The sequence below is a fragment of the Lepus europaeus genome, chromosome 4 (genome assembly GCF_033115175.1).
Source record: "Lepus europaeus isolate LE1 chromosome 4, mLepTim1.pri, whole genome shotgun sequence".
Taxonomy (NCBI): domain Eukaryota; kingdom Metazoa; phylum Chordata; class Mammalia; order Lagomorpha; family Leporidae; genus Lepus; species Lepus europaeus.
This window is the reverse complement of record NC_084830.1, coordinates 123,622,887-123,694,975: the sequence shown is the minus strand read 5'-3', so window position 1 is coordinate 123,694,975 and position 72,089 is coordinate 123,622,887. Positions and strand designations below refer to the sequence as shown.

The 72,089-nt window shown below is 41.6% G+C and overlaps 1 protein-coding gene across 2 annotated transcripts; it reads right to left on the bottom strand.

Annotated features, from left to right (window-relative positions):
• Positions 1-18,939: 18,939 nt before the first annotated feature.
• On the bottom strand, positions 18,940-61,693 carry TIMD4 (T cell immunoglobulin and mucin domain containing 4). Of its 2 annotated transcripts, none has more exons than XM_062189694.1 (9): positions 61,623-61,691; positions 54,692-55,033; positions 51,474-51,836; positions 49,749-49,832; positions 48,889-48,972; positions 23,773-23,810; positions 22,225-22,318; positions 20,811-20,850; positions 18,940-19,248 (listed from the first exon to the last, which is right to left on the bottom strand). In XM_062189694.1, the coding sequence occupies exons 1-9, from the start codon at positions 61,681-61,683 to the stop codon at positions 19,164-19,166; spliced, it is 1,191 nt and encodes a 396-aa protein (XP_062045678.1). In that variant the 5' UTR covers positions 61,684-61,691; the 3' UTR covers positions 18,940-19,163. The 2 variants fall into 2 exon arrangements, with proteins under 2 accessions (XP_062045678.1, XP_062045679.1); XM_062189695.1 differs by having other exon boundaries at positions 18,941-19,248; positions 61,627-61,693.
• Positions 61,694-72,089: the final 10,396 nt, after the last annotated feature.

Below are 72,089 nucleotides of genomic sequence, written 5' to 3'. Positions count from 1 at the left end.
TTTGTGGGAGTGAACCAGCTGATGGAAGATCCTTCTCTCTCTCTCTCCCTCTCTCTATCTATAACTCTGCCTTTCAAATAAATAAATAAATCTCACAAAAATAAAAGAAAAAACTAGACAAGAATCTCAATTTTTTAAACCAAAACAAATTTATCTTCTAATCCCATTTTTCCATGAACTTTTTCAAGTCCCCTCACATCATCCATGTAAAATCCATAGCAAAGTGCATGCTAAGTGCCAGTTAGCTATTATACATGAAAATGGAAGTAAAAACATTTTGCTAAATTAAAAAGATGAAACAGCTCTTAAGTGATCATTATCAACATGGTGTTTCATTTGATTTCGAAAGAAATATTTCCAGTTTCAAAAATAAACTAAACATCTGGTCCTAAAATGTATATAATTATAACAAGAAAAGGAGAGAAAAATGCTCAAAACCACAGATGGGGAATGTTACATATTTGAGGCTAAAAATAACCTAATATTGTGATATAACTCAGACCAAGTTTCCAGAAATATTCATGGGATGATTCATAATGGAGAGTTAAAGTACAGTGCTGAAATCCTTTGTGCATATATGTCTTGATATGAACATCTCCAGGAGTAAAGTTTTCCTTCATCTTCCAGGCAGATAACACAAAGATCTAATCAATAATTCATCCTGGCAGAAAAACTCATTACTCAACCAAGGCTATGACGTAAATCCTGTCAGGGAGCCTTGTTTTGGCTAAGCAGGACAACTTAATTTAGTGCAAAGTAAATAATCCCATTCCCTATAAATCATTCATTCCAGGATTAAACATTCTGTATTTCTCCACGAAATATGCATCCCAGGCCTGGACATACATTAACTTCTATATCGTTGCACCCGAAGGCTGGCCAAGCCAGTGTTCTTACAGTCTCTTTGAAGCTGACAAATCCACTAGGCTGAACACAAGCACAATAGAGTTTCGGGAAAGCTCGGAATTTGGATTTTGAAGTCCTCAAAGCAAGTCTTTCACAAAATCTAGGCTCCCCTTCCTACCTATATTGAAGGCTGGTGGTTCTCTTCCACCTGGATACTATTATGAAAGAGAAATTCATTTCCCAAAATGAACTCATTTATTTTAGTTGAAACCCTTTCCATTTAAAATGACAGAAAATGCAACCTAAAGTGGCACAAGGACAGTGGGAATTGATTTCCTCATCTCCTGGAGCATGCATAATCTAAGATCATAATTTCAGTCTTGGTGTGATTAAGACTCAATCATTGTTACTGCAGCCTGATTTTATTCCTCTATCTGAGCTCTACTTTCTCTCCAATAGACTCCTTCCTTGGGGGAGCACAATGGTAGCTGCAGCTTCCCGTTCTCTCCTTTGGGACCAACAGGAAAAGATCAGCATCCAGGATAACGCAAACCAAAGTTCTAGGGTTGTGTCTTTTGAGCTCTGATTTGTCTAACTTGGGCCCTATGCTCACTCACTGTTGTGGGGAGTGGGGTGGGGATCCGTAGCACTCCTAACAGTCAGGCTCCGGATGGGGATGAGTCAGCTCCAAGAGAACTACAAATAATGAAAAGTGACAAGGAGGAATCAAAGAAATCAGTCCAGACAGAAAAACACAACAAATGAATGCTAAGTGACCGAAGCCCTACTCTCCACAGACTCGCCACTTAAGTTATTCCAGTAATGCATCCCTTCAATTAGATAGAAAGCAATTTCTGCAATTTCCCTTCCCAGTCCCAAATTTGCCTTCTGAAATTACATAAAATTAGACTGTCTCCTTCTCCCAATAACAGTCCTTCCACTATTTGTAGATAGACAGCAAATGTTCTTTGGCCTACTGTCTTTCAGGCCAAATGTATCACATACCAGGGAGCAGAATTTTTGAACATGAAATAAATAAGTGCGTGCTATTAACTAGACACCAGGGTCTTACCGTGACAACAAAATGTGATTTTAATTTTTGTTGTGTTCATCTTTGTTTTGAACAAAATTATTGTATTAATAAATCAGATAATGATTAATATTAGGAAGGCACTTTGGGAAGTAAACATTTTCAAAGACAACTGGTTCTGGTCATGCTAATGAGATAACTGGGACTAACCATCCTATTAGACACAAAAAAATATCAGAGCAAAATATTTTAAAATGTTCTTTAAAATATCAGAGCTAGGTTTAAAAAAATGAAAAAAAAAAAACGCTACTGATCAGAGGTAATTTGAAAACTCAGTTTCTTTTGCCTGGGAAGCATTTTCCAATCATGAAAAAACATGTGCAAAACTGAACTGTGGCTTCAGCTGCCTCGTGGGGATGGGAAAAGCATCAAGGCGTAGGTCTAGGACTTGCCAACCTCAGGGACTCTGATAAAGCTCCATTCAGTACAAGCTAGGACAAAAAGAGCCATATCCTCAGGGTAGGGGTGAAACAGTAACAACACTATTCTCATCTGGGCTTCCGACCTGGCTCCCAGTGATCTAAGTCATTCATGGCCGCACAGTACCTGTGAGGGGTAAGCCACCCGCTGGGATGCTCCTCACATGCATTGCCTCACAGGCCCACCATAGGCAGGGCAGGGTGGGGCAGGGGCTGGGAACTCAACGCCAGGCACTCTGATGTGAGCCATGAATTATTCACTGTTTCATGGTACACAGTTTGGAGTAATACAACAGACTGGAAACAGTTACGGTGGTTTTACAACATTGAGCATGGAGTCAGTGGCCCAGAATTGTACACTAAAATGGATAAAATGGCAAATTTTGTAAAAGAGGTTTTTAAAGAGCAAAGGTTAAAAATGTTGTCTGAGAATCAAGTACTACAAAAACTGATATAGCAGATTTGAAAAAGAACCAAATACAAATTCAAGAACTGATATAAAAACCTGAAATTAAGAACCTAATGAATTAAACAACACTTTAGATTCAGTTTAAAAGAGAATTTTGAGCTTATGTATAGATCAGAAAATGTTCTATTCACAACATTGCTGAGATGCCAAAGATAAAAAATACAGAAGAGAGGCTAAGAACCAGAGAGGGTATACAGCGAAGGTCTAATTTATTTTATGATAGAATGCAGAAAGGAGAGAAAATAAGCTGAGGCTAAACTTTAAAAACATAATAGCTGAGAATTCTCCAGAATTGATGAAATCAATGGACTCGAGTAGTCAAGCACATCCTGAGTAGGATAAATAAAAAGAAATCTAGATGTTAACATACTGAAGCAAAACTGTAAAAAAATCAGACAAGAGGGAAAAAAATCGTTAAACAATTTGAGATTTATAAAAGTGCGAGAGGGGGAGGTGGCTGTTTGGTACCGCAGGTAAGCTGCCCCCTGGGATGCCAACATCCCCTACCAGAGGGCCTGCGTTCAAGTCCTGCCTCCACTTCCAGTTCCAGCTTCCTGCTAACACACATGCTGAGGAGAGGCAGGTGATAGCTTGAGCACCTGGGGCCCTGCCACCAACACAGGAGGCTCAGCTCAGTTCCAGGCTCCCAGCTTCAGCCCAGCACGTGCCCATTGTGGGAATTTGAGAGATCTCACTGACTTTCAATATATAGTAATATAAACAATATTTAAAAGATAGAATAAACCCATAGACTGACACCTGACATCTCTCCAAAGATTATGGAAAGCAGAAGAGAAGCTATCTTCGTGTTGAGAGAAAGGAACTTCCAATTGAGGATTCCAAAATGAGGGAAAACATTCTCTCTAGTATGAAATTCAAATAAAGACATGTTAAGATGCACAAAATCTTATTCAACATCAAGAGTCACTGTGTACTTACGTCCCACGTGGGATCTGTCCTTAATGGGTTGTCCAATGTGAAGTAATGCTATAGCTAGTACTGAAACAGTATTTTTACACTTTGTGTTTCTGTGTAGATGCAAACTGATGAAATCTTTACTTAGTATATACTGAATCGATCTCCTGTATATAAAGATAATTGAAAATGAAAAAAAAAAAACAACTTGGTGTTAAATTGGAAATTACATAGAAAATTAATCAATTTTTTTAAAAAAAAATATTATGTAGGATCTCTGTCATTAATGTGCTGTACACTGTGACTTAATGCTATAACTAGTACTCCAATAGTATTTTTCACTTCGTGTTGCTATGTGAGGGCAAACTGTTGAAATCTTTACTTTATATATACTAAACTAATTTTCTGTATATAAAGAGAATTGAAAATGAATCTTGATGTGAATGGAAGGGGAGAGAGAGCGGGAAAGGGGAGGGTTGCAGGTGGGAGGGAAGTTATGGGGGGGAAGCCATTGTAATCCATAAGCTGCACTTTGGAAATTTATATTCATTAAATAAAAGATAAAAAAAATGCACAAAATCTATCCGACATGACCGAGAACAGTCCTGCATTTAGAAAATGCTAACAACTGGGGCTGGCACTACGCCACAACCCAAGAAGCTGCATTTTGCAACACTGGCGTCCCATATCAGAGCCCCGGTTCTAGTCCCAGGTGGTCTGCTTCCAGTCCAACTCCCTGTTAATGTGCCTGGGGAGCAGCAGAGGATGGCATAAGTGTTTGGGCTCCTGCTGCCCAGGTAGGAGTCTGAAAGAGTTCCAGACTCCTAGCCCAACCCCAGCTGGGTTATTTGGGGAGGAGTCAAATGGATGAAAGATCTCTATCTGTCTCTCCCTCTCTCTCTCTCACTCTTTCATATAAATAAAAACATTTAAAGAAAAATAAAAGAAAAAATGCTAAGGCCTATATTTGAGGCATTAGAAAAATCATACCTGCTAAACCTCCAGAAAGGAATAAAAAGCACAGAAAGTGGTAAAGCTAAGTAAATGTTGAATGTTTAACAACAATCATATCCTACTAAATATATTTAAATATAGTTAAAATGCATATAATAGTATATATCAAGAGAGGAATAAATGGAAATCCAGGATTTTAGGGTCTTCAGAAGCAGAGCCATGGTACTGATAGGACTTTGATAAGATAAAAATAAAAGTTATCACTTATAAACACTAAAAGAATAGAAATGCAGTATAAAACTTTATCTACAGAGAAAAAAATGGAAATTTAAAAAATAAATCCAAAGAAATCAAAAAAGCAGGAAAAAATAGAACAGGAAGGACAAGTAGCATTAAATAAAAAGATAAATATCATCAGTAACTCCTGTAAATATAAATAAATTCCTCTAGTTAAAAGGTAAAGATTGCCAGACTGGAAATTAAATCTAATTACATGCTGTTTATAAAGAAAACGGGCATTCCATAACAAAATTAATGGAAGTAAAAACTGGGAAAATGCTTTGGAGAGGAATTTGGTGATAAAAATTCTATCAAGATTTTCAAAACACTCTTTGAGCCAACAATTCCACTTACACGAATTTATCATCCAGTTGTACCCCTATTAATGCTCAAAGGTATATATACTAGAATATGCATTGTAATATAGTTTGTAATAGCAAAGGTTTTGTCTCTGCTTAACTACCAATAGTTGGATGGTTAAATCATAATAATATATATAATGGAACATTATTCAACAATAAAAATCAAATGAAGTAGATTTTTATGTGCTGATAGGAAAAGCTATCCAAGACATATTATGAAGTGGAAGAGAATATGGGACTGAGTAATTTGCACAGTGTTAATGCTTTTGGTCTAATAGACTATATTAACATATGCATTTTGCTGTTTTGTGATTAAAACATTCAGGAAAATACACACATACACACACACACACACCACACATACCAAAATAGGCAAAAGTGATTTTCCTCCTACAGGAGGAAGCAAAAAAAAGATAAAATATGTAATGATTTTTATGATTTGCAAGACCATTATTGAGATATTACCATAAATTCACCTGGTTTAAGTATACAATTCAGTGGTTTTCATTATATTTGCAGAGTTATGGGACCATAACTGCAATCTAATTTTAGAATAATTTTATCATCCTAGAAGGAAACCTAGAACCCATTATCACCACTCCCCATTTCCTGCACATCCAACCCTACAAAACTATTGATTTTTATGACTCTACAAATTTACTTTCACCTAGTACAATATTTTAAAGTTCATCAGTGTTGTAGAATGAATTATTATTTTATCTCTTCTCATCGCCAAAGGGAATTACATTGTATGGCTATACTACATTTAATTTCAGTTCATGAAAATTTGGGTTGTTCTACTTTGGAGCCATTAAAATAATGCTCCTATGACACTCACATACAAGTTTTTCTGTGTTCCTGTATCTGCATTTCTCCAGGCTGCACATCAATAGATATATGGTAACTATGTTTAACATTATGTGAAACCAAGACACTATTTCCCAAAAGGCCATACCATTTTATAATGTCACCAACAAGAATGTAAGAGGGTTCCAATTTCCCCACATCCTTGTTAGCAGTTGTCTTTTTGATAGCTGTCATGTAGTGTACATTGACATGTGTGTGTGTGTGTGTGTGTATATATATATATATATATATATATATATATATATATATATATGATTGTAGTTTTCATCTACTTTGCCTCTGTGTAGCATTTTTGCTGTCTGGGCATACACGAAGATGTGAGTTTAAATAATTGCATGGAGGGGCCTGTGTTGTGGTGCAGCAGGTTAAGCCATTGCTTCTGATGCCAGCATCCCATATCAGAATACTGGTTCAGGTCCCAAGTTGCCCCACTTCCAATCCAGCTTCCTGCTAATGCACCTGAGTAAGCAGAAGGTAATGGCCCAAATGTTTGCATCCCTGCCACCCACATGGGAGAGCAGGATGGAGTTCTTGGCTCCTGGCTTCAGTCTGGCTCAGACCTGACTGTGGTGGCCACTTCTTGAATAAATCAATGTGGAAGATCTCTCTGTTTTTCCCTCTAACTCTGCTTTTCAAATAAATAAACAATGACTCGTCAAATAATCGAAAGATGTCCTATTTGAGGTACAAAATGTAGATATTAGATAGTTTTCTTATATTCTTCATTATTTATTTGCCACAGTGAACCAAGATAGGAGAGATAGACTTAAAATCAAAAGAAAGGAACTTGATTAAGATAGAGGAGCAGGGAGGGAGATTACTGCTCTAGTCTAGAAGAAGATAGTTTTTAAAAAGTAGACAGAGTGCAGCCTCAGGAAAGTTAGGGAGAAAACAGCAGAGGAAACTCTATGCATTTGAGGGACACACTGGACCTATATGGAGGGCATGGACACCCACAACTCAGGACCCCAGCAGCCAAGAGCCTCCACACCAGCGTTGGGGAGTGAGGTGAGACCAGACTGCAGGAGCCCAAGCCACTGGCAATAAAAGCTGCAAGAAGAGCCTAGAGGGAATCCGGCAAGAGCCCCCTGGAGAATAGTGTGCCCACCAAACTAGAGGAGGAGGTGCTGCACACATAAACAGAGAAACACAGTCATCACTATGAAAGAAGGTAAAGGAAGAGAATCACAAAGGGAAAAAAGTACAAAGGAAATCCAAAGGAAAAAAAAATAGGAATATTTATGGGAAAATGGCAGGACAAAGTCATTACTTATCAAAAGTTATATTGAATGTAAATGGCCTCAACTCACTAGTTAAAAGACACAGACTGGCTGAGTGGATTCAAAAACAAACCCATCTATTTGCTGTCTACAAGAAACACATCTCACCAACAAAGATGCATGCAGACTGAAAGTGAAAGGATAAAAGAAGTTATTCTATGCTAACAAAAACCACAAAAGAGCTGGCATAGCCATCCTAATATCAGACAAAATAGACTTTAACACAAAAACTGTTAAAATAGACAAAGAAGGACACTATGTAATGATTAAGGGATCAATTCAACAGGAAGATGTAACTATTATAAACATATATGTACCTAATTACAGGGCACCTGACTATTTAAAAGAAATGTTAAGAGATCTAAATGGAGACACAGACTCCAATACAATGCCCCAATTTCAGCAATGTACAGACCAACCAGACAGAAAATTAGCAAGGAAACAGTAGACTTAATTGACATGATAGACCAAGTGGATCTAACCAATATCTACAGAACTTTCCATCCCGCGGTTGCAGAATACATGTTTTTCTCACCAGTGCCTGAAACTTTCTATAGGGTTGACCACATGCTCTACCGTAAAACAAGTCTCAGCAAATTCAAAAATATCAAAATCAGACCAGGAATCTCCTTGGACCACAGTGGAGTAAAGCTGAAAATCAGTAACTCAGGAAACTCTAGAGTATATGCAAACACACGGAGACTGAACAACATGCTCCTGAATGAATAGTGGGTCATCAAAGGAATCAGAAAAGAAATCAAAAAATTTCTAGAAATAAATGAAGATGACAACACAACATATCAAAACTTTTAGGATACAGCAAAAGAAGTGTTAAGAGGAAAGTTTATAGCAATTGGTGCCTACATCAAGAAATTGGAAAGGCACCAAATAAATGAGCTATCAATGCATCTCAAGAATCTAGAAAAACAACAGCAAATCAAAACAACAAGTAGGACAAAGGAAATAATTAAAATCAGAGATGAACTCAACAAAATTGAAACCAAAAAAATAATACAAAAGATCAGCAAAATGAAGAGGTTTTTTTGAAAAAATAATCAAAATTGACATACCATTGGCCTAATTAACCAAAAAAAGGAGAGAGAGGACCCAAATCATTAAAATTAGAGATGAAAAAGGAAATGTAACAACAGACACCACAGAAATAATAATAATCATCAGAAGTTACTACAAAGAGCTGAATGCTAACAAACTGGGAAACCTAGAAAAAAATGCATAGATTCCAAGATACATACAACCTACCTAATTTGAGCCATGAAGACATAGAAACCCAAAACAGACCCATTACCAAAATGGAAATTGAATCTATAATAAAGATGCTCCCAAAAAAGAAAAGCCCAGGACCAGGACTTAGCTTCTGAAATAGGACAGAAAACCCAGGTTCAACATTCCGTTTCTCCAAGTACCTTAGATGCAACCTCACCTGGAAACTTCGCAGGTTCTTCTAGTAAGCATCAGCAAACACACATTTATAATTAAATGTGCTAGTACTGGAGCATGAACAAACAACAGCAACATCTACTAATCATGGAGTGCTTATTCTGTGTCAAGTGTGAACTGTGTTACTGACCTCGCAATGCCCATTGCTTATGAGTAAATTATTATTCCCAATTAATGATGAAGGGTGGGCATTGCCATACAGTGAGTTAGGCTTCCACTTAGGACAACTACATCCTATATCAGAGTGCTGGTTTGAGTCCAGCCTACTAGTGGCTCAAGTATCTGGGTCCCTGCCACCCATACAGGAGGCCTGGATTTAGTACTGGGCTCCTGGCTTCAATCTGACCCATTCCTGCCTGTTGGCAATTTTGGGGGGAGGGAATGTAAGATACATATCTCTCACATGCACTTCTTCGCCTTTCCCTCTGCACTTTGCTTTCCAAATAAATAAATCTTTAAAAATGAGCAAAATTTTAAATAAATAAATTATAAAGATGATAATGCTAAGACCGAAAAGTCAAACTATCTGTCCTGGACCACCACTCAGTTGGGCACCAGCAACTTCAGCATCTGTACCAACATGTAGCAAAATTTCCCAACAATAATTGTAAAAATGGCAGTAGCAGCTGTAGCATTAGCTTCAGCATCTGTACCAACATGTAGCAAAATTTCCCAACAATAATTGTAAAAATGGCAGTAGTGGCTGTAGCATTAGCTGATGGGCAATCTTCATCAGGGCACACCCAGGGCAGCATGGTGAAGCAATACCCTGGCGTCTCTCCCAATCATCTGGATTCCCACACCAGAAGGCACTGTCAGTTTTTGTAATCTCTTTCAGGTCTTTATTCATCTCAGTGAAGAGAAGCCTGAGAGGAAGTTTAGGAAGAGATTGAAAACCAAAGCTCAGAGGAACAGATTAAAATGATGCAGAGGCATCCTGAGTCAGGAAGGAAAAAGTGATAACGCTTTGTCAATGGAGCTGCTGAAGGGAGATAAGACACCACCTCATCTCTGCAGGGAGGAGAAGGGGAAGGAACCCAAGAGAACAGAGAAACAATGATAACAGGGTCAAGAAGAGAGGGAAGAGGCAGAATCGAGACAAGGCAGAGAGGAGGATGGCGGGACCAGAGTGCGCTGAAGGACAGTAGAGCCAGACCACTTGCTTTTTCCTTTTCTCTGCGAGGTCTCTTAGGGTGTAATTTACAAAGGGAAGGAGGGCAGATTTGTAGTACGTTGGTCATCCAATTCTGGGCTTGCGTATATGAGCTCATTTGCACATAAGACAAAACTCAGGTCTCTCCAAGCATGCAAGACCCAGGCCCAAAGACCCTTTGGCTTCACGCCCTTCACATTTCCTTGCCCATTGTTAGATTGGGCATATTCGGGCACCCCAAGGATGAATTTCACAACAGTGTAATCACTGGGGGTCACCAAATAACCTTTGTATACATCGAGGGGCCAAAGCACAGGGCTAAGACCCTGGGCTTTGGGATTGCTCCAGAGTTTAAATCCCGGCTCAACTGCAGAGCAGCTGCTTCCTCTATCACACAGGGAAAGGAACAGCCACCACCTCAAAGAGAGATTTTTATTGCACCAAAATGCATGCAAAGTGCTCAGGACAGAGCTTGGCTTTTGTAAGGGCCTGAGGATTAGCAGTGCAGATTAGCTCTGTTATTAGGCCTGAGCCCAAAGTGAGAGACATGGTAAGCGTCCCATGAAGATACTATTGATCCATGGGGTTGAGCAAGATACCTGATTCTAGATGGGCTCATTAACTTTTATGGGACTCTAGACAGCTGCTTTGCCTGCGATTTCATTTTTCTCCCCCATAAAATGGGGACAGACCTTGCCTCTGACACAGTTCCCTGTGTGTTTGAAAAAGCTTAGAAAAGTATGAAGCAGCATACAAATAGAAAGTGTTATTATCTCCATTACTCCAACTTTATACTTTGATACACCATCTACCCTCTGCCAAACTTATAAAGTTCCACTGCAATGAAGACTTCTTGCTCATAGGGCTGGCATTTGGCACAGCTGTTAAGACATCATTTGGGCCACCCACATCCCATATTGGAGAGCCCAGTTCAAGTCCTGACCCCTCTGATCATAATTCAGCTTCCTGTTAGTGCTGAACCTGAGAGGCAGCCGGTGATGGCTCACGTATATTTGGGTTCCTATCACCATGTTGGAGATCTGGATTGAGTTCCTGACTCCTGGCTTCAGCCAGGAGTCCTGACTGCTGTGGACACTGGAGGAATCAACCAGCAGATCTCCATCTGTTTCTCAAATAAAAAGAAAATAAATCCATATTCTTGTTCTACATTGGCTTCACCTCCAAGGTCTGAAAGTTTGAGCCCTATTCCTCCATTAACTCGTGACACCTGTATCAAAGAAACAGTTCAACAGCTTCAAGAAGGAGGTATGTACACAGAACTTCTCAACTTTTTTCCCTTCACTATTATTTCTTGGTTACATCAGAAATGCTCTCTACATATATGGATCACAATGTAGATGTACAACACCTGGGAGCAGGAATTCTTTTGTGCATTGCTATGCCTCAACATCTTGCAGGATCCTCTGACAAGGGAGACAATCAGTAAGCTTTTGTTGGGTGAGTGAATAGGGTCGGGACCAAGGTTGCCTACCCAACAGCTGTTCACAGTTTTCCCCTTGCTAACTGATCCTAAGTTTTGAGAGGCCATATACACAGCTGGGGGATAAGTAATGATTTATATAAATTAGTCCCAGCAATCTCATTCTCCTTTGCCAAGGGTTGGGCATGTGACTTAGTCCTGGGCAGTGAAACCTAAGGGGAAGGCTTCTAGTAACCTCTGTGAAGCACTTCCAGGCTTCTAGTAACCTCTGTGAAGCACTTCCCTTTTTGCTAAGTCATGTTACAGGTCAAGTCCCATTTGCCTTCCACCCACCCACGGTCTTGCAATGCTTGTGTAAGGACACATCAGAGCTGTGGCATCCATCTTGCAGCCACGTGGAGAGGGCCAGGAAAGCCACAGAGGCCCAATACTTCATCCTCAGGAAGCTGCTGAGCCAATGCAGAGACAGCTCTTTGTCCAGACTTCCATTACATGAAGTAATTGGACGTCTTTTCTAACAAGGCACTCTTTTCATCCTCTTACCTGCAGCTGAATACGATCTTACTGGGACAAGGAAGAAGTTTACCCACAGAGGAGGGTTTCCCATCACATTTAGGAACAACAGGGTAAGGCGTTACCTTCTCATCAGTTCCCTGTTCTGCAACAATGCTTTCTATTTCATCACGACCTTGTGTTTGTTTCATCTTGGTGCCATCTCACTGCTCTCCTTCTGAAGTCTTCCAAAGATTGATGGCACTATCCTCACCCTTAGCTACTCCTCCTCTATTTTTCCTGTTTTCTCATTATCATTTTCGATATGCCAAACATTATATCTTGGATTTTAGTTACTTTAATGGGCCTCTTCCATAGTAATTGGTCATTATCTTGTCTCCTCAGATCTTCTTGAGCAATTTTATTGATCATTTCTTTGAGCAAAACCATGTGGGAGTACTAGACTCACATAAATTTGTAACTTTAAGTCAAGCGTTATCCTGATTAATTAGCAACATTACTTTCTGGTGCAAAGCTACCCCTCCCCTTAGAACAGTGGTTTGCAAATACTGCTGCATACCAGAATCAACTGAGATTCTCTACAAATTCCTGTGGTTCAGGTCTCCCCCACGCCAAGCAAATCTGGACCTCAGAGAGGAGCCATACAGTAGTATTTTGTAAGTTCCCCCATGTGATTCCAAAGTGTAGCCACATTTGGAAAAAATCAATACTCCATAGATCAGTACTTCTCAAATTGGATGCAGATGAGTCACCTGACATCTTAAAGCTTACAATGCTGATTGTGACTCAGCACGTCCAAAGTGGGGCCTGCATGCTCAGAACTCCTAGAAGATAATACCTCACATCTGAGCCCTGCATCTTGAACAGCAAGGGTCTGGAATCCAGATCTGGTAGTATCCTGTTCTAATGCTGAATCTAAGAAAAGCAATTTCACTTGGATCCAATGACAGTCACATAGAAAAACAATAAAGAGCAGAGTCCGTAACAGAACCCGGAGAGTGGTTGTCTTTGATCTGTAGTTCAGCTGGGGATGGAAGGTGAACAACTATCCTATTTTTCCCAGCACCCAAGACTGAGTTTTCAAACTAAGGCAATGTTGGTCACCAGGGCTATGGTGGAAAGAGCGGAACAGAGCAGCCAGGCTTTGCATTCCTGCATTCTGATTCCTCTTTCTTGGGGCAGCAGCACAGGGGGGAGCCCCTGCTGTGTTTGCAAAGGTGGCTCAAGGAAAGGAAAGGCTGAGTGCCTGGGCCACACCAACGAGAACGTAACAGACATGATTCCAGAAGAGCAATCATCACGCAGATCCAGGTGAACTTGGAAAAAATCAAGAATCAAGTTTATGAATGGCCACAGAGGCACAGTTTGGATCCTTACCCTAGGACTACCTAACTCAGTGGCCCGGGACAACTCATTCCCCTTATAGGGACGTCAGATGCTTCAGCTGAAAAATGGGAGTTGCAAGATGTGTAAGGATCTTCCTTAATGCCCCCCACCCCACCATCCATTTGCAACATGGTTAGCATACACCTGCTGAATAGCACATTCCAACTCATGGCCATGGTGAACCTACCTGCAGCGTGGTGAGCAGCCACTTCCCTGTCCCTGGCTGGCAGGACAGCATCAGCATTCATCTTAGTCCCCAGCACTTCTCTCTGCTGTCCTTTGATGATTAGAGAGCTGAGAAATCAGTGCTTTCCTTTTTTTTTTTTTTTTTTTTTTTTTTTGAGACTAGCATGTTTGCAAATCTAAATGAAATTCTGTTTCCAGACACAGTCTTTTGGTTTTGAGTGGCTTCCTCCTTCTGCTCTTGCCTCCATGCAGGGAGCCCACTTCGCAACTTTCTGTTTTCTTTAGAGAGACAAAGCGCCTCCCCAGCTACCCATTGCCTGATTCCTGTTAACCTTTCATTAAGCCTGAGGACAGCTGGCTGCCGCTCTTCATGAGTTAGTTCAACACATTCCTATTTAAATGTGTCCCACCTGGCTTCATTAAGGTTCCTGGCAGGTTCTCCACTTGCAGCTTCCTCTGCAAATGCAAATCAGATTCTGAGTAAATAATATCAGGACAAAGGAAGATTGAGCCATAAAAGAGTTGGCGCTGGAGGACCATCAATCCACTCAGGTTGCTGTGGATCTGAGTAAACTCAAATTCATCTGGGTCCAGGCTGCAGTGCTGTGAGTGTGAAGTCATACATTAGAGTCCTCGCTGTGGACTACAGGGAAGAGGTAAGAGTGTGGAGTCCTCTGCGCCAGGGTCAGGACCTGGCTCTACTGTCAGTCATTAGACAAATGACCATGGGTAGAGTTCTTCCGCCTGTCTCGCAGCTCCAAAGCAGGGATAACAGACCCGCCTCCTGGAGCTGTGTCGAGGTCAGTGAGGTAGCTGTCTTGAAACACTTAGTAGCATGCCCAGAACATAGTAAGTGCTCACTAAGCATTGAATGTTATCTATTTTTTTAGACCACAAAGGCCAAGATCAAGATTGAAGAATCAGGTTGCTTTAAACCCTCTAAATTTGGTTGTGGAGCCACCATATACACATCAGCTCTAAGAGCCACATACTGCATCATCCAAGTCGTTGCTTATGGAAATAAACAAACAGCGGGATTCTATTCTATTGCATTTCTCATGTGCACTTTGTCTCATTTAAGTATTAAGCTCCTTAAAGGAACCAATTCTCCCTCCTGGTTCCCTCTCCCTAGGCACACAATAGATACTAGAAAGTTCTCTGTCTTTGACTACCAATGCGTCCTTATTACACAAAAAGGGAATGAAAGAAACAGCTATATCAACAACCTCCTCTGGTTTGGCACAGCAATTAAACTGCCACTTAAGACTCCATGTGTCCCATATCAGAGTGTCTGGGTTTTAGTCTCAGTTCTGCTGTCCATTCCAGCTTCCTGCTCATGCACAGATGATGGTTCAAGTCCTTGAGTCATTGCCACCAATATGAAAGAACTGGAATGAGTTACCAACTTTGGTTTTAGCCTGGCGCAGCCATAGTCATTGCAGGCTTTTAGGTGGAGTGAACCAGTAGATGGACGATAATTAAAAAAAAAAAAAAAAAAAAAAAAAAAAAAACTACACTGACCAACAAGTTTCTGTATAAGAATTATGTTTATTAATTTGTTATTTTGTAAAGCCTACTACCTACCCTAGGCATCACACTGGCTGCTTTGTCTTCCTTGTCCAGGATATTGTTTGAACTAATTTTCAATTGTAGTATTTAACAGGACACACACTCCAGTTTTCACAGGCCAGACCGCCTCTCCATGCCTCAGTCAGCAGGGTCAGTGACCTGTCCCCCACAGCACCTCTGCTAGGGCACAGCCTGAGTGTGCTGCCTCCGTGCAGGAATCAGGGCCACAGGTGAAAAGCACCAGAAGTCAGGAGACAGGAATCTCAGATGTGCACAGAGAAAAGATACCTCTGGCGCCGCATGGAGAACAAATGAGCTAGAGAAAGGAATGAGGTTGGTGATTATGGTTAAAAAGCAACTACAGGCCGGCGCCGTGGCTCAACAGGCTAATTCTCCGCCTTGCGGCGCCGGCACACCGGGTTCTAGTCCCGGTCGGGGCGCCGGATTCTGTCCCAGTTGCCCCTCTTCCAGGCCAGCTCTCTGCTGTGGCCCGGGAGTGCAGTGGAGGATGGTCCAAATCCTTGGGCCCTGCACCCGCATGGGAGACCAGGAGAAGCACCTGGCTCCTGCCATCGGATCAGCGTGGTGCGCCGGCCGCAGAGTGCCGGCTGTGGCAGCCATTGGAGGGTGAACCAACGGCAAAGGAAGACCTTTCTCTCTGTCTCTCTCTCTCTCACTGTCCACTCTGCCTGTATAAAAAAAAAAAAAAAAAGCAACTACAGCAGTGACATCAGCTAAAAAGAGGTGAAGCAGCAAGGCCTTTGCCTGCTAGTGCTGGGAACTCCTGGCCAGGCCCACCACCACAGAAACAGCCCTGGGACAGGGAGGCTCTTTCCTTGAAATCTCAATCCACCTGTTGGGAATCATTACGGGGCCGCAGTGGTTCTCAAACTGTTGTGCACACCAGAATCAACTGAGACCTCCTTAAAACACAGAGTAGCAGCTCCACCCCCAGGGTACCGAATCTGCATTTCTGTCAAATTCTACCCAATGCTGAGGCTGCTGGTGCCTAATGCATAGTTTGAGAACTACTGAGGTAGAGCAGTGGTTCATAGCCCTAGCTACACATTCAGTCACTTTGGGGCATGTTTTTTAAAGATGCAGATACCCAAGCCACACCCAGGACTGAGTGTAAGGAAAAGGGGGCAGATTGGCGCCTCCTTGCATGGGGCACCAAATGTGAGGAACAGAGGCTCAGAATAGAGAGGAGGCATGGGACTAATTTGCAGCCAGACCAAATTTATCCAGAGAAAATAAATCTGCAGAGGTAGGTGACCAACTGCCAGTGTGCACAGACTGAACACATGGCAGAGGGCCCGGACCCTGGGGGCTGGGCTTTTCTATGTCTTAGGTGGGCTGGCGTGGGGGTGGGAGTATGAGGCAACAAGTGGGAGTGAATTCCTCCATACAGGTATTTAGAGTTTGGCTCACTGGCTTCTGAAACTGGGGAAGAATGTGGGAGGGGAATGGGGGAAGGTAAAAACAATAGGGCATGAGGGGGCCAGCAATGTGGCCGAGCAGGTAAAGCCGCCACCTGCAGTTCCCATATCCCATATGGACACCAGTTTGAGTCCGAGCTGCTCCACTTCTGATCCAGCTCTTTGATATGGCCTGCGAAAGCAGCAGAAGATGGCCCAATCCCTTGGGCCCCTGCCAACGTGGGACACCCAGAGGAAGCTCCTGGCTCCTGGTTCCCGGCCCCTGGCTTCAGATTGGCACAGCTGCAGCCTTTGAGGGTATTTGGGAAGTGAACCAGTAGATGGAAGCGCTTGCTCGCTCTCTCTCTCTCTCTCTCTCTCTCTGCCTCTACCTCTCTGTAACTCTGCCTTTCAAATAAATAAGTCTTTGAAAAAAAATTAGGGCATGATACCGAATTGAGATTCAGGGGCAAGGGATAAATTCCAATTTTATCTCTTTTGGGCAATAGGCTAGAATGGCTGAGGCTTATGTCTTTGTTTCACTGAGTATAAAAGATTTTCTTCGAGGGTAGACTCGGACCTGAATTGTGGCATGGTGGGTTACAACTGCCTGCAAGGCTGGAATCCTTGCAGGTCCAGTCCCAGTCCCAGATGCTCTGTTCTGATCCAGCCTCCTGCTAATGCACCTGAGAAGGGTGTAGAAGATGGCCCAAGTACTTGGGCCCCTACCATCCACAAGCTGGAGCTCCTGGCTCCTAGTTTTGGCTTCGCCCAGCTCCAGGTGCTACAGCCCTTTGGAGAGGGAAGCAGTGGTACACAATTTCTGTCATTCTTCCTTTCAAATAAATAAATCTCTTTTAAAAATCCCCCAAATTTGATTCCAATGTTCAGCTAAACTTGAGAACTACTGGTCTAAAGGCTCTTGGAGGCTAGTACCAGTTCTAAAATACTATGGTTATTCACATAAATATCTCTTAATCTCACCAAGGAGATCCAGAAATATCTCTGGGAAGTGATTAAAGATGCCCCCCCTGCAAAACAGAATAAATAGACACTGGGCTGAGATGTTCTGTTTAGGAGGTCTTTGCCATCTTCATTTTCTTTCTTTTTTTCTTTCTTTCTTTCTTTCTTTTTTTTTTTTTTTACAGGCACAGAGAGAGAGAAAGGTCTTCCTTCCATTGGTTCACCCCCCAAACGGCTGCCACGGCTGGCGCACTGTGCCAATCCAAAGCCAGGAGCCAGGTCTTCCTCCTGGTCTCCCATGGGGTGCAGGGCCCAAGCACTTGGGCCATCCTCCACTGCCTTCCCGGGCCACAGCAGAGAGCTGACTAGAAGAGGAGCAACCGGGACTATAACACGTTGTGCAGGCACCGCAGGTGGAGGATTAACCTAGTGAGTCATGGTGCCAGCCACCATCTTCATTTTCTAGCAAGGCCCACGCTGCTCCCAGGGAAACTTGGGTGTATTAAAAAATATGACGTGAGGGCAGGCACTGTAGTACAGTGGGTTAAGCTACTGCTTGTGAAGTTGGCATCCCATATCAGAATGCTATTCAAGTCCCCACTCCTCTGTTTCAGATCCAGCTCCCTGCTAATGTACCAGGAAAGGCAGCAGAAGATGGTGAGCTCCTGCAACCCAGGGGAGAGACTTGCATGGGGTTACTCGGCCCAGACCTGGCTGTTGGCATTTGGGGAGTGAACCAGCAGATGGAAGATTCTCTCTCTCTCTCTCCCACCCCCCTCTGCTTTTCAAATAAAAAATATCTTTAAAAAAGAATAGGACACTATGATCTCTCTTAAAGACACTTCAATGTGAGAAGAAAGGCAACCTTGGAAACTGTAGGAGTGAGTCGACATTATGGTTTGAGTTCATGTCATTCCCCGCATTATTAATGGAGCACAGACTGTGGGCTGCTCATACCACACCAGGACTGGGGCACTGAATTCAGAACTCTGGATGAAAAAGAAAAGATGCAAACCTATACAAGGCACAGACAACTGGGGAAGTGACAGGATGACACACTGTCCCAGGAGCAAGAAAACGAGGCGAAGCGTGAAGGTCTTCCTCCAGCATCTGGGGCGTTAACAAAGGGTCGAGCGCTCTGGCACGTTCCAGGCAAGCACCGTGAGTTCGGTTAGAACCAAGAGGCAGAGGCCGCCCTGAGGCAGACTTTGTGTATGAATTGCTTTGTGTGTGAATTTCTTAATCTCAGAAACGCACTGAGATTAAATCTGTGTATGAATTTCTTAATCTCAGAAACGTGCTGAGATTAAATGGACCCCCACGGGCGCAGTAATGCACGCGCCATCACCGCAAGTGTTCAGGCATAGTGGGAAAGATCACCGGGCAGTGTTGCTACGGAGACGAGGAAAGCACAGCGCGGTGAACGTGCGTCTCTAAAGTGCATTTCACGTGGGACACCAAAGCAAAGGTTGGATGGGTGACAGAAATGGGGTGGGCGAAGCTTTTTTTAAAAAAACAAAAATGAAAACATCCTGAGACTTGTGTGGATGCTTCAAGCGCATGCCCCATCCGCAAGCCTAAGAAAAGGCCGTGTCCTAGAGCGTAAAGAGGGCATCTTCATCTTCCCTTGCCAGTTGCATGTCACGGAGGACATTTTTAGTTTCTCCAACATGGCCTATCCTGGAAAGAGAAAAGGGAGGCCGATAAGGGGAAATGCCAAGACCAGAAATAAACAGTCGCTGCTAAACTGCAGTGCAACTGACCAGAGGGGGTTAGAGTTCAAAAGGCTGACAGTCTACCGGGTCCAGGCCTCTCGTTTGAGACAGGAGAAAACAGAGGCTGCAGGGGAGACAGGCGGAAAGTTTGGTAGCAAAATGCCAAGTCAACGCCCAGATGCACCTGTTTGCCCAAAGGATCTCTAAGCATGGCCTCCGCAGGTCACCTCCCTGGGCCCCATTTTCCCTACTTATTAATATGGATTGATTGGATTATTGAGTGTAGGCAAAGCCTTCCACAACATTTACAACAAACCTTTTCATTCCTTTCCCAAAAAGCTATAGAACTGGGCAGAACTCTAAAAAATCTATTTCCAGAGACTTTGCAGGCTACTTTTGTAAAACACAAAAGCATCCTATGGCAGGGCTGGTGCAAGACAGCCTCCCCAACCTGCCTGGGGGCCACATCTCATCAAGGCCAAGAAGCTGGAACCATCATTGGGCATCAGGCTGTAAGTTTAGGGGGCCTGTTGGGTCCATTGGGGTGTCTTTGTGAGGTACCCATGTGCAGTGAGGGTACAGCCAGAACTTGGTGCCAAGACCTAGGTAACCTTACCTAGTGGGGTACACTCCTGTTATTAGCAACAAAGGGTATGTTTGTCTGATTTTTGGTCTATTTTGTTCACTGCCTGTACAATGCCTGGCACATGGTGGGTGCATAATAAAAACATTTGTGGAATGTAAAATAAAACAAGCAATAAAAGAAATCAGGGCAGGCATTTGGCCTAGCTGTTATAGTGTGGCATGGAAATGCTCATAGCTTACATCAGTGTGCTAGGGTTGGAGCTCTGCCTCTGTTCTCGATTCCAATTGTCTGCTAATGTGCACCCTGGAAGGCAGCAGGTGATGGCTCAAGTACTTGAGTAAGCACTACCTCTGCAGGAGACCTAGATGGAGCTCCTGGCTCCTGGTTTCAGCCTGGCCCGGAATGGGCATCTGCAGGCATTCTCTACCTACCTGCCTGTAAATCTCTTTCTCTGACTTTCAAATCCACCAAATTAAAAAGTTTTACAATATTAAAAGACAAAACAAACAACAAAAACTGTTCTTGTGTTCTAATTGGGTGGAGGAACCAAGTCCCAGGCATCATATTCTACACGTTCTTTCCATTTTTCACACTGCCAGTTCTCCTGTCAATGGACTTCAGTTTAGCAATGGCCTTTTAAAGTGATTTACCCAGAGTTGAACAAATTTGAAGTAGAATGCAGTGATTTAGCATCCTCTTTCTTTTGCGTACTATACTTAGGATGCCCCTCTGCCCTTGAATTTTGTATTTTGAACAGAGTCTTAACCTAGACAGAGTTCAAAGTGAGCTCAACCCTCACATCTTTTTCACCTACGATACCACATCTCTCCAACCCTGTGTTTAATCACAGAAGCAGAAGTCATTAAACCACTGAGTAGAGTCTAATCATTTGTAACAGCTTGTACAATCATTACAACAATCAGTCATGCAAGATGAATTACCTTGTGTGTTCCTGCAAACAATTGGTTTTCGTGACTTGCCCTGAAAAGACAAGGCCAAAGTGTGAACAGAGTGCTGCGCTAGAATGCAATGCTGGGGGAAGTCCACTATTCCCTTTCCAGGAGTAAATGTGGGCTTAACATGAGAATTAGGAACCAGCTTTAGTAGGGAAAGCCACTCCTTTTCCGAGGTCAAATGCTTGCTTAGGCCCACAGTCACAGTGCATCTATTTCAAAGTTGTTCCAACACTGTGAGTAGTGGGGTTAAGCTGTTCCCCGTTGTAGTCATTCCCCTACCCAGGATTCATGTACTTACTTGGGTTTTAAAACTTTTCTATGAAACAGACCCAGAATTTTCCAAAACTGTAACCATGACTTTATATAAAACCTAATAGAAAAATTCCCTTTTACAGTGTTAATCTCGGTCAGCTGTTGAACTAATCCAAATTTCACTACTGCTGTTCAAACTCACTGCTATGGCTACTAGGCATAAGCTTTTGCTAATGATTGCAGAATAATTTCTCTCCATTTTACAATGGCAGTGTGTCATATGCTTATACCTTGTATGAAAACCATAAACCCTATTTCTTTTTTCTTCAGAGTTGTTTGAAAGGGAATTAATAATTACCAAACTGAAATACCATACACTGCTTTGAAAATAAGAGGATAAGTACAGTTTTTTAGGTCTATTTATATATTTGAAATGATAGCAATAGTGGTACTGATGCTACAGCTGAAGAGCTACTAGCAAAAAACATTGAGTATCTGTGAATCAACTAAACTCTGTTTCATGGCTCCTTAACCAATGTTTAAACTTTCTGTCTGCGTCAGGTTGCAAGGTCATGGGCCAGCTCCATCATTTAATGCACCCAATTTAATGCACCCAATTCCCCCCAAAATGCAAATATATAGAAATACTTGAACACGATTTCCAGGAATTCACATCTCTCCTAAAGTCCATCTGTGACTCCTAGATTAAGGAAGCTTGCTTTGAAGGAATACTGGAAATCTGGATCATTCATGGTTTTCTTGATGGGACAAATATAGCCAAAGCAAGCATGGATTGTTTCAACCCTGAGACCGTGATAATAACAGAACCTTCCACTCAATGCAGCAATGAGAATGGAATGAATATGAAGCACAGTAAAAGTACAGCATCAGGACTGGCTCAGAATAAGTAACTAATAATAAGGAGCCCTTATCCTTTTTATTTTCCTAAATGTGCATTCTATCAGAAACGTGATCATACAGCTATAGCACCTTATGGAAAAGTAGTTTACTTGTTACCTCTCTGACTGCCTGATGACAGTGATCAAACTGACAATGGAGTAGGAAGCAGAAACAATAGACTCCCAAGTTCTCCTGGAGCCAGCACAGTTCCACCAGGCTCCACCTCCCCTTGTTCTGCCCTCCTTACCTCGCAGGAAGAGCACTGCGAGCAATGCCAAAAGCATAAATCCCAAGCAAGGAGCAATGATCATAATCAGGTAGGTGTGGTCGATCATTTTCACCTGGAAAGACCCAGGCAAGGCAATTGATGGATCCACTCACTGCCCAATGCCCTTATCCCATCCCAATAACACCTTCCAGTCACCTGCAACTTCCCAACATTCCTCCACGCCTTGCCCAACCTGTCTCAATATTGAACCAAAGGCAGCCTTACTTTAATTCTGAAAAGCTAGAACATTCTACTCATATTTCAAAATTTCCCTAAGTCTTAGACAGCAGGCACATAGAGCTGCAAGTCTTGGGAGTCTGAAGAGAAAACAACTGTGTTGTGAGCTATGTTTTCCAATGTCAAATCTTTCCTGGCCACTGCCTAGATCCTTTGAGCTCTCCATAGTCCTATAGTCTCCATAATCCTAGCTCTTTTCATGACTGAGTTAGGTTCCTAGAGAAAACAGGATTAAAGAGAAAATGAAGCTCATCTTCACACTTTCTACTGCAGTATTTCTCCAAATGTGGGCAGGAAGTCCATGAGGTCAAAGTCATTTTCATGAGACATTTGCCATTTTCCCTGTTACTCTCTAACAAGATGTGCAGTTGAGTTTCCCAAAGGTTATGTGGTATGTGATGACATCATCCATTGTTCTTCCTTATATGGAATGTGTTGAACAGATATGAGAATCCCTCTGTCTCCTATGAGACTAGACATGAATGGGATTTGTGAGAATGTCACACAATACCATTTTTCTCACTAATATTTTTATTAGAAACATACAATTAGTTGTTATGACAAGCTATTTTTAGGTTAACGTGTAATAGATTTGTCATTCTTATTGTAAAGGAGCAAATAAATATATTCTGTTAAATTATCATTGTTAACTTGTAGAGTGTGAAGAAGTTCTGGGGCTCAAAGGTTTGAGAAGTGATGATCTAAGGCAGGCACTGAGGTCCAGCCCATCTCCCACTCACTGGCCAGGCTCTGCTCCTCCCTTCCTGGACCATTCTCCAATACCGAGGATCCTGGGCAGCAGGGATGGCAGCAAGGGCAGGCAACAAGCCACCTCTAAGGGAGGTGGGGAAGAAGAAAGAAGGGATGAGGAAACCTCATTCTTCCTAGACATCTGTACTGCCTGACATTTTTACTTAAAAAGACTTGAATCATTTTTATAATAATAAAACTAAATGAAGGGTGCCCTCAGAAAACAAGAGGAGCACTGTTGGCAAGTGTTCATTCTTTAGCATGCCACTCATCCTGCGCCACACAGTAGGGTTTTGCATGTTGCTTTTTTTTTTTTAGCTTTTTCTTTCTGCTTTTCAAAGTATTTGTGAATACAGAGGTGCCCCCAATGTTATTTCTGCCAATAATACCAGACTACAAATTCCTTAGCTATTTTATTAGAGTTACAATGCATTTTTGCTACTTAGCAATTTCTAGCCTCCTTAGTCTATCTCTACAAATCTCCACTGTGGATTTTTAAAATCTAAGCCACACACTTCAAACACTAAAGATTTTTTTTACCTGTCCCAGTCCTCCATCATGCCCAAGAATCTCAGATACTGTGAAGGAAGAAGAGATGAAATTGTTACATTTCTGATAGAAAAACAACTCCACATCCTGAAATACATATTTCAAAGCCCATCTGGATTTTTGGCTGATGTGTTTAAGTTTTTCATACTATCTTCCCTTTTTAATAAACATATAATTATGTATATTTGCCTTTATTTATAATTATTTATGTACATTTGTCTTGACTTCTAGAGGGTTTTTTTTTTTTTGCTATTTATTTATTTATTTGAAAGGCACAGTTACAGAGAGACACACAGACAGACAGAAAAAGAAGGATAGAAATCTTTCACCCATTCATTCACTTCCCAAATGGCTGCAACAGCTGGGACTGGGTAAGAAGCCAGGAATTCCTTCTGTGTCTCTCACATGGCTGTCAGAGCCCCAAGTACTTGGGCCCTCATTTACCTCTTTTCCAGGCACATTAGCAAGTAGCTGGATTGGAAGTGGAACCACTGGAGCTCAAACTGGGCACCCATATGGGATGCTAGCACTGCAGGTGGTGGCTTACCTCACTGTGCTAGGATACCAAGCCCTTGCTTTGGTTTTAAATTGCTATCCAGCAGTTTAAGTGGAGCATCACCACTTTCTAGAGGTGCAGAGTGAGACATTGGGTCTGAAGACAATTGGCTTAGTAACTTTTCTGTTGGCCCCAGCAATACATTCAGTGTTTTTATCTAGCAAGAAAATTTGTCAGTCTTTCAGTTAACACTTATTGTAGGCTAGCTGTAGTTTGGGCTACATAGAATTTACAACTTAGTGCAGAAAATCAAATTTAAATAAATACAGCCATGCAGTGCATCATGGTATTTTAATCAACAATAAATTGCATAGTCAATGGTGCTGTTACAGGATTATAATGGAACTGGAAAATTCCTATGGCTTAGTGATGTTTTGCCATACATAGCAATGTCATAACAAAACATTACTCACTGTTGGTGGTGATGCTGGTGTAAACAAACCTACCACATCACCAATCATATAAAATTATAGCCCATACAATCATGTGCAGTACATAATATTTGAAAATGATGACTATGTTACTGGTTCATTTATTTATTATACTATATATTTTAAATTTTAAAATATTACTTATATCACATGCAGAAAAAGAGACAGAAGTCCCATCCACTGATTCATTCCCTAAGACCCCAAAGCTGCCACAGCTGGGCTAGGCTGAAGCCAGGAGTGGAGAGGTCAATTCAGGTTTCCCACGTGGGTAGAACTCCAAAAACACAGTGGGCTGCATTACCCTATCAGCAGTGTCACAATTTCTGATGTACCTTGTTTCCTGATTGCATCATCCTCACGTGTGGGTGATTACATCTCCTGCTGCTTTGTTTGTCATAACTCTAGGGCAATAGGAGATATCCTATATGAGGAGACTTCAAGAAGTTCATGGAAAACATGCATTCCCTTTTAATTTCATTTTTTCCACAAGCTTTTGAAGCACCCTTGCATAGATATCATAATGTCTAGGTGTGTAATAGGCGATATCATCTAGGTTTGTGTAATAGATTTTATGGTAATCACACAATGAAATTGCCTGATGAAATATTTCTCAGAAAATAGCTCTATGGATAACAGACACAAGACTATAATGTTTATAGTTTAAAAATCATTACAACTGCAGAATTCTGGGAAGAAATATCATGGGATGGAATGGGAGCATATCATGAGCATGTCAGACCTGCTTTAGAATGTTCCAGAGGACTTCTGTGAAAACCTGAAATTTGAACTGAGACATGGAGTATTTTACCCACAACTGGTAACTGAGTTCAACAAGAGAACTGTACAGAGAATCTACAAAGTACTAAGCACTGTTCCAGTACTAAGAATTTTGAGATGAAACGGCATTGTCCCCATCCCTGAGAAACTTACAGTGCATTAGAGAAGAGAGCCCCATTGTTTCAGTCTACCAGGCCCAGCAGAGCGGTACCATATTCGTAAGGTTACATGACTCCAGTAGAGAGACATGTAACCAACGTCATACTTCACTGAACAGTTTAGTAGAATAAATCTCCATGAGGACGCAGTCCCCTCCTGCTTGCTCCACACTGGGATTCCGACACTGTCTAGTAGGTACTTGACGCGCAACACATTCTAGTTGAATGAATAACACGTGAGCTGAGCTAAGGTTGTGTAAGAGTTAGCGAGGCAAAGAATCATGGAGAAGGCATTGACTGAGCAGCTTGGCGTCCAGGTCAAATAACAAGCAACTCTGAAGGTGGGAACTAAGGGGAGGGAGCAGTAGGAGGAGAAAGGGGGGCGGGGCGAGGACCAGTCAGGAGGGGCTTTCTTCTCTGCAGGAAGTGGGAGTCACAGAAACATGTAAACATACTATAGTTGTGTTAGGAGGCTGAGAGGCCAGTCCAAGTGAGACTTAGTATCTGATTGCAGGTCGGAAATTCAGAGCTAGCAGAAATGAAGGCAGAGACACAGATTTCAGAAACTTAGAAGGGAGATCAACAGGGTAGTGAACATGGATGCAAGGGTGAGAAGCCGGTGAGAGTCTTCGAGCGCCTGCCAATTCCTGGGCTCTGGCCTGAGATTGGGAACAGGGGAAGGAGAGGTGAGAATCTCGAGGGAAAAGCTGATGATCTCACATTTGTGGGACATATGCAAACACTGTTCACTTAACAAGCAACTGATGAATAGACTGGAAGCTGAATCAGACCCTGGAAGTTAGAGACACTGATCTGGGAGGCAGCAGTTAAAATCCTCAGGGTGTGTGAGAAACCCCAGGGCTGCATGTGCAGAGAGAACAGGAATCTTGGGAAATACCAGCATTAAAAGGTGGGCAGAGGAGGTGGAAGAGGGAAAAAAAAATTGTCAAGAGATCAGAAAGTAAGAGCAGTGTTAAAAGTCAGAGAAAGGAATAGATATCCAGGAAGGAAGTAAAATCATACAGACAATAAGACCCTAAAATAGAAATAGAATAGAAAAACTGCACACAGAGGGCCTGAATATAATAAGTATCTAAGCTAATAGTTACTGAAATTGTACTCGGGAAGTTTTACCCCTAAGCTTCCTTGCACTTAAGGCAAAAGGAGATCTGTGATGGGTTTTTTTTTTTTTTAAGGCTCATAATTTGGTGCCATGGAATGTATTTGTTCATCAGGGAAAGCAATTATTGAATGGCTGGGAGCATGAAAACCCAAAGAGGAAATTCAGTATGTTTTCATATCCTACAACAAAGTTATCGTTGTTTTTCTTTCTGCTATTATCCCCTAGAGCTGGAAATTGCAGGTAAGAATTCAAAACCCTTACCCTGTTCTGTCAAAATCCTGTTGTATTGCAATCGTTGGTGATGGATAAGCCTGAAATTGAAACCATCAAAGGGAAAAGCCAGCTTGGGTCAGTTTTGTCAGAGCTAATCTGTATTTTAAATTGGAATTGTCTAATGGGAGAGACATTTTGCAAATACAAACACTACTGCGTGACATCAAACAGCAGGTTTTTTTTCCCTTCTTCTTCAGAAAATGCCAAAAGCCCAAGTGGGAAGCACTCTTAAGGACTACAGGGTTGTGTATAGAATAGCAAGTCAATTGTTTTTCTTCCTTGCAAAAAGTAGCCGTGCCAGCAGTGACGGGAGGGGTGTCGGATGAGACTTCTGGTTTCCCTGTTGCTCGAATTCCCCTGGTTCTCCAGATTCGGAGGCCCCTGAGTTCTAAAACACGTGCATTCAGACAAACCCAGACCTCGCTAATGAAGCAATCCCTGTAAGACGGGAACTGTAGTGAGCTGAACTGTAACCCCTCTACTCCTCCATCCTCCCCCCAAAAATATTCATATCCCCTGGAATCTCAGACTGTGACCTTATTTAGAAATATGCTCTTTACAGATGTCATTAGCCAAGGAGATTCTTCTCTAGAGCCTTCAGAGAGAACAGGACCCTGCCAACACCTTGGTTTCAGATATTTCTAGGCTCCAGAACTGCAAGATAATATATTTCTGATGTTTTCAGTTACCTGTCTGTGGTAAAATCCTTTCTTTGGTATTTTCAGTGGATTGGTCCTGGGACATCCCTCCTATACACATATATATACCATACATACCACATACACAGACACAAAAACCTGAGGATGCCCAAGTCCCTTGAATACAGTGGCAAGGTATTTGCATGCAACCTACGTACTTCCTCCCATATGCTTTCCAACATCTCTAGATTATTTATAACACCTCATATACTGGAAATGCTATGTAAGTAGTTACTGTGTCATTTACAGAATGAGGACAAGAAAAAGGCTGTGTGTGCTCAGGACAGATGTGGTTTTTTAAAAATATTTGCTATGCATAGTTGGTGGAATCCACTGAGCATTCCAACTTCCCCAAGCAATCCTATAAAGCAGACATTATCCCTATTGCCAATGAAAAACTGAGGCCCAGAAGGGTGAACAAGGTGATGGAGGCTGGACAGTTTTCAGTGGTGGAGAGAGATGGAGTTTGACATTGTGTGAAAGCAACACTTAGCTTCTAATGACCGCGGTATTCTGGAGATCAAGCACCTGGAGCTATGTAAACGGCATATTTTACTGACTGCAAAAGGAATATTCAAGACAGTGATTCACACTGAATGTGGAAACAGATGATTCACAAGAACAATCTCTAGAGAAGACTCAAGGCTCATCACGAATGTACCAGGCCATCTACTGGGTGTGGGGAATTGTGAACATCTATTTACATTCATTTAAATCTCATCCTTTCCACAATTTATGAAGGTATGTATTTCAAAAATGTGCATAACATATGAGTATGGATATATATGCAAATCAGAAATAAAGGTTTTACTGATAAGAAAATATCATTTTATCAGAATCTTTATCACTGTAATCTAAGAATGAAGAATAAGTTATTTTTCTATCAAACGTAGTCTGCAGGCCAGAGGTGGCAGAAGAAGGACACTCAAAGTTGTCCACATCCTAATCTTTAGAAAATATGAACATGTGACCTCATGTGGCCAAGAAACTTTTATAATGGGAATAAGCTACAGATCTGGAGATAGGAAGATTATCCTGAATTATCCAGTGCCCAATGCAATCACAAGAAGGAAATAAGGTCAAAGTGATGAAGCAAGAGGAAGTCAGAGAGGGAGACTAAAGATGCTGTGCTGTGGCTTTGAAGATGGAGAGAGGGGCCACGTGCAAGATTACAAAGACCTCTAGAGGCTGGAAAGGGAAAGAAAACCACTTCTGTCCTGCAGCAGGCAGTAGGAATGCAGACCTCCTAAGAGTTCAGTGGTAGAACGCCTACTTTCCAAAAATGACAGCACATATCTGTTATATTAAACCAGTAAGTGTGTGGTGATTCATTACATCAGCAACAAGAAACTAATACAGAGAAAGTGGCTACTAAGGTCCTCCAGAAGAGGCATGGTCCTGGGCCTGGGCTTGGGCATGGGGTAAAAGAAAAACTGACTTTTCATTAAGAATTTTTGTATGCTTCATACCTTTGCCATGGGTGTATATTATCTATCTTAAAATAAATTAATTAAAGGATGATAACAGCAGGAGACCCTTAACATTAACCTTACTTTCTCCAGGTTCAGGTAGAAAGCAAAACTTCTGATTAATATTAGATCTTTCTATAGGATGACAATGTATCTACATAAAATAAAAATACTGAAATGTATTTCCCCTGATGGCTAGAATTCTTACTATGAACTAATAAAATTGGCTTTCTGGCTTGTATTTGGTCTCTTGAGTTTTTTGTAGGCATGAGTAAGCTGGTAAAATGGATTTCCTGTAACTCAACCCCAGATCTTGGAGTACTGCCAGGGGCTGCTCCCAGCCCTGTTCTGGCATCTTGACTCCCTCCGCCATCACAAGTGTTGATCCCAGCCTTTTTTGCTGTGTCACCTTGGGAAGACCCTTCCTTTCTCTGAGCCATAATTTCTGCATTTGAAAATTGGTATTTCATCATCTGATTTCCTGCAACCTTTTTAGGTTTTATAATTCAGGATTCATTTTTACCAAGAATTTGTAAAACTCTGAGAAATTCCAGAAAAAAAGTATCATTACATAATAATCTTCCTTATTTTCCTTTGAAATTATTATTTATTTATCTGAAAGGCAGAAAGACTCACAGGAGAGAGAGGCAGGAGTAGAGGGAGAGAGAGGGAAAGAAAAAGAGAAACAGAGAGAGAAACAGAGAAAGCCCTGCTACCTTACTGGTTCACTCCCCAAATGTCTGCAAAAGCTGGGGCTGGGCCAAGTTAAAGCCAGAAGCCAGGAACTCACTCATCTGGGCTTCCCACATGGGTGGCAGTGACCCAGGTGCCTACATGAATACTTAAAAATATATATGGAAACACATGGACACTTCTTGCTCTCCAAAGAAAATTAGAAAGAAATATGAAGTACATCTGCAGTTGAGTAGAAGTATTATGAGCAACTACTTCTTTTAGAATTTTTGTGAATTACTGAATTTTCTCAAATGTGAAATCTGTATTGCAAAAACATTCTTTGTCTCACGTATTAATCATTGGAAACTCTGCAATATGTCTGAGTCAAGAGCCATTTCTTAGGGAGTGTGTCATTTCTCTGAAGCAATACCACAATGACTTTCTAAATGAACCTTTGAAAACAACTGTTAGAAACCCAGTAACCACAGCCAAAAAAGGGGTTAGAGTGGTTCTATTGGAAAAGGGCATCCCTCAAATCTAAAAGCGCTGACTTGGAAAGAATAGATAGATAGATACATAGATACATACATATGTACATACATACATACATACACACACACACACACACATACCTACATTGGTTTTGTAGGTCAATTTAAAAAAAGAACATATACCCACAAAACTGGTGAAATCTAAGCAGAGTTTGTAGAACAGTTCATTGTATTGCGCGTTTCCTAATTTTGACAACATACCGTAGTTATGTAAGACTTTATCACTGAGGGACACTAGAGGAATATATGAGAGCCAGCTCTGCATTATGTTGGCAACTTTTGAGTCTGAAGATATTTTAAAAACTAAGAGTTTTTTGAGCACTGGCTTAAATAGCAGGGACTTTATATTATTCAATTTAATGTTATATTATAATGATTTCTCAAACAGAACTGTTGAATGAATCTTAAAGTGAGTTTGAAAAATTTTAGTGACAGTGGTTTTGTGAAAAAAAAAGTAGAAAATGTTTGCAAAAAATAATGATATGTGTTGCTATCATATAAAAAATATATTTGAGGGGACATACCCAAACTATTACAATAATTAGTACTTATCCTTGGTAGGAGAGGGGGGACATAGACTTTCACTCTATAACATTTTTACTTTCCTTTTATAAAAGCAATATGCATATATAACCTAAAAATAAAGTTTAAACATTAAAATGAAAGCTTTAAAAAATAAGAAACATCAGTTTTACCTTCTGAGGACTTAAAATCTTGTAGGATAGGAAACAGTCTTCCGTGCATGTTCCAGAAAAGCCTGTGGAAACAGTTTCACATCTGCCCTTGCTGGGGAACCTGCGCTGTGTCAGGATGGTCTTGATCAAGGGCTTGCAGACTACAGCCCAACAGCCAAATCCAGGCCACCATCTGTTTTTTTACAGACTTTAAACTAAGAGTATTTCCTACACTTCTAAAGGTTGGAGACTAACCTAGATGAATTATTATAATGCATGAAAACAACATGAAATTCAAACTTCTGCATCCCGAAATAAAGTCTGATAGAAGTACAGTGGGACCCACTTGTTTACAGATCGTCTGGGGCTGCTTTTGTGCCCCAAGGGTGGAGTTAAGGAGTTGTGGCCTGCAAGGCTAACACTCTGGACAGAAAAGGTGTGCTAAGCCCTGGTGTGGTTACTCTACCAGTACACATCTACCCGCACAAAGTCAGAAAATAAAAAGTACTCAATCTGAGTACAATGCTATTTTGCTTATTTTAATTTATTTATTTGAGAGGCAGGGATACAGCTAGAGCAAGCTCTGATCTGCTGCTTCACTCTCCAATTGCCCCAAAGAGCCAGGATTGGGCCAGGCAAAGTCAGGAAGTGGGAACTCAGTCCAGGTCTCCCACATGCATGGCAGGAATCTAACTACTGGAGCCCTCACCACTGCTTCCCAGGGTCAGCCTTAGTTGGAAGGGAGCCTGGTATGCGATATGGGCATTGTAACCACTAGGAAAAACATCTGCCACTCACAGTTTTAATCTAAAGAGCCGTCAGACCCAAGGGTGATGACAGACTTCCCATCATAACTTAAGGTTGTAGATTAGAACCTGCTCTCATTCACTCAACTACATGCTATGCACAGTTCTGAAATGGCATTTGGGTCTTGCATAAAAGATCTTTTTGGGCTGGCACTGCAACATAGCAAGTAAAGCTTCTACCTGTGACCCCAGCATCTTATATGAGCACCGATCCATGACCCAGTTGCTCTTCTTACAATCCAGCTCCCTGCTAATGTGCCTGAGAAAACAGTAGATGATGGCCAAAGTGATTGGGACCCTGCATCCATGTGGGAGATCTAGAAGAATCTCCTGGCTCCTGGCTTTGGCCTGGCCCAGTCCCACATGTTGCAGCCATTTGTGGAGTAAACCAGCAGATGGAAGATAGATAGATAGATCTCTCTTTCTCACTCTATCTCTCTTTCCCCCTATCTGTGTGTATATGTATGTGTGTGTCTTTCTGTCCCTGTGTAACTATTACTTTCTAATAAATCTTTACAAAAAATATTTTAGAATCCACTTTAAATATTATCCTTAATACCATCCTATTAGTAGAAATTTGATTGAAAATCGCTAGAGATTCCATCTCTGAATCAGTTTCTTGAGCCCTCACTATCTGCCTGATATAGTGCTGAGCGCTGTGTGCTGTACTACCTTCAATGTTACAAACCTATTTTACAAAAATGCAAACTGGCTGAAAGAGGTTAAATCTCTTGCCCAAAGTAATACAGACAGTAAAAGGGAATCTGAACCCAATTCTGAAAGACAAAATATCCTGATCATAACCACTCTAAGAGAAAAGAAAAAGAGCCTATTAAAATCCTATCTGAGAGCAAAAACTAACTGGAGGGCTTTTGGCCAGAGATCCACCTGAAATAAAAGCACTTCGTCTTCTCAATGGGTATATCTTAAAAGGTTTATTACATATGTTGACTCATCATTGAATTCATAGACACTGGAACTCATCTGTCTCTGCTTTTGAAACAAAATTAGTTTTAAAGTAAGTCAATTCAATAACACAATCTTAAGGCAATCCTGGAATCCCGATAGTGACAACTGCAAATCTTCAGAATTTTCCTTTCCTTCCTTGGTAGCCTCTGGCCAATGCTGCCCTCTAGGGATTACTGGTAGTATGGTCTTTAAAAATCCAAAAGACAGCAGAAAGCTCCGAAACTCATACTCTGGGTATTCTAGAGTTGGGAGGAATGTGAAATCACCTCCTCCAACTCCTTTTTCCACATGTTTGGTTTGTTTTTTAGTCAACAGAGAAACGGAAATCTAGAGAGGGAAGTTCATTTGCTCAGGTTTCACAGAAATGATTAACGAAGGAAGTGACTAGAACATACATTTGCTGACATCTGTCCCAAGTTCATATTTTTTACTTCATTTAGCAGCTCTAACACAGATAGGGAATTTCCGAACTCTTTTTTAAAATATTACTAATTTATTTATTTATTCATTTATTTATTTGAAAGGCAGAGCATCAGAGAGAGAGGGAAAGAGAGAGAGAAAGGGGGTAGAAAAGAAAAGTATCTTCTCTTCCTTGCTTCACTCCCCACATTCCAGCAATAGCCAGCCCTGGGCCAGGCTGAAACCAGGAACTAGGAACTCCATCCAATTCTCCCACATGGGTGGCCGGGACCCAAGTACTTGGGTCAACATGTGCTGCCTTCCTAGACACATTAGAAGAAGCTGGATTGGCAGTGGAGTGGCCAGGACTTCAACCGACCCTTTGATAGGGGATGCTAATTTGTGAGCGGCAGTTTAACGGCCGCACCAACTGTCCCTTCAGAACTCTTTCTCTTTTTAAATGGAAACATACATTCTTGAACTCATGCCCTTCCTTTAAATCCTAGATATTGCAACATGTTTTTAATATGTGGAATGAGCAAAAAAGAGCACTCTACGCTTACCAGAATTAGGGAACTTTTGCCCTGTGATATCATTTGGCCTGACCCTGCCAAGGAACCACAGGCACAACTCAACGTGCAAAAAATCAAAGCAGACCAGTTTTTAAGCAGTTAATTTTGTATGGCCTGCGAATGACCTTATAAATATCCAAGTGGCCTTTGGCAGAAAATAATTCCACACCCCCAAATGAATCTACCAACAACACGTGAGTCAGGTGCTCCTTACCTCCAAAGGCAAAATTGGGTGGGCTCCACTTTTTAGTTTTGAAAGGGAACAGAGCGCAAATTGCGTTAGCACTCAGTGAAAGAGGAAGGAATGGTCAGATGCCATCACACTTCAGGAAGATGAGGTAGACAGAAGAAAACCACAGGTTCTAGAACACCATTATTCAAGTGGCCTCCTGGGCAGAATATTTCCTCAACCTTCCACTGCTTCTAAGGCACCCCAGCAACAGAATCTCATCACACAGTACCCACCCGAGGCCCTTGCTATCATGAGCCAGCACCAAATGTCTCAGCGAAGCAGTAATGGGACCTCATTCCTAATCCCTCCCCTCTAGGCTCCTCTCGAAGAATAATATCCAGAACTCTGCTCTGCACACACCAGCTGATCAACAATGTCTGATTACCGGAAGTGGGAAGGTTCACAGTTACCAAGAACCCTCAGATTGTTGATAACAATAATAGTAATAAACAGGTACCATACACGGAGCACTTAATATGCCCAATGCAGGGCAAAGCATTTTCCGTATCAAATCTTGGTTGATCCTCAAAAAAAAAATTATCTGCAGTAGACACCATTATTGTTCTCAATTCACAGGGGGAAACTTATGTTCTAGAGAGGTCAGACAACCAGTTAAGGTCACAGGGCTAGGAAGGGACAGAGCAAATTCCAGATCCAGTCTACGTACAGAAACCAAGCTCTCATCCTCTGGCTCCATGGACATTGAGAAAGGTGGCAACAGCTCACACTAACCTGCTCTGCAAATATCAGTACTGGAAGACTACATCCATTGGAAGAGGTCTTTAAGAATGCTCTTCCATCACCCTAGTTAGATACAGTTTCTAGACAATCCGAGTAATCATAATCATTGGTGATGGTTATAATGAGAGTAATCTGAGCACCTAGAGGTACATGAAGCACTTTTGCATATATTACCTCGTTTGAACTTCAAAATGATTCTAGGTGCTAAGTAACCCTACACAGAATTATTGAAAGATGAGGAAATGGAAGTTCTAAGAGGGTCTGCATCTTACCCAAACTTGCATGGCTCATAATGAGTGCTAGGAAAAAGTAGAGCAGTGACATCTGATTCCAAATTCCACTCCCCTTCCCCTCTGACATGTTTCTGAGCATCACAGGGTTCAACAAACCCCAGGCGCAAGTGGTGGGCTCATGCCAAAGGATATCTGTAGCTTCATTCACTGACATATTCCCAGCAGGGAGAATTGAAAACTCTGAGGTTTCCCCTATTTCCCCTACCCACTGTGAAATCAGACCCCTCAGGGCCAGCATTGTGGCATAATGGATAAAGCTGCTACCTGCAGTGCTGGCATCTCACATTGACACCAGTTCAAGTCCGAGCTGCTCCACTTCTGATCCAGCTCTCTGCTAATCCACCTAGGAAAGCAGTAGAAGATGGCCCAAATGCTTGGGCCCCTGCACCCACGTGGGAGACCAAGAAGAAGCTCCTGACTCCTGGCTTCAGTCCCACCCAGCTTCTGTCCTTGTGGCCATTTGGGGAGTGACCCAGCGAATGGAAGATCAATCTCTCTGTCTCTGTCTCTCTCCCTCTCTCTCTGTAACTCTGCCTTTCAAGTAAATAAATAAACCTTTAAAAAAGACAGAGATCAGACCTCTCCCCAGAGGGTAGTCCCCCGGAGCTCAGTTTGTTCACCACCGAGGACCCGTTTTAGGCCCAGCTCTGTGTGTTCTTCCACTGGCACACGTCTCTTTCACCCCTTGTTTTTCTTATCATGGACATGGCTATTTTAAAGCTTGGCAACTGACTTTGATCTTATTTGATTGATCTTTCTGAAGGTGAGTTGTAAGATGCTAGAATTACACAGATTCAATTCCAATTTTACAAATAAAGAAAAAAAGCATTTGTACGGCGGACAGAATAAAATGTCATTGTGAGAAAAATCCCGAAAATCCACTTTTTGTCCTTCTGTTTCATCCTGCAGACTGTCCGCCACCAACTGTTCTGAGCCTGTGAAGAGCACTGGGCATGAGAGATAAAACAAATCTGCTAATGCCTCACGAAAGATGTTGACTTTGAAATCAACTGCATCCAATTTCTTTCTTCTTAACGACAGCATTTGTGAGTAAAAATGAGTTCTGCTTCATTCCCCTGCCTTCTTCCATTCCTTCTACTGAACTGAACTGAGAATGGCAATTGCTCCTACAACTTCTTTATGCCCTTGATCAACTAAGGACCCAGAAAAGCATCAAGTTTGGACAGAACTCAATGTTATCTTTAATAAAATAGTGGGGCATAGGGAAAAGAGAGCCCTAGGCAGAGCCTGGACTCACTCTACTACAAAGCAATTTTTAATGCCTTTGTGCCTCATTTTTGTTCTTTGTGAAATATGGAGAGTGGACTGCACCAGAAATTCCCAAACTGAAGAAGTCTGTGAAACTCAGATACACAGACTCTCTCAAAGATCCTAATTTTGCAATTTGGGGTGTAGCAGGGCAGTCTAGATTTTTACTAAGCGCTCAGTGATTCCATCCCAGCTCTAGTTCTCAGATTTACACACTGGATGATGTCTTAAGTTCAAGGTGTTGGTCCATTCTCCTACCTCCCTGACTGCTCTCCAATATTCATGTCTTCTCTCGTAATCCCTTCCCTCTTACCTCAGTTTATAAACTACACCCCCTCCCATTTTGTTTTTTACTGTGCCCCTCTCTCTTATGCCAAGATGCTTCATTCTCCTTTCATTATGCCATTCTTCCCTGGCTTCCCTCTACTAAATATTCACCCTTAAACTCCTTGAAAGAATATTTAAGATCCATTCCCTAACAATGGCTCATCCTTGGATGCACTCACACTGTTCATTTCATGATACCATTCACAGCCACCCTCCTAAAGGCCTCCTCCTCCTTGGCCAAGGTTTGTAATTTCCAAACAAGTAAGTATATCCTCCCAACCCTTGTGAGCCCAGCTTCCTCCAACCTGTGCCCTCCTTGGCCACATTCTGCTTGTGGCATCTCCCTTTCTACCTCCTTAGCTGCTCCTCTTCTCCACCACACTGTCCCCCAGAGCGGCTGCTCCGTTGATGGGGCATGGCAAGGGGAGGTCCTCTCTTTTGTCTCTGTCTCTCCTATCATCTCACAATGTCTTTAGGTGATATCACAGGAGCTTCAATATCCCCACCCTTTGCTGATGAGGGGTTATCATAACGCATTTAAGAGCTCAGGTTTACCAGTCAAAGAGATATGGGGTCCAAACTCTGGTAATTTTTAGCCTTTCCAGATCCCACTTCCTTCTCCTTTATGATGGATATCATAATAGAATCTTCCTTCCAGATGTGGTCATTGCCTCACAATGAGACAATGCATTGAAAGCACATAATAAGTACTCAATAAGAATCATTTACTATATTTCTAAAATGATATATGTAGCCCTGAAAAAATATATGTTTTTGCCATTATAACATAATGCACATGAAAGGATTGAGATGCTAGGAAGTTCTTTGGTACTTAGAATGTGAATCATCTCGGTAAGTATTTCCATCAGAGATGAGTGCCAGTGATCAAAGAAAGATACCAAGTCATCCATGAACCCACTCACACCCACACTTCCAACTATCAGTAAAACAGTTCCCAGAGGATCTCAAGCTCACAATCTTCCAAACATGATCCACTCTTACTCGTGGCTTTCTCCCCGGTTTCCTGAGGACACAGGCCCAGTCTGCTAAGTGGGGGACATCAGGTAGTGTTCATTCTTACGTTGGTTGCCCAGTCTTCTGAGTTCCAACTCCTAGACGGCTATGGCTCTGCCCCCTTTGCTGTTGCTGCTACCACCCTCCTATTTGAGATGCTCATGTCTCACCTCAAGTTTTCCAGAGCTTCTTGGGTCCCCTGCCTGTCTCCAGGTCAGGCCCCCAGTCAGACAGCTTCCATGCTCTTGCCAGACAATCTTCTCCTAAACACAACTAAAATTATCATTCCCTAGGCAGAAAACAGAAATGATTCCTCATACTGAATTAAATTTCAGTTCTTCAGTCCATCAGTCAAATCCCCAATACCCTAGGCCAATCCTAGCTCCATGTGTCCCTGAGATTAAACTGAACTATTAGATAAACTCCAAAGATCCAATGATGTTGTCAATTTTCTTTGTCTTTGCTCATACTGATATCCCTTCCAGTCTGCCCTTCCCCCTCAGTGAAAGTTTCTTATCCTCGAAGAATCACGCAAAGGTCAGTGAGTGAAATTGTTCACGACTGTGGATCTCCTTGCCAAGGTAGCATCTGTCTCTCCCTTATTTGAGTCCCTGGTGTATCTTTTAATACCTCAGTCCCAAAGTAGAGTGCCCACACTCCCTATACTCCTAATGGTATAACATGACCCCCTTTAAAAAGAGGTAATGACTGCTTTTGATGTGCCCCCCCACAATGCAGAGTAATAATGAAACATGTTACCTGTTTTCATGTATTTAAATCAAACACCAAAATTACAAGATACAGCTTCAAAATTCCATCTCCACATTTTTCTCTGAGAATCCTTTGACTCCATGGAAAGGCAAGTTTGCTTTGGACCATGAAGGTTGGGCTGGTTTTGCATAATAGAAAGATAAACAATAGGGAAAAATAATTCCTAAAAGCATTCCTACCACTCTACTATCATTCTGCTAAGACCAAGAGCATGCCACCCTAAAAATCACAAACAAAGAAAAATGTTATATTGCAAGAGCAATGTTCATGGTTTCTAGTTTTACTAGATTGCCATAAAAGTGCTCGCATGGCTTTGGGAGCACTGAATTTGAATTTGACTCTATGCTGGTGATAGGTACCATGATTCTCTTCGGGGATGGAGGAAAGGGTACCCTAATATTTAAGAAGCCCTCAAGAAATTGCCGAGAGATATTGATTGCCAGTCATGGAACAAAGGCCAAGTGTGCACAGAATCAGTAAAAATGGCTTCTGGCCTCAGCTTTCTTTCTGAGCCTCTCTCAACTCTCTGGCCTTCCCTAAGCCTAAGTTTCTACAATTTTTGTATCTCAATATTTCACACACCATATTCTCCTATCCCATGTGTCACTCAGGAGTTCATAGACACAAATTTAAGATCTCTAAAACCTTGTGTGAGATCCAGTTATCTCTCTATCTAGCTTTGTAAGCTTGGACAAGTCACTCCACATCTCTGAGACCAATTTCTAGGCAGCTAGAGAGTATAGGTGAGGATTTGCTACCCAAGGTATGGCTTTTTATGATGAGATCTACAAATCAAACAGTTTAAAATAATTGGGGAACTTTGAACTCAAATAATATGTACATGGAGTTGCCTTATCAAATGCCTACCACAAATCTGGAAGCACCTGGATGGTAAACTACACCACAACTATTACTCAGGCATAAGTTTATTTTCAAGTTTGAATTATAGAGTGCAACCTGAGTAGACAGAGGCACATGAAAAGAACAAAGCAATGGAGAAGGAGTGGGGTATTAAAAGTGTTCACCCACAGGAATAAAACCGGTAATTGAGAGGTCTATAGGGCTGTCTAAGAGAGCCAGTGGAAAGCTTTCAGAATCTCATATTTATTATAATGTTCATAGAGAATTACTACCATGAGATGTTAAAAGCTTTTGTAGTGTCCGCAACTTTATAATTTTGTCACTTGTTGCCTGTATCCCTAGTTTGATTAGCAGTTTAAGAGAAAAAACATGACTAGAAAGTGACTACGCTTCTCAGCAAATTCAAAAGAATCTAAATCATATCATGCATCTTTTCAGATTACCATGGAATGAAGCAGGAAATTAGCAACTCAGGAAACTCTAGAGCATATGCAAACACATGGAGACTGAACAACATGCTCCTGAAAGAACACTGGGTCATAGAAGAAATCAAAAGGGAAATCAAAAACTTTCTGGAAGTAAATGAGGATAACAACGCAACATATAAAAATTATGGGAAACAGCAAAAGCAATGTTAGAGGAAAGTTTATAGCAATAGGTGCCTACATCAAGAAATTGGAAAGGCACCAAATAGATGAGCTATAAATGCATCTTAAGAATCTAGAAAAACTGCAGCAAAGCAGATGCAAAACTAGTAGGAGAAAAGAAATAATTAAAATAGAGAAAAAATCAACAGAATTGAATAAAAAAAATCACAAAAGATTAGCCAAAGAGCTGGTTTTTTGAAAAAATAAACAACATTGACACCCCATTGGACCAACTAACTAAAAAAAGAAGAGAAAAGACCCAAATCAATAAAATCAGAGATGAAAAGAGGAATGTAACAACAGACATCACAGAAATAAAAAGAATCATCAGAAATTACTACAAGGACTTGTATGCCAGCAAACAGGGAAATCTATCAGAAATGGACAGATTCCTGGACACATGCAATCTACCTAAATTGAACCAGGAAGACATAGAAAACCTAAACAGACCCATAACTGAGACAGAAATTGAAACAGTAATAAAGGCCCTCCCAACAAAGAAAAGCCCAGGACTAGATGGATTCACTGCTGAATTCTACCAGACATTTAAAGAAAAACTAACTCCAATTCTTCTCAAACTATTCAGAACAATCGAAAAAGAGGGAATCCTCCCAAATTCTTTCTATGAAGCCAGCATCACATTAATCCCTAAGCCAGAAAAAGATGCAGCATTGAAAGAGAATTACAGACCAATATCCCTGATGAACAGACGCAAAAATCCTCAATAAAATTCTGGCCAATAGAATGCAACAACATATCAGAAAGATCATCCACCCAGACCAAGTGGGATTTATCCCCGGTATGCAGGGATGGTTCAGTGTTCAAATCAATCAATGTGATACACCACATTAACAAACTCCAGAAGAAAAACCATATGATTCTCTCAATAGACGCAGAGAAAGCATTTGATAAAATTCAACACCCTTTCATGATGAAAACCCTAAGCAAACTGGGTATAGAAGGAACATTCCTCAATACAATCAAAGCAATTTATGAAAAACCCAAGGCCAGCATCCTATTGAATGGGGAAAACTTGGAAGCATTTCCACTGAGATCTGGTGCCATACAGGGATGCCCACTCTCACCACTGCTATTCAATATAGTTCTGGAAGATTTAGCCAGAGCCATTAGGCAAGAAAAAGAAATTAAAGGGATACAAATTCGGAAGGAAGAACTCAAACTATCCCTCTTTGCAGATGATATGATTCTTTATTTAGGGGATCCGAAGAACTCTACTAAGGGACTATTGGAACTCATAGTAGAGTTTGCCAAAGTAGCAGGATATAAAATCAATGCACAGAAATCAACAGCCTCTGTATACACAGGAAATGTCACAGTTGAGAAAGAACCTCTAAGATCAATCTCATTCACAATAGCTACAAAAACAATCAAATACCTTGGAATAAACTTAACCAAGGATGTTAAAGATCTCTACAATGAGAATTACAAAACCTTAAAGAAAGAAATAGAAGAGGATACTAAAAAATGGAAAAATCTTCCATGCACATGGATTGGAAGAATCAATATCATCAAAATGTCCATTCTCCCAAAAGCAATTTATAGATTCAATGAGATACCAATCAAGATGCCAAAGACATTCTTCTCAGATCTGGAAAAAATGATACTGAAATTCATATGGAGACACAGAAGACCTCAAATAGCTAAAGCAATCTTGTACAACAAAAACAAAGCTGGGGCATCACAATACCAGATTTCAGGACATACTACAGGCCAATTGTAATCAAAAGAGCATGGTACTGATACAGAAACAGATGGATAGACCAATGGAACAGAATAGAAACACCAGAAATCAATCCAAACATCTATAGCCAACTTATATTTGATCAAGGATCAAAAACCAATTCCTGGAACAAGGACAGTCTATTCAATAAATGGAGATGGGAAAAGTGGATTTCCACATACAGAAGCATGAAGCAAGACCCCTACCTTACACCTTACACAAAAATCCACTCAACATGGATTAAAGATCTAAATCTATGACCCAACACTATAAAATTATTAGAGAACATTGGAGAAAGACCCTGCAAGATATTGGCACAGGCAAACACTTCTTGGAAAAGACCCCGGAAGCACAGGCAGTCAAAGCCAAATTTAACACTTGGGATTACACCAAATTCAGAAGTTTCTGTACTTCAAAAGAAACAGTCAGGAAAGTGAAGAGGCAACTGACAGAATGGGAAAAAATATTTGCAAACTATGCAACCAATAAAAGATTAATAACCAGTATCTACAAAGAGATCAAGAAACTCTACAACAACAAAACAAACAACCCACTGAAGAGATGGGCCAAGGACCTCAATAGACATTTTTCAAAAGAGGAAATCCAAATGGCCAACAGACACATGAAAAAATGTTCAAGATCACTAGCAATCAGGGAAATGCAAATCAAAACCACAATGAGGTTTCACCTCACCCTGGTGAGAATGGCTCACATTCAGAAATCTACCAACAATAGATGCTGGAGAGGATGTGGGGAAAAAGGGACACTAACCCACTGTTGGTGGGAATGCAGACTGGTTAAGCCACTATGGAAGTCAGTCTGGAGATTCCTCAGAAACCTGAATAGAACCCTACCATACAACCCAGCCATCCCACTCCTTGGAATTTACCCAAAGGAAATTAAATTGGCAAACAAAAAAGATATCTGCACCTCAATGTTTATTCCAGCTCAATTCACAATAGCTAAGACATGGAATAAACCTAAATGCCCATCAACGGAAGTCTGGATAAAGAAATTATGGGACATGTACTCCATAGAATACTATACAGCAGTAAAAAAAAAAAAAAAACAATGCAACCCAGTCATTTGCAACAAGATGGAGGAATCTGGAAAACATCATGCTGAGTGAATTAAGCCAGTCCCAGAGGGACAAATATCATACGTTCTCCCTGATCAGTGACAACTAACTGAGAACCTAAAAGGAAACCTGTAGGAGTGAAATGGACACTATGAGAAACAATGACTTGTTCAGCCCTTGTCATCACTGTTGATGTACAATTTAATACTTTATCCTTTTTTAGTGTTTTTTTTTTGTTCTACTTAATACCATTGGTGAACTCTTTAATTAACACACAATTATCCTTAGGTGTTTAAATTTAACTGAAAAGTGATCCCTGTTAAATATAAGAGTGGGAATAAGAGAGGGAGGAGATGTACAGTTTGGCACATGCTCAATTAGACATACTCTAATGGGAGAGTTAGAAACGTGCCAGGGGATTCCAATTCAATCCCATCAAGGTGACATATACCAATGCCATCTCACTAGTCAAAGTGATCAGTTTCAATTCACAATTGATCATAATGATAGGATTAATGGTCAAAGGGATCACATAAACAAAACTAGTGTCTGCTAATACTAACTGATCGAATTAAAAAGGAGAGAACAATCCAACATGGGAAGCAGGATACACAGCAGACTCATAGAAATGGCAGATGTCCTAAATAGCACTCTGGCCTCAGAATCAGCCCTTAAGGCATTTATCTGGCGAAAAAGCCCATGAGAGTATTTTAGGCATGGAAAGCCAAGACACTGTGGGAAAAAAAAAAAAAAAAACCCTAAATTAAATATCTCTGTGAGTGAGATCCCAGCAGAAAGAACGGGCCATCAAAGAAGGAGGTACCTTTCTCTGAAGGGAGGAGAGAACTTCCACTTTGACTATGGCCTTGTCTAAATAAGATCTGAGTCACTGGGTACATGCTCCCCACTTAGGATCTCTTCCTTAATGTGTTTTACTATGAAACTTAAAAACACTACTAGTCGAACAATACCCTATACCTTGTGCGGTTGTGTGAGTGCAGCCTGTTGAAATCCTTGCTTAGTATATACTAAGTTGATCTTCAGTATATGAAGATAATTGAAAATGAAACTCGATGAAGGGTGGGATGGGAGAGGGAGTGTGAGAGGGGAGGGCCACGGGAGGGAGGGAGGTTGGGGGGGGGAGCCACAACAATACAAAAGTTGCACTTTGTAAATTCACATTTATTAAATAAAAAAATAATAACTATATAACAAAAAAAAAGAAAAAAAAGAACTTAGTACTTTACCCTTTTAGTATTTTTTATGTTCTACTTAAAACTATTGGTTGAACTCTGTAATTCATACACAATTATTCTTAGGTGTTTAATTAATGCTATAACTAGTACTCAAATAGTATTTTACACTTTGCGTTCCTGTGTGGGTACAAACTGTTGAAATCTTTACTTAATATATGCTAAATTGATCTTCTGTATATAAAGATAATTGAAAATTAATCTTGATGTGAATGGAAGAGGAGAGGGGATGGGAGAGGGGAGTGTTGTGGCTGGGAGGGAAGTTATGGGGGTGGAAGCTATTGTAATCCATAAGCTGTACTTTGGAAATTTATGCTCATTAAATAAAATTTATAAAAATAAATAAATAAGATCTGAGTTGGCAAACTCAAGAGGCTTCCATAGCCTCAGCAGCTCATGACAAGAGCCTCGGGTGATTACTGATGTCATAAATAGAGTGTCAATTGTTAAATCAACAATAGGAGTCACTGTGCACTTACTCCCCATGTAGGATCTCTGTCTTTCATGTGTTGTACTATGTGAATTAATGGTATAACTAGTACTCAAACAGTACTTTATACTTTGTGTTTCTGTGTGGGTGGAAACTTGAAATCTTTACTTAGTATATACTAAATTGATCTTCTGTATATAAAGATAATTGAAAATGAATCTTGACATGAATGGGATGAGAGAGGGAGTGGGAGATAGGATGGTTGCGGGTGGGAGGGAAGTTATGGGGGGGGGGAGCCGCTATAATCCAAAAGTTGTACTTTGAAATTTATGTTTATTAAATAAAAGTTAAAAAAAAAATGAAAGTGACTATGCTGTCATCAGAACGAGCAAATCAGCTGGGAGCTGGGGAAGTGGCTTCTTGTTACACTGTAGGACTGGCCGAAAAAGGCAGGTGTGTGAGTGAGAACAGTAGCGGGGATGTAAAGAGAGGAAACAGGAAGACCCTCAGATGGCTCCCGTTTAGGAACCAGTAATTACACAGGAGGCATTTTCTCATGTACTTCCTCTCTTCACAGCCTTTATCAATGGGTCCTACTACAGCCCCTGGTTTGCATTCTGAGCAAACTGACACCAGGAAAGGATAGAGTGAGGAAGTCATCTGAGATCCCAAAGGAAGGAACATCATCACCACAAACTGGCAACGGAACGCCAAGCCTTCAGGCTGCTCATCTGAACTCTGTAGTGGCCCCGCCTCCCCACCCACACACTACCAAGAAGGACACAAGAAGAAAGCACTACAAGGAACGGACTTGGCATGTTATTGAGGCAGTAACATACAGCCTGAGATATAATCCACAGGGGCCTGAATCCCAGGCCACTTGGTTCTGTTTAAGAATGGCATGCTCATATGGCATCATTTGCCCTAGCTGTAGACTCCTTATACAACAGAAAATGAGGATTTAGGGAGCAATTCGGGATTATTCCACACATTCCTGCTACCAATCAGGAAATATAGGCAATCCTTCTGAAGGGGTGAGACTCTGTGTTCCTCTGGCAGTCTCCACAGAGAAAGAGGAGACCTTACACAGTGTCCTCATGACCGTGTTTATTGTTGTTTGGTTTCTTTGTGATTGAATATGGTTTCTACCCTTTGGGGTTTTGCAGGATTTGCAAGAGGATCTAATGAAAGCCTTGGATTGTATGCACACAAACAGACAACTTTAGGGGGCTCCTGCCCCCAGGATGGTTTATCCATAGCCAAACCCCATGGAGCAGTCCATGGCTGCAGCTTACAAGTGCCTGAAACTGTGGTATGACTCAGTTCTCCAGAAAGGGGGATCTTGGGAAAGTTGCTCCACTTCTCTGAGTTCCATTTCTAGGCAGCCACCCAGTGGAAGGGAGGAATTGCTGCCCTAACTAATGCTGATTTAGACCAGTCCTCAACCATAGAGGTCTCCTCATCCAAAAATCACATGAAGAAATGAGGAGAGAATTGAGGACCATTATACCGAGAAAGCAAAATCCATGGAAACACACAGTGCTCTGAAGTGGGCTGAAAACACTTTCAGGTGAAGAAACAACTCATCTTATTCTTAAAGACACTCCAGAGTGGGGTTCAGCAGGAAGCAGCATGGCAGGATTTAAAGTGCTATGTGCTATCAGTAGAAACAACAAGGGTTAAATCCACATTGTACTACTCCCTTTGACTCAGCAAATAAATGAAGGATTCTAAAATGAAGGAGAAAAATGGTACCTAACTCATAGGAATTCGTGAAAACTCAAGAAATAACATGCACAGTGTTAAAAAAAAAGGAAAGACCCAAGAAGGCAGTAGTTTGCCCTATAGATTGTCTGCTGCTCCGTTTCTTTACTTGTAAAGTGGGGGTAATTTCTATATCCACCTAGACGGTCATTTTTCTCTAAGATTTAATAAAAAGTTGGATGTGAAGACCTTTAATACAATGCCTAACACGTAGTTGATTCCTCAGTGAGTGGTAAATTCAGTTCTGACATTGCAAGTTTAATTGCAAAAAGAAAACATAGAAGATAGGCTGGTAAATGAAAAGAGCACAACCCTTCATTTCAGGTTAGAATGACAGGTGAAAGAAAGTAGTATCTAAGAGCACGCGATCAGAGCTAGACTGCTGGACTGGCAGCTCAGAGCTGTGCAGTCTTAGGAAAGTTAAGTGTAATAAGGATGAGAGCATTGGCTAAGGAGGGATTAACTGAAATGGTCCGTGAAAACATCTGACACTGACACAGCACATAACATGCACTTAGGAAACCTTCTTTCTTGGATAAAGACCGAGTGCTACATGGAGGCTGACTGACCTTCTTAAAACAAGTTGCTCTTCAGTAATGCAACCTACGGATACTGCACAAATATTCTCTCTCCTTTAGATAAGAATGAGTGAAATGGAAATTATTATCAGAGATATTCAAGACATCTGATGACCTTTTGCTCCCTTGAATTTCAATGTAAAAACTCCAAGATTTAAATTGAATGAAGGTTAACATTTTACAAACACTCTGCCCATCCTCTGTTACCTTGCTAGTCACCACCTTCTCTTCTGCCAGAAATCAGCCTCCCATCCTTAGTGCATCTGATAGACGCAGAGGGTTTAGAGCTTTGACATGCAGTTTCCCTTAAGTTATTAACTCCTGGTGCACATTTTCTAGCTTTCCGAGGTGTGAGTTGGTGCATGACAGAGCTTTTCAGCATCAGATCACCCTTGCATTTCATCCTGATTTATCGTCTTATTTCAAAACCTATCCCCCATCCACTCAGTCTTGTCCATCTTCTCCAAGTCTATCTTCTGAGCCTTTGTGAGTGATGACACGTTGCCTCCTTCACAGAGTTAAAGGATGGCTCTTTTCTGGCTAATAACCATATAGGGAGACACTCAAACTCTGTAAATCAGAGCATGAAAAGAGCAAGATGACACTCTTTTCCTCAGGAGATGGGAAAACATTAGACAAATGGTCATTTCAAGTGTAGGGTGGATATGAAAAAGCAGATAATCAGTGGATGAGAACATAGATTGGCAAAGCCTTTCTAGAAGACAATTTTGTAATGGCTATACAATTTAAAAGGGGACATTTCTTTCAGCCTAGGGTTTCTTCTTCTTGGTCCCTACCCTAAGTAATGAGACACTGGCGTAAGTGCTTGAGGAGGCATGCATGTGCCAAGATGTCTACTACAGCACAATTTATAATAAGGAGGAACTGGAAGAACCAGAATGCCCCTCAATGGGCAATAAAGACTACGAATCAACAGAGCAGGAAAGATTGCTCAGCAATTTAACATAATCATGCAGATCTCCCTGGACTAAAAGAGAAAATGGTCTAACAGATAATGTTTATTTATTTATTTATTTATTTATTTATATTTTTGACAGGCAGAGTGGACAGTGCGAGAGAGAGAGAGACAGAGAGAAAGGTCTTCCTTTTGCCGTTGGTTCACCCTCCAATGGCCGCCGTGGCCGGCGCACTGCGGCCAGCGTACTGCGCTGATCCGAAGGCAGGAGCCAGGTGCTTCTCCTGGTCTCCCATGGGGTGCAGGGCCCAAGCACTTGGGCCATCCTCCACTGCACTCCCGGGCCATAGCAGAGAGCTGGCCTGGAAGAGGGGCAACCGGGACAGAATCCGGTGCCCCGACCGGGACTAGAACCCGGTGTGCCAGCGCCACAAGGCGGAGGATTAGGCTGTTGAGCCACGGCGCCGGCCTCTAACAGATAATGTTAAATGAATAAAGCCAAACATAGAAGAATGCATATAACTTAATAGCATTTTTTAATGCGCAAAACTATGTATTTCTGCATCTGTATGCACACGTAAGGGGATGACACAAAGATCTGGAATGACCATCTTCAATTCATAATAGTGATTATCTCAGGAGAAGTGATCAAAATAAAGGAGAGGCATCAAAGAAGATTTTCTTCCTGTCTGTTTCTGTCTGAATATACTTCTATCTGTGCCCTAAAAAATGCTTTAGTATAATGCTTACATAATTTTAAATAAATAAATAATAGCCTGAAAAATGAATAGATAATTTCCCTACCACCATTCCTGGCTTTAAGTCAGAAGTTGCTGAGGAAGAAGAGAGATCTCAGCGGAAGGTTCCAGGAAAGAGCTGAAGAGTAGAGAAGAGAGCCAGCAGCAATGCTTGTAGCATTTTTCACTTTCACCCCAGTTCACAGAAGGATGTACAACACAACCACGATGGAATAAAAATAGCTGAATCCCTAGACACGCAGGTGGGCAACAGATTGCTCCCACAGCCAAAGACAAATCATTCATGAAACACAGGCCCCTTACCTCCAGTCACAGGGAAAATCACCAACTCGCTCACTTTCCTTGTCGATGCCTGGGACGTTGATGGGAGAACCCTAGCTTCAGACTCTTTGGAAAAGCAAATAATAGGAAAAAAAAACTGTTACATTTCAACTTTGAGTTTCAACAAAAAAGATTCCCATGCTTAGAACTGGAATTAGATGGCTAAATGCTACCTAGTCCAGTATGTAAAGGCAAGCATGCTTGAAATATACCCACATATTATCAGAAACGACAAATGTCAAGGTCTCCCAGAGGAAACGTTGTGGCTCACTAGATAAGACACCACTTGGGATGCATAAATCCTACATCTGAGTACCTGGGTTGCAATCTCTGCTCTGCTTTCAATCCAGCTCATGTGCACCTTGGTTGGTTTAAGTACTTGGGCCCCTGCCACCCATGTGGAAGAACTGATAGAGTTCCAGGCTCCTGGCTTTGGCTTGGGTGAGCATTATAAGCATTAAGGGAGTGAACTAGTAGATAAAAGACCTCAAAATCTCTCTCTCTTCTCTCTCTTTCCTCTCTTTCCTTCCCCCTCTGCTTCTATGTATCTTTCACTCTGTTGCTCCGTTTTTCAAAAAATATAAATAAATAAACATAACTTTAAAGCCACACACACACACCCCTTTCTATTTATTTCTCTTCTCTCTTCTCTCTTCTCTCTCCCTGTCTTTAAGCCACAGGAATGAACAAGCCACAAACACTGTCCTGACACCACTTTGCTCCAGGGAGTCTTCATGGCGCAAAGGATCAAGGTCATGTCTCATCATCTGGTTCAATTATATGTCCATTCAGTGTGTTTCCCCACCCTCAGTCCAAGGGAGAGGGAGCAAGTAACCACATACCTTCTGAAGTGAGTAAGTCAGTATCTGCAGAGGTCGCCTCAGTGCCTTGCCAAGAGTCACTGGAGACAAGAAAAGTTTCAGATTCTGAAGGAGAAAAAATGTTTGACAAAAGGAAGCTGAAAAATAATAGTATTAACAGTATTGCTGGTGGGTGGGGGGATTAGGCGGTACTTTAGGTCATCTTTGTGCTTCTCAGTAGGCTTTAGGTTTTCCTCAAGGATTGTGGGAAATTTTTAGAATGAAAGAAAAAAATTAAAATGATATATTTTAAGATGATCATTTTAAAGCACAAAGGAACAAAAAATACACGCAGAAATGGTTTGGTTCTGGGTTCATGGATTTGGGGTGACTACTCAGAGTGTGAGAGAATTAGCCAAATTATAAAGCTGTTAAAAAGATCCAGACCTCATTGAGACAGGTAAAACCTCTGTGAAAGCCTTTGAGCTACCTTATGATTGCTTTCCAGTATTCTTACCTCAGAACCAGAGGTTGGAATATGGTGGGAGCTTTGACAAGCCCACCAATCAATGGAGCTAATCACTCCATGACATGTACAAAGTGCACAGTCAAGAAATAAAGAAAGAAACAAGGACAGAACCGATTCAAAATGTCGAGGAATATGATAAGGAATCGGGAGGCCCCTCCTCAATGTTAAATCTCTAATGCCTAGGCAGAGACTTAACCTTAAAGGTTAGAGTCTGACACAGAATGACCTTTCCAAGTTTTTCAAGAAGGAACTCCTGCAAGAATACTAGGAGGTCAACTGGAGACCCCAAAATGCTGATTATTGAAAAACAAATACAAAAAAGAGGAAGAAAACCATAAAGCAAAGAAAAGGAACAATTTAATGAAACCACATCCACACCCACACACACACACACACACACATTATGCACTGAATGGTGTCCCCTTGAAATTTATGTTGTAATGGTAACACTCAGAATATGACCAGATTTTGAGAGATGGCCTGCAAACAGGTAATAAGACAAAAGATGGTGATATGGATAGAGTCTAGTCTGAGTGGTATCCTTGTAGGAGTTTAGGACAAGGAAAGACGGAGAAAGGACATGTAAAGACAAAAGGAGGGGGCCGCCATCCACAAGCTGAAAAGGAAGAAAAAGAAACCAACCCTGGGACCGGCATTGTGGCATAATGGATTAAGCCACTGCCTGCGGTACTGGCATCCCCCACTTCTGATCCAGCTCCCTGTTAATATGCTTCTGAAAGCAGAGAAGGTGGCCCAAGTATTTGAGCCCCTGTCACCCATGACGGAGATCCAGATGAAGCTCCTGGCTCTGAGCTTCGGTCTGGTCCAGCCCTGGCCATTGCAGCCAGGTGGGGAGTGAACCAGTGTATGGAAGATGTCTCTCTCTTTCTCTCTCTCTCACTCTCTGTGCATCTTTCCTTCTCTCTCTGTAACTCTTTCAAATAAATAAATAAATACTTCTTAAAAATCACAAAAAGAAAACAGAAACAAATACGACTAACACATTGACCTTGGACTTCTAGCGCCCAGAAATGTGAGATAATAGATTTATGTTTTTTAAGTCATTCAGTCTGTGGTGTTTGTTACAATGGGCCTAGCAAACCAAAACACACACACACACACACACTCACACATACATGCACATGCAGGAGAACAACTCACTAGGCTGATTGCTTCAAGGAGAGAACCTTGCTCTGAAGAAATCAAGACACATTTGACCAGCAGGATGCTCCATGTACCTGCCGTGAGGATGAGCTCTTCTGTAGAAGGTTCAGTGATCAGAAATTCTGTGTATTCTTCTGGAAAGGAGCTCAGTGCTGTAGGAGGGGGTGTGGTTGCCATTGCTGGAAGGACAGAGGTGGTTGTTGTCTGCAGCATCGTCTCAGTTGTGAAGTCAGGTGTAGTCATGGCTGTTGTTGGAAGTACAGTTGTGGTTGTTGTGATATGAGGGGTGGTAGTTGGACGAGTGGTTGTTGTTTGGCAAGTGGTTGTTGTTTGATGAGTGGTTGTTGTTTGGCGAGTGGTTGTTTGGTGAGTGGTTGTTGTTTGGCGAGTGGTTGTTGTTTGGCGAGTGGTTGTTGTTCGGCGAGTGGTTGTAGGGGCTGTAGCAACAGAAGGTAAGAAGGTAAGCATGACATCAAGAACAAAGCAAGGAGAAGGAAAACAACACAAATACTAGGGTACCTCAAAAACCTTGTGGAAAAAATGGAGTTAAAAGATACACTTATTTTGATGTCAAAAATAGTTTGATAACATGTATAACTTTTCATAATATGCAATTTCCATGAATATGGAAATATGCATTTCCATTTATTAGGTTCATGAATTTCAAAAATTTGTGCACCAAAACAAACCCATTTTTTACTATCATTTTTTACAAATTGTGATCTGCAATCTGACCATTTCTCTGCATTTCTGTTGCTCTCACTTAGTCCATAGGCCTGGACCATTGTAATGCCCACTGAAACTTTGGCATGGGCATTGTGCACAGTGAGTTAAGCTGCCACTTAGGACACCCATATCCCCTATCAGAATGTGGGTTCAAGTCCAAGCTCCTCAGTTTCTAATCCAGCTTTATGCTAACACATACCCTAGGAGGCAGCAGATGATGACTCAAGTGCTTGGGCTCTGCCACCCACAAGGGAGACCCAGCTGGAGTTCTGGGCTTCTGGTTTCAGCCTGGCCCAGGCCTAGCTGTTGCAATAGATAAAGATTTCTCTCTCTCTCTCTCTCTCTCTCTCTCTCTCTCTCTCTCTCCCTTTCAAGTAAATGAAAATCAGTAACCATTTAAAATTAAAATATAATAAAATTTGGTGTCTTTCTTCCATTCCTGTCCCTTCCAATCCATACTTCACACTTTGACTAAAATAATCATTTAAAATAAAAAATTGATTTATTTCCACTCCCTGCTTAAAACTTGCACAGGGTCCTCCTTGCCATTGAGATAAAGAACCCAGTCCTGTACCTTGGTATGTGAGACTCTGTGTTGGCATTGCCTTTCTTTCCAATCTCCTGTATCCACTTCCTTCTTTTCACATTGTTCCAATCACTAGCCTTCCTTCAGTTCTTTGAACACATCATGGATCTTCCAGTCACAGAAACTTGTACTTGCTCTTTCCTACTCACTCATCCCAAGGCTGACTGACTCCTCATCAACCATCAGGTCTCAACCAAAAGGTCATTTGTTCAAAGAGGCACCCAGATTCTGCAATAACTATAAAGCTTCTCTGTTATGTTCTTTCCTACTTTACATTCTCAGCATTTATGCACTGCCTAACTGCACATGTGATTGTTATTGTTCAGTGGCTGCTTCTCTCATTAGAATGTAAGCACCCTAAGGGAAAATCTGGTAGTTATTTTGTTCTCTACTACAAATTCAATCCCTATCACAGTGTCTAGAACATAGTAAGTGCTCCCCAAACATGGCACTGATGTACAATGCATGAGTAAATGAATGAATTCATCAAAAGTGGGCTCAGAGGATGCATTGTGGGGTGAGAATATAGATTCTTTCAGGTAGTAAACATTGGTTCATGACCTCATCACTCACTTCTAAGCTCCTGAATTTGGGCTCATTAACCACAGTTTATTCTACAGATCTTACCCTCTCTGTAAAATGCCAAATTTCCTGAATTCTAATGGACTAGAAAGATACCATTCATTCCATTGGAAATGACCTCATAGACTACTTAGGTCAACAAGTGTTTTATAAAATAATTCATGGATATACCAGGCTGGAAAAGGGGAGACTTCAGTTGGAGCAATTTAGCCCTAATAAAACTTATGCTCCTCCTCTGAAAAACTGGAATAATACTCTCAGAAAGTTGCTTCAAGAGAAAAATATACTAGTGTATGAAAATCCTCTAATTGGTAGTACCCATAAAAATACTCAAATTTTAGAGTACAGAGTGTCCTGAGACACTCAAGAAACAATATATTCATACCCTGCCTTCAAAGGTGCTGATCCAGTTAGGAATAGAATTAGGGATCCAGTTAGGAATAGAGGCCCCAGGTGAGGCTGAATACAGGTGTGATACAGACCTCACTTAGAGAAGCTCCATTGCAGACAAGCAGTAAAGGTGATTATTGTTAATACAACTCAATCCTAGGCTTATTGACATTCATTCTATGCAGCTCAAATCTTCAGAAGCCCCACCACACTCTAAATATTGTCAAAATAAACTGACTAACAGAAGCAAAGAACACCTGAAAACTACTGTGTCTGTCTCCAAATCCTTTGCCCTTTCCCTTGGTGATAAGTACCAAACTATTGGCTTACAAGCTAAAGCTGACCCGGGCACATATTTTATTTTCTTTACTTGTTATCTTAAAAGTGTGTCAACATGAAAGACGCCAGATAGTTCAAATAAAAATTGGGAGATATGAAAATATTGTGGCCGGAGCCGCGGCTTATTAGGCTAATCCTCCGCCTTGTGGTGCTGGCACCCCGGGTTCTAGTCCCGGTCGGGGCACCAGATTCTGTCCTGGTTACTCCTCTTCCAGTCCAGCTCTCTGCTGTGGCCTGGGAAGTGCAGTGGCGGATGGCCTAAGTCCTTGGGCCCTGCACCTTAGAGGCACCTGGCTCCTGGCTTTGGATCTGCGCGGTGCGCCGGCCACGGCAGCCATTGGGGGGTGAACCAACGGAAAAGGAAGACCTTTCTCTCTGTCTCTCTCTCTCTCACTGTCCACTCTTCCTGTCAAAAAAAAAAAAATATGTTCAAATCTGCCAGGTGACCTCCCCTAGATAAGTATTAGCTGCTCTCCTCAAACTGACCCTGCCTTGGCTTCAGGAGTACTGGAGATTAGCTGTCGGCCCTGTATTTTGGCTCCTTACTTCAAATGGAATCTTCCAGTCACTGCTTACACATGTACAAACTCATCCCCACCACCCACCGAATCCTTCACCTGTTAACAACTGAATCTCTCCTCCAGCACACAAAGCCCTTCATATGCTCACCTCTCCGCAGCTCCAGGCGAATGTTCTTCTTCACGTCATTGAACCAGCCGGGCACCTCTATGCGGCAGCAGTACACACCACTGTCCCCTTCGTTGGTATTGAAGATGGTCAAGGAGACATCGCCTCTCTGGATATTCCCCTGAAGCCTATATTTGGCCGATTTACCTGAGATGACCTTTGTACCATCGGTATGGAGAATCTCCTGGTTGCATTTGGAATTAGGGCATGGGCCTCTGCCCCAGCACATGCTATTGCTGCTCTGAGACCAAGACAAGTGTAGACAGGGCAGAGTCACCGGCCTACCCAAGACTGCTGTCCAGACCATCTCTGAGGCGGCTGATGCTGTGAAGGACAAGGAGAAAAGCAGTTCACACGGTCCTAAAATCTCTCAGACATGCTGTGCAGTTGGTGTGCAATCAGATACTTCCAGGAAGAGGCAGAGCGTAGAGTCTATCCTACTTTTGAGCTTATGTCTGGGTGTGTCCTTTGGCTCTGCCAAGCTCCTAACTCCTCTAAGGTATGTCCCAAGTGGAGACAGTTGACCACTTGAGTATCTAAACTCAACTCCATAGCAATGTCTTTTTGCTGATGTAAATACTCTCATTTTGAGGACCATTCAAGAAACTCTCAAATGAAAAAATCCTGACCCTAAAACCCAATTCTACTGAATCATATAACCAGGTCCAAAAATAGCATTCTACCCATTGTATATCAATAAGCAGGGACCATGTGCTACTGACTTAAGTGCTTCAAACAAGATGCTCTGGACCATTGGTTTGCTGTTAGATAACATGAATTTAGGTGGAGTTCATGAATTATTTATTTTACACTGAGAAAATAGTAACTACATAATTTATAGAATACAATGTAATTTTTTAAATATTTACTTATTTATTTGAAAGACAGAGTTACAGAGAGAGAGAGACAGAAAGATTTTCCATCTACTGGTTCACTCCACAAATGGCCACAAGAGCCAGGGCTGGGCAAGGCACAAGCCAGGAGCCAGGAGTGGCTTCCAGTTCTGCCATGTGAGCACAGGGGCCCAAGCACTTGAGCCATATTACACTGCTTTCCCAGGCATATTAGCAGGGAGCTGGATCTGAAGTGGAGCATCCAGGTCCGAACCAGCACCCATATAGGATGTCGCAGGTGGTGGCTTTACCCACCATGCAACAAATCTGGCCAGACAATGTGATGTTATGATCTATATATATTATAGAAAGATTCAATCAAGTTAATTAAGATTTCCATAACCTTACCAACTTGATTTTTTTCATTTATGGAGAGAACATTAAAAACCTGATCTTGTAGCAGTATTTTTTAAAAGACATTTTATTTGAAAGGCAGACTGAGAGAAAGGAATTTCTCATCTGCTGATTTACTCTCCAAATGCAACAGCCAAGGCGGGGCCAGGCTAAAGCCAGGTGCCCAGCACTCCATGCAGGTCTCCTAAGAGGCTGGCAGGGAGGCCGGCGCCGTGGCTCAATAGTCAAATCCTCTGCCTGCGGCGCCGGCACACCAGGTTCTAGTCCCGGTCGGGGCGCCGGATTCTGTCCCGGTTGCCCCTCTTCCAGGCCAGCTCTCTGCTGTGGCCAGGGAGTGCAGTGGAGGCTGGCCCAAGTGCTTGGGCCCTGCACCCCATGGGAGACCAGGAGAAGTACCTGGCTCCTGCCTTCAGATCAGTGCGGTGCGCCAGCAGCAGCGCGCCAGCCACGGCGGCCATTGGAGGGTGAACCAATGGCAAAACAAGATCTTTCTCTCTGTCTCTCTCTCTCTCACTGTCCACCCTGCCTGTCAAAAAATAAATAAATAAATAAAAGAGGCTGGCAGGGGCCTGAGTACGTGGACCAACATCTAGTCCTTTCCCAGGCTCATTAGCAGGGAACTGGATCAGAAGCAGAGTAGCCAGTAGAACCAGTGCTGTGATTTGGGAAGCTGTTGTCATAGGTGAAGGTTTAACTTACTGCAGCACAATACTTACTCCTATTTGGCAATTTTAAGACTATATAAAACATTATTAACTTTGGTCACCATTCAAAGAAATAGATCCCTAGAAGTTATTCTTGCCTGACAGTGCATGCCCTCTGATCAACATCCCTCCCTTTCCCATCACCCTCCTCCTGCAAACCTCTGCTAATCACATTTCTACATTCTGCTTCTCTGAGATTGGCTTGCCTAGATTCTGCACATAAGTGACAGTATTTAGCTTTCTATTCCTGGCTTATTTCACTTACTGTAATGTATGTTTGGAACTGTCAGAGCTATAGGGGTCATGGGAATTACCTAGAATGGCATCTGTAACATAAAAAATGCTGGAGGCTTAGGTTTACCATGCTAGTCGTGCGAGCTGGAATATGCAAGTACTTTGACGGAGCAGTGTTTCCCAGCCTTGACCACTCATCAGCATGGCCTGGGGAGCTTGTTAATAACCTATGTTCTTGTTCAATCCTGAGTCACAATCTCTGGTGGCCAGACCCATGGATATGCGCATTAATCAAGTTCCTGCTTGTTCTACTACAGCTGAACTCACCCAGCACGTGCAAACCATTAGACAAGCTCTTCTAAGTGTACTTCCACTTCTGAAAATCTGTGAAACATATTCGTTATTGCAATCTCAAGCCCATTTGTTCAACTGTGCATCATTAAATGCTCTAATCCCTACTCCATATGCCATGGAAGGGAGATCCAGGCAAGCTGTAGTTCTCAGAGGGTGAGGACCACATTGAACTTCTGCCTGGGTACTTGGGTTCCTGCTCATTGTTTTCTCCAAGGTGCCTTCCCATGAGACTCTCCATTCTCTAACATGCATGACCCACTTGGCTGGGTTGTAGAACATGACCAGCTGGCCCATGCTCCTCCTTAACTCTGCTGTCAGAAACATGCAACCTTTCCTCCCTGGCAGAAGACAGGCATGAGGCCTAAAAGTCAGCCAGATGCTAAGCAAAGCCATGCTTCTTGGGCTTTACCCAGATGGCTTTTTTAAAAGATGTATCTGTTAATTTGAAAGTCAGAGAGATCTGTTGGTTCACTCCCCAGTTGGCCGCAACAGCCGGAGCTGGGCCAATCCAAAGCCAGGAGCCAGGAGCTTCTTCCAGGTCTCCCACGTGGGTACAGGGGCCCAAGGGCTTGGGCCATTATCTACTGCTTTCCCAGACCATAGCAGAGAGCTGGATTGGAAGTGGAGCAGCCAGGACTTGAACCAGCACCCATATGGGATGCCGGCACTGCAGGCTGTGGCTTTACCCTCTACGCCACAGCACCGGCTCCCCCAGATGGTTCTTTTTTTTTTTTTTTTTTTTTTTTTTCGACAGGCAGAGTGGACAGTGAGAGAGAGACAGAAAGGTCTTCCTTTTCTTTGGTTCACCCCCCAATGCCCACTGCGGCTGGCGCACCACGCTGATCCGAAGCCAGGAGCCAGGTGCTTCTCCTGGTCTCCCATGAGGGTGCAGGGCCCAAGGACTTGGGCCATCCTCCACTGCACTCCCGGGCCACAGCAGAGAGCTGGCCTGGAAGAGGAGCAACTGGGCCAGATGGTTCTTTTTTTTTTTTTTTTTTTTGACAGGCAGAGTGGACAGTGAGAGAGAGAGACAGAGAGAAAGAGAGAAAGGTCTTCCTTTTGCCGTTGGTTCACCCTCCAATGGCCGCCGCGGTTGGCGCGCTGTGGCCGGCGCACCGCGCTGTTCCGATGGCAGGAGCCAGGTGCTTCTCCTGGTCTCCCATGGGGTGCAGGGCCCAAGAACTTGGGCCATCCTCCACTGTACTCCCTGGCCACAGCAGAGAGCTGGCCTGGAAGAGGAGCAACCAGGACAGGATCGGTGCCCCGACCGGGACTAGAACCCGGTGTGCCGGCGCCACAAGGTGGAGGATTAGCCTACTGAGCCGCGGCGCCGGCTCAGATGGTTCTTAAGAGCAAAAGTCATTGCACATTTGGCCTGTCCTGCAGCCTTTCCCAAATTCAGTCTCTACTTTGTCCTAGTAGAAATGTCTCACTGATTACAAATACTGTGAGAAGTCCATTTTGTCCCCACAGAAAACCCAGCAAGTTACCAGAAATGCATTGCAATCACCCTGAGCTGTATTAACATAGCACATATGCACCTGAAACTAATAACTACTAAAGTATGAACCTGTTTCAGTGAATATTAGGCAAATTTAAAAGATACACACAAGAATGATTGCTACTAAAGATTCAGCAGTTTGTTTTCCAGAGTATTTTAAAGGAACTATCATATTATTCAGCAAGATCCAATAGAAAAAGACCGGCAAAGGATATAATAGGCAACTCATAGATAATGAAAGCAGGCAATATATTCCCCCATCTGACTGAAAAAAATATAGAACTCTGATACTACTAGTATTGGCCAGCTTGTGAGTAAACAAGGCTACCAGACACTGCCAAAAAAGACCTAGGAAAGAACTTTTAACTTTTGAAGTAAACTGGAGTGAAGTGGAGATATTACCTGGTCCAGCCATATTCTAGAGCAATTTGGCAGCTTCTATTAATATTCAACATGCATGTGTTCTAGCAGTTTCATGTCAGTTGTCTATCCTGGAAACACACACACACAAGGACACCTCTTGCAAATGTTTACTACAGCCTTCGCATGTGAGTGGAAAAGATAATACCACACGCATGGCTGAACTGTGATGTGTTTATTCCACAGTGTTCTACACAGATAAGTAGTATCAGACCTATATGAATTGACATGAAAACTACAAGCCATACTAATGAATGAACAGGGAAAATTCTAGAACAACACATAAAATATAAACCCCCTTTTCCTAAGTAAATAAAAACATCTTGCATGTTTCCTTGGGATCGGGTGTATGTGGGTAAATGCATAGAAAAGTGTCCTGCTGATGAACCATACACTCACTGTCAGCTACCTCACCGATCCGGGGAAAGAAAATTGAGAGTCGGAGTAGTTAGCACCAAGCTCCAGAGATTTGCATTTTATAACATTTGATTTTTTTTTCCACTGAGAGTGCTTCTGTATTACTCATCTGATTAAAAATTAATATTAGGAAAAGGAAGCAGGCATCTTCATAAGGCAGAAAAACACCCATTAAGCTCACGTTGTAAATCTCGTTCTTCCAGTTACTGTTCTTTTGTTCTTGGAGGAAAGCCACAATTATCATTAGCATAAGACAAAGAGGATAGTACTCACCCCAGAAATGGCCCCAAGGTTCACATCAGATGAAGTATGGAAGCCACATGAAATTAGTAGTGTATTAGTAAGGGAAATCAAGCACATCAGAATTTAGAAATAGGATGAGAAGCCATTTCATTCAGCTGCAAAAGTATCCTGGAGATAGGGAATAACTGCAATCCAGGTCAGTTTCCCTCCTCTGGAAGGACCCGGAGTAGGTATGACCTAGGTCTGGCACCAGCTCTGCTGCTCCTGTAGATGATGACCTTAAGCAAAAGCCTTCCCGAGGCAAGATCTCACTTGCACTCTCTGCAGGATGAGGTGTTTGACTAGGCATCTGTATGGAGCACATCCAGTTCTGAGCCTCAGTAATTCTAAGCAGTCATTCTCGTCTAGTTTGGTCATTTTAGACAACAGTACATGAAAATAAAAGCAAAAATCGGTTCACCAGGTGCTTCCCCTTTCCAGCAGATTGGAGAAGTCCACTCAGTCAGTGTCCTGGCAGAAGCAGGACAGGTGGGCAGACACCGGCAACTTTCACCACCACTAAATGCTCCAAAGCTCAAGGTCCTGGGACAAGACAAAGGCCAGTTACTAACTCAGAGGAAGATGGTGGTCTTCTTACATGCAAAATATAATGCGCTCATGCCAAACCCAAAGTGCAGAGGACACAGAGAACACTCACCCCATGATGACTATTTCCTGAGTTATTTATTACATACCAAGCATGGAACTGGGTGCTGGGAGACAGCAAGAAATGGTGTCTGTCCTCACGGGGCCATGCTGGGTGTCTGGGCAGAGAGGCAGCTATGTGAGCAGTGACGGGGAGGTGATGAGTGCTCTCATCTTGGTACAGCAGGGAGGAGGAGAGCTCAGCAGAAACACCTAAAGCAGTCCAGAGGCTACAAGGAGCTGGGAGAGGCATCATTTAGTGGAGACCTGAGAATGCACAGTTAGCTACAGAGGAAGGAAAGGCAGAAGGAACAGCGTGATACAGGCTTGCGAGGGGAAGGGAACCCATTTGTTTTCCTTAAAATGTAGATGTTTTCTCATGTAGGGTATTTGAAAGATTCATGAGCCACTGACTGTGAACTTTTAAAACTGCAAGGGTCATTAGATATTCTCTAATATTCTAATCATAGAATGTTAAAACTGACCACATGCAGGGCCCTCATGTCACGTTTGGAAGAGCCAGGCCATTTAGACTCATTCTCAGAGTCAATAGTTACTGAGTAGGAGGTAGCTGCACCCTGGACCAGGGCACACTGCTCTATAGCAGTGGGCTACAAAGTTCCTCTCCTGCGAAACCCACTTGCATAGTCCAACCCTGGAACAACATGTAGAAAAAAAAGCTCACCTCACAGCCCTACTCTAGTAAAACAAAACAACAAAAACTAAAAAATAGTCCTGTAAAGAAAGTGGAGAATGGGAATCCCTAACAGGGAATCCCAAAACAAATCCCCCTGACTCGGACGCCAGGAACCTCTACAGAGGAAACATCTCTTCCCTATTGTCCTGGCCACCCCTTTTGGTGTCTCGTCTTAAACTACCATTTCCATTTTAAGAACAAATTATTCCATACTAAAACCCCCAAATCAGGGAGATTTAGACTGGAGATGAACCCGTGTTTAACAAGCACAGAGTAAAATCGGGGGCAGAGAGGGAGAGATGCCAGAACAGTATGGGCTTTCGCTTTACCGAGGCCCAAAGCAGTGCAGACAAACCCGTACGGCGCAGTAGGCCCTCCAGGGACCCCTCTGTGAAAGGCTCCAAACACTTACTCACATAAAGCTGCTCAATCCCAATCAACAGCCAGAGAAGGAGAAGTCCTTTGGCCATCATGACCGTTGACAGACCCTAGGAATCTGTCTATCAGTCCAAAATCCATTTCTTATACTATCGTGGCTGCTGACAACGCAGGATGTTACGGTTTCATTTCTGTTTTTACCTCGTAATCTTCCCGCTTTCCTGTCCTGAATGGCCGCCACCAATGTGGGACATAGGATAAAATGTGCTGAACACTTTGCTCCTGGTGACTACTGTGAACAGACAAACACGCGAAGTAATGGCTTGACCTGGCATGAGCCTGTGTCCATGCTTACCTGACCGTTTCCTGTACATGCATAAACATCTCACACGTGCTAATGCACATGTGTGTGTGCACAGTCTGTATATAGGCCACATTCCTCCAGAGTGCTGTGCAGATTGGGATAAAATGCAATTGACATCTGCACTGGTAATCGTTTCTTTACACATAGATTTCTCACGTAGGTCGAAAACGCTAGACAGAAACTTGACTGCACTCCTATTCTGGCTTGCCCTCTCCCTGATACCTGGCCCCCTTGTCCTCATGAAAGACAAAAAGAAAACAGAGCTGCAGTCAAGCATCCCCTAAGCCAACAACGACCATTAGCGTTAACTGGCAGAGCCCAGAGGACCGGCCACAGATAGATGATATTAAGGGCCCTGTAGGGCCAGCACCATGGCTCACTTGGTTAATCCTCCACCTGCGGCGCCAGCATCCCATATGGGCGCCAGGTTCTAGTCCTGGTTGCCCCTCTTCCAGTCCAGCTCTTTGCTGTGGCCCAGGAGGGCAGTGGAGGATGGCCCAAGTGCTTGCACCCACACAGGAGATCAGGAAGAAGCACATGGCTCCTGGCTTCAGATAGGCACAGCGCCGGCAGTGGCGGCCATTTGGGGAGTGAACCAACAGAAGGAAGACATTTCTGTCTCTCTCTCTCTCTCTTCCTCTCTCTCTCTCTCTCTCACTGTCTATAACTCTACCTGTCAAATAATAATAATAAAAAAGGCCCCTGTGGGCCCTGTCAATTCAGTGATACATCCAACTCAACAGAAGTTAGAAGATGAGTCAACCACTGCTCACCAACAAGATGTTTCCTAAAACAGGATTGTGTCATCATAAGTATTTACTGAATGCTTGGTTTTATGCCAGGCACTGTTAAGTGATAGAGTCTTTAATTCTCACTACCCTAAGACATAGATGTTGCTTTCTTATTTAACAAATAAGAAAACTGAAGCTTAAGGTGGATAAATAAACAATATTTATTTATTTATCCATTCATTCATTCTAAAAAGTTATAGAAATAGGACTCATGGGGCAGATGTTGCGGTATAGCTGATAAAGCCATCACCTGTGACACTGGCATCCCACTAGGGGTGCTGGTTTGAGACCCCGCTGGTCTACTTCCAATCCAGCTGCCTGCTAACAGCCTGGGAAAACAGCAGAAGATGGTCCAAGTACTTGGGCCCCTGCACCCAGGTGGGAAACATAGAAGAATTTCCAGGCCCCTGGCTTCAGCCTGGCCCAGCCCTGGCCATTTTGGCCATTTAGGGAGTGAATCAGCAGGTAGAAGAACTCTCTCTCTCTATCTTTCTCTCATGTCTCTCTCTCTCTCTCTCTCTCTCTCTCTCTCTCTCTCTCTCTCTGTAACTCTGCATTTCAAATAAATAAGTAAATCTTTAAAAACATATTTATCAAAAACTAGGACTCGTTCCTAGGACTTCCTGATTCCAAACCCTATGCTCTTAATTGTTTCATCCTTCTTTGATCTGGGACCCTTAGAGTGATGCATGCCTAAGACCAAATATTTGCTTGATTGCAGCCAGCCAAATGAGCCGCAGCTATCAAGACTGCTCACATTGAGGGCATCAATGAAAATGCATGTAACAGGTGCAGTTTTGGACTCAGAGAACCCAGATATTTGGGTAGAAGGAATGAAAACAGAAGAAAGAGAAAATCTTCCCACTGAATGCCCAGAGAATGTGCAATCCTTTTTCTACCTCTTCCCCAGGAAATTGGGAGGTTTAAATCTCTGCACATACTGAATGGCCCAAAACATTTACATATATTGATGTTTGAGTGTCTCTCTCCAATAGCACCCAACTTCCCTTCAATAACATTACCAGTGCATGACTTCAGCCATACATACAGAACCTCTAATTTTTTTTTGGAAAGTTTTCATTTAATGAATACAAATTTCATAGGTACAGCTTTAGGAATATAGCAGTTCTTCCCCTCATACCCATCTCTCCACCCCAACTCCCATCCCACCCCCTACTCATCCCACCCCCTACTCACTCTCCCATGCCATACTTCATTAAGATTCGTTTTTAATCAACTTTATATACAAAACACCAACTCTATACTAAATAAGGGTTTCCACAATTTGCACCCACACAGATACACAAAGTATAAATTACTGTTTGAAGAAAAGTTTTACAGTTAATTTTCAAAGTATAACTCATTAAGGACAGAGGTCCTACATGGGGAGCAAGTACACAGTGACTCCTGTTGTTGATGTAACAACTAACACTCTTATTTATGATGTCAGTGATCACCAGAGACTCTTTTCATCAGTTGCCAAGGCTATGGAAGCCTTTTGAGTCCACAAACTGTGTCAGTATTTAGGCAGGGCCATGAGCAAAGTGGAAGTTCTCTCCTTCCTTCAAAGAAAACTACAACCTTCTTTGATGGCCCCTTCTTTCCACTGGAGTCTCATTCACAGAGATCCTTCATGTACACCATTTTTTGCCACAGTGTCTTGGCTTTCCATGCCTGAAATGCACTCATGGACTTTTCAACCAGATCCAAAGGCCTTAAGGGATGATTCTGAGGTCAGAGTGCTGTTTAGGGCATTTGTCATTCTGAGTCTGCTATGTGGACTGCTTCCCATGTTGAAACATTCTCTTTTTTAATTCTATCTATTGCTATTACCAGACACTTAGTCTTATTTATGTGATCCCTTTGACACTTACACCTACCTATATGACCAATTACACACTTAATATGATCACTTTAACATGTAAGATGGCACTAGTGCCACCCAGCTTAATGGGATTTGCAGTCCCATGTCAAGTTTTTAGCTTTACTCTTAGGGGTAAATATGTGGCAATGTGTGCCAAACCGTACAACTCCTGCTTCTCTTATTCCAACACTTATTAGGACCTATTTCAATGGTATTTATACACCTATGAATAATTCTATGTTAAGTAAAGAGTTTGACCAATGGTATTAAGTAGAAAAAGAAAATTTAAAAAAAGATAATAAACTGTTCCTCAGCAGTGAAGAAGCAATGGCTTCTCATAGTGTCAATTTCACTTTTATAGGTTTCCTTTTAGGTGTTCTGTTAGTTGTCACAGATCAGAGAGAACATACGGTATTTGTCCCTTTGGGACTAGTTTATTTCATTAAGTGTGGTGTTTTCCAGATTCATCCATTTTGTTGCAAATGACCAGATTTCATTTTTTGTATTTTACAGCCGTGTAATATTCCATAGAGTACATAACCTATTCTTTCTTTATGCAGTCTTCCATTGACAGGTATTTAGGTTGATACCACGGCTTAGCTATTGTGAATTGAACTGCAGTAAACATGGAGGTGAAGATGACTCTTTGGTTTAATGATTTCATTTCCTTTGGGTAAATTTCCAGGAGTGAGATGGCTGGGTCATGTGGTAGGTCTATATTCAGATTTCTGAGTTATCTCTATACTGGCTTCAACAGTGGTTTTACAAGTTTACATTCCCACCAAGAGTGGATTAAGATAAAATTTTACCCACACCATTACCTCCATTTGTTGTTTGTTGATTTCTGTATGAAAGCCAACCTAACCAGAGTGAGGTGAAACTTCATTGTGCTTTTGATTTGCATTTCCTAAATGGCTCCTGATCCTGAACATTTTTTTTCATGTATCTGTTGCTCATTTGGATTTCCTCTTTTGAAAAATGTCTGTTTAAGTCCATTGCCCATTTTGTAACTGGGTTATCTGTTTTGTTGTAGTGGAGTTTCTTAATCTCTTTGTAGATTCTGATTATTAATCCTTTATTAGTTGCATAGTTTGTAAATAATTAGTCTCATTCTGTCAGTTGCTTCTTTGTTTACCTGTTTCTATTGCCATATGGAAGAATATGGATTTCAAAAAATTTATAAGAACATTTAGAATTCTTCAAAAACAAATGCTTGAGCTACGGAATTCCTTACTGGACAGGATAGAAAATCTCCTTCGAGAAAATGAAATCTTAAGGAGGAATCAAAATGAAACTAGTAGAACAGGAAAGTGTGATAGTGAAGAGAAATCAAAATTAAATGAAGAACTCAATAGATCAAATGACAAACGCATTAGAGAGTCTTAAAAACAGAGTCAGTGAAACAGAAGAGAGAATATCGGACTTAGAAGACAGAGCACAGGAAAGTATACAGTCAAACCAAAGAAAAGAAGAGGAAATTAGAAATCTAAAAAATATTGTTGGGAATCTACAGGATACTATTAAAAAACCCAACATTCGGGTTCTAGGAGTTCCTGAAGGCATGGAGAGAGAGAAAGGATTAGAAGGCCTTTTTAGTGAGATACTTGCTGAGAACTTCCCCGGTTTGGAGAAGGACAGAGACATCCTAGCACAGGAAGATCATAGAACCCCTAGTAAACTTGACCAAAAGAGATCCTCACCACGACACGTTGTAATCAAACTCACCACAGTGAAACATAAAGAAAAGATCTTAAAATGCGCAAGAGAGAAACATCAGATTACTCTCAGAGGATCTCCAATTAGACTAACAGCAGACTTCTCAACAGAAACCCTACAAGCTAGGAGGGAATGGTGAGATATAGCCCAGGTACTAAGAGAGAAATACTGCCAGCCCAGAATATTATACCCTGCAAAGTTCTCATTTGTGAATGTAGGTGAAATAAAGACCTTTCACAGCAAACAGAAATTGAAAGAATTTGTTGCCACTCGTCCAGCCCTGCAAAAGATGCTTAAAGATGTGTTACACACAGAAACACAGAAATACAGTCATCAGTATGAAAGAAGGTAAAGGAAGGAAACCTCATTGCATTGACAGGGAACTCAAAGCATATATTAGAAAAAATCTTTGGTAAATGGCAGGACAAAGTTACTACTTATCAATAGTCACATTGAACGTTAATGACCTGAACTGTCCAGTTAAAAGACACCAATTGGCTGATTGGGTTAAGGAACAAAACCCATCTTTTTGCTGCTTACAAGAAACACATCTTTCCAACAAAGATACATACAGACTGAAAGTGAAAAGCTGGAAAAAGATATACCATGCCAACAGAAATGAAAAAAGAGCAGGCATAGCCATCTTAATATCGGACAACATAAACATTAAAACAAAAACTGTTAGGAGAGACAAAGAGGGGCACTATATAATGATTAAGGGATCCATTCAACAGGAAGATATAACAATTATCAATGTATATGCACCTAATTACAGGGCACCGGTTTATTTAAAAGATTTGTTAAGGGACCTAAAAGGAGATGTAGGCTCCAATACAATAGTACTGGGGGACTTCAATACTCCACTCTCAGAAATAGACAGATCAACAGGACAGAAGATTAACAAGGAGACAGTAGATTTAAACGACACTATAGCCCAAATGGATCTAACAGATATCTACAGAACTTTTCATCCTACACAGAAAGAATTTACATTCTTCACAGCAGTACATGGAACCTTCTCTAGGATTGACCACATACTAGGCCATAAAGCAAGTCTCAGCAAATTCAAAAGAATTAGAATCATACCATGCAGCTTCTCAGACCACAAAGGAATGAAATTGGAAATTATCAACTCGGGAATCTCTAGAGCATATGCAACCACAAGGAGATTGAACAACATGCTCCTGAATGAACAATGGGTCATAGAAGAAATTAAAAGAGAAATCAAAAATTTTCTGGAAGTAAATGAGGATAAAAGCACAACATACCAAAACTTATGGGATACAGCAAAAGCAGTGTTAAGAGGAACGTTTATATCAATAGGTGCCTACATCAAGAAATTGGAAAGGCACCAAATAAATGAGTTTCAATTCACCTCAAGGATCTAGAAAATCTGCAGCAAACCAGACCCAAATCTAGTAGGAGAAGAAAAATAATTAAAACCAGAAAAGAAATCAACAGGATTGAATCCAAAAAAAAATTACAAAAAATCAGCCAAACGAGGAGCTGGTTTTTTGAAAAAATAAACAAAATTGACACCCCATTGGCCCAACTAACTAAAAAAAGAAGAGAAAAGACCCAATCAATAAAATCAGAGATGAAAAAGGAAACGTAAAAACAGACATCACAGAAATAAAAAGAATCATCAGAAATTACTACAACGACTTGTATGCCAGCAAACAGGGAAATCTATCAGCAATGGATAGATTCCTGGACACATGCAATCTACCCAAATCGAACCAGGAAGACATAGAAAACCTAAACAGACCCATAACTGAGACAGAAATTGAAACGGTAATAAAGGCCCTCCCAACAAAGAAAAGCCCAGGACCAGATGGATTCACTGCTGAATTCTACCAGACATTTAAAGAAGAACTAACTCCAATTCTTCTCAAACTATTCAGAACAATCAAAAAAGAGGGAATCCTCCCAAATTCTTTCTATGAAGCCAGCATCACATTAATCCCTAAGCCAGAAAAAGATGCAGCATTGAAAGAGAATTACAGACCAATATCCCTGATGATCATAGATGCAGAAATCCTCAATAAAATTCTGGCCAATAGAATGTAACAACACATCAGAAAGATCATCCACCCGGACCAAGTGAGATTTAGCCCTGGTATGCAGGGATGGCTCAATGTTTGCAAAACAATCAATGTGATACACCACATTAACAAACTCCAGAAGAAAAACCATATGATTATCTCAATAGACACAGAGAAAGAATTTGATAAAATACAACACCATTTCATGATGAAAACTCCAAGCAAACTGGGTATGGAAGGAACATTCCTTAATACAATCAAAGCAATTTATGAAAAAACCCAAGGCCAGCATCCTATTGAATGGGAAAAAGTTGGAAGCATTTCCACTGAGATCTGGTGCCATACAGGGATGCCCACTCTCACCACTGCTATTCAATAGAGTTCTGGAAGTCTTAGCCAGAGCTATTAGGCAAGAAAAAGAAATTAAAGGGATACAAATTGGGAAGGAAGAACTCAAACTATCCCTCTTTGCAGATGTTATGATTCTTTATCTAGGAGACCCAAAGAACTCTGCCAAGAGACTATTGGAACTCCTAAAAGAGTTTGGAAAAGTAGCAGGATATAAAATCAATGCACAAAAATCAACAGTTTTTGTACACACAGGCAATGCCACGGCTGAGGAAGAACTTCTAAGATCAATCCCATTCACAATAGCTACAAAAACAATCAAATACCTTGGAATAAACTTAACCAAGGATGTCAAAGATCTCTACAATGAGAATTACAAAACCTTAAAGAAAGAAATAGAAGAGGATACCAAAATATGGAAAAATCTTCCATGCGCATGGATTGGAAGAATCAATATCATCAAAATATCCATTCTCCCAAAAGCAATTTATAGATTCAATGCAATACCAATCAAGATACCAAAGACATTCATCTTAGATCTGGAAAACATGATGCTGAAATTCATATGGAGACACAGAAGACCTCAAATAGCTAAAGCAATCTTGTACAACAAAAACAAAGCCAGAGGCATCAAATAGCAAATGTCAGGACATACTACAGGGCAGTTGTTATCAAAACAGTGTGGTACTGGTACAGAAACAGATGGATAGACCAATGGAACAGGATAGAAACACCAGAAATCAATCAAAACATCTACAGTCAACTTATATTTGATCAAGGATCTAAAACCAATCCCTGGAACAAGGACAGTCTATTCAATAAATGGTGCTGGGAACATTGGATTTCCACATGCAGAAGCATGAAGCAAGACCCCTACCTATCACCTTACACAAAAATCCACTCAACATGGATTAAAGACTTAAATCTATGACCCAACACTATCAAATTATTAGAGAGCATTGGAGAAACCCTGCAAGATATAGGTACAGGCAAAGACTTCTTGGAAAAGACCCCAGAAGCACAGGCAGTCAAAGTCAAAATTGACATTTGGGAATGATCAAATTGAGAAGTTTCTGTACTTCAAAAGAAACAGTCAGGAAAGTGAAGAGGCAACCGACAGAATGGGAAAAAATATTTGCAAACTATGCAACAGATAAAGGGCTGATAACCAGAATCTACAAAGAAATCAAGAAACTCCACAACATCAAAACAACCCACTTAAGAGATGGGCCAAGGACCTCTATAGACATTTTTCCAAAGAGGAAATCCAAATGGCCAACAGACACATGAAAAAATGTTCAAGATCACTAGCAATCAGGGAAATGCAAATCAAAACCACAAGGAGGTTTCACCTCACCCTGGTGAGAATGGCTCACATTCAGAAATCTACCAACAATAGATGCTGGAGAGGATGTGGGGAAAAAGGGACACTAACCCACTGTTGGTGGGAATGCAGACTGGTTAAGCCACTATGGAAGTCAGTCTGGAGATTCCTCAGAAACCTGAATAGAACCCTACCATACAACCCAGCCATCCCACTCCTTGGAATTTACCCAAAGGAAATTAAACTGGCAAACAAAAAAGATGTCTGCACCTCAATGTTTATTGCAGCTCAATTCACAATAGCTAAGACCTGGAACCAGCCCAAATGCCCATCAACAGTAGACTGGATAAAGAAATTATGGGACATGTACTCTATAGAATACTATACAGCAGTCAAAAACAATGCAACCCGGTCATTTGCAACAAGATGGAGGAATCTGGAAAACATCATGCTGAGTGAATTAAGCCAGTCCCAAAGGGACAAATATCATATGTTCTCCCTGATCGGCGACAAATAACTGTGCACCAAAGGGGAAACCTGTTGAAGTGAAATGGACACTATGAGAAACAGTGACTTGATCAGCCCTTGTCATCACTGTTGATGTACAATTTAATACTTTATCCCTTTTAGTATTTTTTTTGTTCTACTTAATACTATTGGTTGAATTCTGTAATTAACACAAAATTATTCTTAGGTGTTTAAATTTTAACTGAAAAGTGATCCCTGTTAAATATAAGAGTGGGAGTAAGAGAGGGAAGAAATGTATAATTTGGGACATGCTCAATCAGACTTGCCCCAAATGGGGGAGTTAGAAACGTGCCAGGGGATTCCAATACAATCCCATCAAGGTGGCATGTACCAATGCCATCTCACTAGTCCATTTGATCAACTTCAGTCCACAATTGATCACACTGATAGGTCTAAGAGTCAAAGGGACCACACAAACAAGACTAGTGTCTGCTAATACTAACTGATAGAATCAAAAAGGGAGAGAAGGCTCCAACATGGGAAGTGGGAGACACAGCAGACTCATAGAATGGCAGATGTCCTAAATAGCACTCTGGCCTCAGAATCAGCCCTTTAGGCATTCGGATATGGCTGAAGAGCCCATGAGAGTTTTTTAGGCATGGAAAGCCAAGACACTTTGGAAAAAAAAAAAAAGCCCTAAATGAAAGATCTCTGCAAGTGAGATCCCAGTGGAAAGAATGGGGCCATCAAAGAAGGAGGTACCATTCTCTGAAGGGAGGATAGAACTTCCACTTTGGCTATGACCCTGTCTGAGTAAGATTGAAGTCGGCGAACTCAAACAACTTCCATAGCTTTGGCAACTCATGACTAGAGCCTAGGGAGATTACTGACGCCTTAAACAAGAGTGTCAAATTGTTAAGTTAACAACAGGAGTCACTGTGTACTTACATCTCATGTGGGATCTGTCCTTAATGTGTTGTCCAATGTGAAGTAATGCTATAACTAGTACTGAAACAGTATTTTACACTTTTTGTTTCTGTGTGGGTGCAAACTGATGAAATCTTTACTTAGTATATACTAAATCGATCTTCTGTATATAAAGATAATTGAAAATGAATCTTGATGTGAATGGAATGGGAGAGGGAGCGGGAGATGGGAGGGGTTCAAGTGGGAGGGAATTTATGGGGGGTGGGGAAGCCATTGTAATCCATAAGCTGTACATTGAAAATTTATATTTACTAAATAAAAGTTTTAAAAAAATCTGGTATTGTGATGCCTCTGGCTTTGTTTTTGTTGTTCAAGATTGCTTTAGCTATTCAAATTCTCATGTGCCTCCATATAAATTTCAGCATCATTTTTTCAATTCTGGGAAGAATGTCTTTTGTATTTTGATTGGTATCACATTAAACCTATAAATTGCTTTGGAAGAATGGACATTTTGATGATATTGATTCTTCCAATACATGAACATGAAAGATTTTTCCATTTTTTGTATCTTCTTCTATTTCTTCTTTAATGTTTTGTAATTCTCATCATAGAGACCTTTGACAACCTTGGTTAAATTTATTCCAAGGTATATAT

What these genes read in the sequence shown, in the direction of transcription:
- TIMD4 (XM_062189694.1), bottom strand. Translation starts at nt 61,683, where the DNA reads ATGATGGCCAAAGGACTTCTCCTTCTCTGGCTGTTGATTGGGATTGAG. An exon ending in GATTTTCCCTGTGACTGGAG is followed by an intron (nt 23,811 to 48,888) that starts GTAAGGGGCCTG and finishes CTTCCTTCACAG; the next exon opens with TATCTGAGATTCTTGGGCAT. An exon ending in TGTTTGCAGGAACACACAAG is followed by an intron (nt 19,249 to 20,810) that starts GTAATTCATCTT and finishes TTCTCTTTCCAG; the next exon opens with GATAGGCCATGTTGGAGAAA.